Consider the following 72089-nt stretch of genomic DNA (forward strand, 5'->3'; position numbering starts at 1 on the left):
AAGGTCAGGGACTGCGCTTACAGGAGAGGCCGAACCTGAGTGGAAAACCATCAAAGGTGGCAGGTAAGGTTTTCTTCTCTTCACACTGGCTGTGAGTTCCATGAGGACAAAAAAGGGAATGGGCTGTTGTGTGGGTGTTCATTTTTTATAGCCATGCACTGGTCCTGTGGGTGGAAGTAGGCGGGGCTACTATCATACATATGCTGCCATGGAGGCACCAGTTAGCACAAGACTCCAAAATTCAGGTCAGGGTAGTTTATCTAGGGATTCTTTGCTAAGTTTAAGGACCAGATCTGTGACAATTTCAACTAACCCAATTCTCTGAAGACTCACTTGTTGTGAATGAACAATGGAGTTTTTTTTGCAATGTTCAGGATTATTTTTCCCCTATATGTTCCTGATCTTTGTGTGTGGTACACTGTATATGGAGGGCATAAGTCTCTTCTGCCTTATATATGCTCTCTTAAAGTGGTTATAAAGGCAAAAGGCTTTTTACCCTAATGCATTCTCCTCCAGCCCCCTTTATACTTACGGTACTATGCCTGAGCCCGATCTTGATACAGCAATGTACAGAAGAGCAGAAGCTCTGCCTGCTCTCTTCTCCTTTATTGGTTTAGGCACAGCAGTGTGAGCCATTGGCTCCTACTGCTGTCAATCACAGCCAGTGAGAGGGAAGCAGGGGCAGGGCCAAGTCCAGCTGCCTGTGTCAATAGACATAGACAGCAAGGTTCCGAAGTGAGCATGCATGAGTGCCTCCATGGCAATCGGCTTACTATGGAGGCACTCGGCGAGGGGAGGAGCCAGGGGGGACCGGAGGAGGATCAGGGCTGTTCTGTTCAAAATCATTTTGTAATAGTATGACATGTTTGTTATTTGAAAGCAAAATAATGTAATGTTTAGAATCACTTTCAAGACATACTTCGCCCTCATCTTTAGAATTACAAAAAAGGCACTTTTAGAAATGTTTGGCAATGACAATCTACAAAGATAATTGCAGGTTTTTTATTCTTTGCATAACTTTTATTTCTTTTCCATCTCATTCTTCTCACCTTGGCTTTTTTTTACTAAGTGCAGATAAATCCATCTCATGTTAAATGCTGGAACTATAACACTGGGTCTGCATTCTGGAACATGTGATAGGAACTTCTCAGGATGCATCTGTGGGGCCCTGGTTACATCACCAGTGACACATTCAACCAGGTAATGAGAAAACAGTAATTGTAAGTAAACGAAAAAAAAAGTTTTTTTTTTTTTACTAATGAATGTAAGATGATTTCATATTAACATACAGAGCTATATGCTGCCATCATTTTTACTGAAAGGGGGAAAGGTCCGCTTTAGGTTTTGAAAAGCTGAGCATGGATGATATCTGTATGTGGAGTTTATATCCTTTTTGCCTTCACTGCTTGGTTACTAGGTAGACCTTACTACAGTAAGGTGCTAGCGTAAGCACCAGGTCCCCCTGACGTGGTTAACAGCTGGCCCAGTCACCTGTTCTGTTTCCTCATAGCCTACCCACCCATTCAAGGGAATGAAGCCCCAAGGACAGCAAATGTTTGCAAACATATACATTAATAGTAGACCAGTAACGGCAAAGAGAGTTCAGGGCTGTTGACACACTGAAAATGTAAAAAAACATGTTCGATGCAGGTAACGTGATGCATTGGTTTTGCAGAAATGTCAGAGCAAATGTCACTTTCCCAATGCAGGATCCTCTTTAGATTGTGTGTTATGTTTAACAGAAGAGGGCTCATTATATTCAGTGTCCATGCAGTTGGCTGTGGTGAGAATATTGCATGGTACGTGTTAGCATCTTATATCCTTCTCAGACTACTCTCCCACCATTCATTCACACATATGCTGTCAGACATCGCATTGCTGTGCCGATCAAATGCGATGTCTGTGCAGTGAGAGTGTATGGCTGAACTCGCATTGGATTTGCGCAAAAATAATGCAGGAACCTTTTTTTTCCTCGCACTGGAATCGGATAGCATAGGTAATTCTGGGAATTTTTCTTAAAGGTTCACACCCTTTTTTAAGGTATACAACTTTCTGATTGTGTACAATATGTCGAGAGGCAAACAGAAGCACAGTTGTTTTATGGCTACAAACAATTTTTCTAATCAAGACATAGTTTGCACTATATGCAAGGTCAAGTTTGACACAGGCAAAGATAGTGTCTTCTGCTCTTTTTTCAGATCTCAGAACACCTTCCTATTCCATCTTCTAGCACTGTGTCTAGACCTCGTTATTGTAAACCCAAACATTCCACCAAGGTGTTTCCTTATCATCCTTGATTCCATTTTTTTTTCTATAGGAATAGAAAAACTCAGAGAAACAATTGCTTGCTCTCAATGGTTCCATAAGGGTCCTACTGGCTAGAAGTTGGAAGCAGTGCACGTTCTGTTTATCCTCGTTTTGCACTTATTGATTGTTTTACCAACATCTTGGAGTTATGAGCAATCTAAGCACTGTTGCTTCGTTCCTTCTGACTGGTCATCTGGTCCAAGTTCAGTCAGGCTATGCTACAGCTGTGAATAATGCCGCGTACACACGAGCGGACTTTATGGCAGACTTGGTCCGGTGGACCGGAGTCCGTCGGATAATTCGATCGTGTGTGGGCTCCAGCGGACTTTTTTTTCCAAAAGTTCGACGGACCTAGAAATGAAACATGTTTCAAATCTTTCCGACGGACTCGAGTCCGGTCGAAAAGTCCGCTCATCTGTATGCTAGTCCGACGGACAAAAACCAACGCTAGGGCTGCTATTGGCTACTGGCTATGAACTTCCTTGTTTTAGTCTGGTCGTACGTCATCACGTATGAATCCGTCGGACTTTGGTTGACCGTATGTAGGCAAGTCCGTTCATTCGGAAAGTCCGTCGGAAAGTCCGCCAGACCTAGTCCGTCAAAAAGTCCACCCGTGTGTACGTGGCATTACATCCATCAGGAGTCCATCCTGTTTTTGGCAGAGTTTCATGTTCCAGCGGTTTCCATTGTGCACAAAACTGTCAGGTAGATTTTCCTAGCAAACATCTGCACGTGGGGGAATAGTCTCTCACAATCCAGAGGTGGGCATGCATTAGGGAGCTAAGGAGTAAGCAAGGGGAGGGGAGATAGTTCCACTTTAAAGATGAAAAAAGACACAAAACACTTTATTTTATTCTTTGTTAGGTTGAACAGGTTACATTAGCTTAGATAATAAGCTAAAGCACTGAGGTGTTATGATATAGTACACATCGTTAATACTTTATTTTATGTACTGTGAGTGAAACAGGTTACTTTACATTTAGATAATCAGCTACAGCAGTGAGATGTTATGTTATGGATATATCATACATCCTTTTAACATTGATGCTTTATTTTTTATGTAGTGTTGGAAGAAATGGTTACAGCAGATTTAGTCATTCAATTAAAAAATAGTAGCTAGGTGCTTGGCTAAGAATGGAGAGTGAGCGAAACACTGGCTGTAGCTGTTCTCTGTAACTGCTGCCCTGCAGTGCCATACTAGGTTAACAGCTGTTGCAACAAGTGGAGGAGGCTGCTGATCAGGAAGAGTTTAAAAGACTGAGTCAAGCAGCATTGCACTGTAGGAACTGTAGTCTGGAACAGAGACTATGCTGTGGTGATCAAAAGCTTTTGAACTACATTCCTCTGAGAGGAAGAGGAGATTGCCACGAGGAGGGGAAGAGTTGCATTTTCCCAGGCTGTAGCAGACACAGTTTTTTCTTGCCGTGAGGGAGACCAGAGAGTGCATATTGCTTTCTATTGTGCACCATCACTGCTGCATATGAGTGGCTTGAGTGGGATCCTGAGTGCTGAGTTTGGGGGTGTCAACAGACTGAGTCACGTGGGTGAAGAGCAGATAATTATTGCTGTGTGACTGGATGGTGAGCTGCAAAATCACTGATCGGTGAGCTGCTGCTGTGAGGATTTACTCCTGGTAGAGACACTGTTCCCTTTAGGAACTGACCATACAGCCATCTGGTAGCCTTATTGCTGCCTGCAGGCTTGACTGGGACTTTTCTAATGTGCACCAACGGTACACCAGGGCCCCAACACTAGCTGAGGAGTTAGGACTAAAGACTACTCCTTTACATCTGCTACACAGAGACCTTTACCTACTGCTTATGTGCAGAAGTACTATAGTATAGTTATAATACTATTATTTACATTTCAGTTAAGGCTTATAAGCACTGTTTATTGTGCAGAACTCTACGTTGCCTTGGCATTGTGATTATACTGTCTTCTGTGTGCTCATTTATGGTCAAACCACCATTTATTCCAACCTGTACCAATACATTGAGTTAATTTACCACTAAACAGGCTTGTGTTTATTTCCTGATACAATTGAAATATGTGAACCACAGGAGCAAAAAATATAGTGTAACCTAATTAATTATTGTTTGCTGCAGTCAAAAATGCATTCCACCATTAGGTGGAGTGAAAAAACAAAAACAGAAAAGTGTCAACGGCGCTGACCCCTATGTTATATTAAATAAATTAAATAAAACCACTCCTATTTGTTACAGTGAATATATATGTGGGGTAGTGAAACCCTAAAAGGAAGCTTCCTGATGACGCAATCCTACTTGCGAACCGCGTATAGGCTGCTGGGAAAAATACTACGTCACTTCCTGACGGGCGAAAGCAAGGCTTGAGACACACGCCGCCATAGGAAACATAGAGCAATACTTTCACCCTTTTGAAACTGCTGGATAGGCTTGGTGCCGGAATACGGGCTCAGCCAAATGTGAGTTTTACAGTCTCTTTGTTTTTAACCTTTAAATAAACAGTGCAAACATACTGCGCAATGATTATGGTTTATTTTCTATGAGGATGACCATCCTTTGTACTACTGGGAAAAGCATAGGCAAAGACCCTGAGTGGAGTGGTTATCCTATTAATGAACCAAAGGCGTGTTGACACCTTTATCTGGTGAGTGGTCAATCCATATGGTGGTGGTGCTGTCACAATATTGGTGGATTTAGCTGCACGGAACCATGGATGAGGATAGAAGCATACAGAAGTAGTTTACCCACACTGGAGAGTTGCACTGGGAGTCATATTTTCCTACCCACTGGAGAGTTGCGCTGGGACTTTATATTTCTTTATTCACTAGTAACAAATAGCTGGGACATTTAATCCAGCAGAAACACTGGACTTTTATTTCATTATTTTATATTATTCATTATTGGATTTAAAACTATTAATATTGAAGGCGGGGTATTGTTTTGGTGTATCACTTAAAGATCAATGTTGATATATTTTGATGTGACACAGGCATTGGTTATATAGTGTGTAGTGGTATATTTTGTGCACACAATAATTAATTAAATAACACCACTCTTATTTGTGACAGTGAATATATATGTGGGGTAGTGAAACCCTAAAATATTAATATATTCACTGTCACAAATAAGAGTGGTGTTATTTAATTTATTTAATATAACATATAGGTTATCGCCATTGTCACTTTTCTGTTTTTATTTCCTGATACAATTCATAGCCAATTTAAAGGTAACTATACTCATGCTCTTATAAGTGCTTGCAGTAAGTTTCATTCAACTAGTTGTGTCAGAGGGGCTGAGGTTGTATCTTAAGTCAATTCGCAGAACAGAGAACCGAAATTACCAAGCGGCTCCAGTAGAGGTAGTGCTACAAAAGTATGATTTTTCAGCATGGATTCTATTTGTAATTTTGAAAATATTTCAGGTTCAGAACGTCATATCCTTTCACTTGAATTGTGGACCTTCAAAACGAGCTGCCAAGCATGACACCAATACGAATCAGTCTTCTATGTTAGAACAATAGGATTGTTCGGATGCTTTTAAAGAAAAAAAAAGTTTGTAAATTAACAATAGGCATATATTTATAAAACATCATAATTATACATTTTTTCCATTTTTAATTTGCATGTGTATCACTGAAACATCTCTTTTGATTTAGAGTTTTGACAGTAAATGAATAGATGTTTTGTGTGCTTTAGAACTGCTGGGTATACACCCATCTATCAGCACTAGAAATGAATGTTTGTATAAAGCGTAGTCTACATGGAAATCTGTCATAGTAATCAGAACATTACTGGGTCAAGTTGCCTTAACAGAGTCCCTTTGCTCGATTGGAACTTCAAAACATGTTTGTGCAAACATGCTTTTCTGCCATTACCACTAGTGACAGACTGCAACTTATGTCATTTTTCATTTTGCTCCTAGTTCATCTTTATATGCCAGTTCTGACAGCTTTCCTAGGTATATTTCAAATATTTGCAGTTAAAAAGGGTAACCAGGGGCGTGTCCGGATGCGAGCGGCGACGGACGTCTTGGTGAAGAGCTCCAGAGCCCTGCTTGCTAATCCACCGGCATCCATGTATTTACAGCCCTAAAAATTCCACAAAAACCCACCAGGCTAGTCATCGGGACTCCCTGCTGTATTATCCGGGGCTATTTTAGAGAAATCCGGCCTACAAGAGGCCTCCAGACTCCCGCGGCCGCCGCCATCTTGCCGACTCAGGGCCTCCCAGAGGGATCGCAATCCGGACGGATCCAGAGGTAAGGGGACCCTCATTCACACATACAGACTATCCCCCTGTGCATCGGGCACGGTCCGGTGGCTCTGCTGAGCTCCTGGGACGCTCGTGGCGGCCGCGGCCTGGTCCGACCTAGTGCGGCCTAGTGAGGCCTGTGGATCCCCGCTCTTTCCTGAGGCCGCATCCCCACCGAAGGTCATCGAGACCGGTCAGGCCCACAGCTATTTGCAGGCCCCCTTTCCTCACCTGCCTGGTCAAACCTCCTGGTCCCTGCCAGGGCCTGGGTCACTGCCAGAGACTGCCTGACTGACCCAAGGTATTGGATAGCTTGGTGTGCCCCACTGGCTGCTGCATTTGCCACACTGCTCAGGGCCTTCTGCACACTGGCACCCCTGATATACCATCCACCATACCTGGCCTCTGCCTGCCTGTTACTGTGAGGGGGGAGACTACAAGCGTTTGTTGACTGCCCTATGATACCCGGCTGGCCATCCTTTCACGGAGCACCAGGATCCACTTGCCCTAACAATCACCCCCCAACAAATACTATACAAGTCCACAGGGCTACTGATCAATGACCCCATCATGTTTATAAAAGACCTTTCAGGGGCGTGGTCTGGACATGGCCGTGTGAAGACATGCTTCTGAGCGGCTCCCGGTCCGTCCCAGCCTTTCCTGCCCTTAAACCAGCCATACCAGCATTTAATCAGCGGCATGTACTCTGCTGGAAGACGCAGAGGAAAGAGCAACCGACAACATAAAAGAACACCGCCAAAAACACAGCGGAACGGAGCCATCAGACAATATCTTTCGGACCCCAGTGACCCATCCCCCGCTCCAAAGATGGCGGCCGCCATGCAGACGAACGAGCATGTGAGTACCCCACAGCACTGCTCACTGACGCAGCCCATGGCCCCCGGTGCATCTGATAGAAACATTACTACACCTCTGCTACTCCGGACAACAGAGCTTATGAGTACCTCACAGCACTGCTCACTAACACCGTCCATGGCACCCTGTACATCAGATGGAGACATCTCTACCCCTCTGCTGCTCAGGGATGTCATCCAAGACACACAGGTCTCACATAATACACCCCTGACCCTGCACGCAGATGAGGAGCTGAGAGCACTGTTGAGAGCAATACCTACAAGAGCAGACTTTGAACCTCTAGCCAGCAGGCTGGAAGCCTCACACCGCAGAGACATAGCAGCAGTGCGCACCGACATCACAGCACTGTCAGATCGCATGGGTGCAGGAGAAGCCACAGTAACGGAACTTACACAGCGCCTAAAGCAAGTGGAAGATATCCAAGCAAATCAAACAAAATCACTATTGAACCAGCAACTTCACCTAGAAGAAATTGAAGATCGCAGCAGGAGGAACAACCTGCGTATAAGGGGCCTACCCGAAGCCACGGGTACAGAGGATCTCACAGCTACTGCTATAGCCATTTTCAGAGACATAGCAAGAACGGACTTTCCTGCGACGATGTCCTTTGACCGGATTCACAGGGCGCTGGGGCCGAAATCAACGGATCCGAACCGCCCAAGAGATGTGATCTGCAGAGTACACCAGTACACCCATAAAGAGATCATCTTGCGGAAAGCATGGGAGATGAGAGATGTGGAATTTGACGGTGCATCTATCTAGATCATGCCTGATCTTTCCAGAGCCACCCTGCAGCGCAGAGCGATGTTGAAGCCAGTGCTTGAGTTGGCCCAACGCGCGGGGGTCACGTATCGCTGGGGATACCCCATATCGGTGACATTCAAGAAGAGATCACAATTTTTCACCTTACGATCCTATGCGGAACTTCCTACACTGTTTGATTTTCTAGAAACCGATCCAGTAACGGTTCCAGACTGGCTTCAACTGATCCCAAGATTTGCTAACCGCCCAGGGGGTCCAAATCTGAGAAGGCCAGGCTCACCAAGACCACAACGCACTCAACGCAGATCAAGGATCACGTCTCCAGCAGAAGACAGAGAAACCTAGAGTCGTCTGCTGTGGTGACAATATGTATGTTGCCCCAGATGCTTTGACTTTTGCCTTTTTATCCACGTTTGTTTGGATTTCTTATTTTTCTTATTTTTCATATTTTACTGTTCACCACTTAAGGCCCCATTCTTAATGCTGTGTAGTCTGAACTCCCCTAACAACATACCAAAAGAACTGACTGTCCTCCCCTCAGAGTTGCAGATATGAGCCACCCCCCCCCCACTAATCTGGCTGCTTGGGACAGAATATGGTTACTGTTGTGACCGGGGAAGTTGGAGAAGGAGTCCTGGAATTGAGTCAGGTTAACGCTGCACCCCCTAATGGTAGTCCCTGGAATAAGGAACTTTCTAATGATGAAGGGGTTTTGATGGTGACTCTGCCTGTGCCATACGGACGACAGGAGTTAATTTCTCCCGACCCTGTCTCCACGCTACGCAATGGACAATCAGTATTGGGAATATTGTGTATCAACACGTCACTGCTCCCTGTGCCGGAAATGTTCTATCCTGGTTCCACACCAGTGTGTTTTCTCTCTTGGAACTATCTTGCACTAAGTTACGCACACTTTAAATATGTCTGTGTATTACCGCAGGGAACTTTTTCTCAGGAATTTGAAAACTTAGGGTTCACTGTGAGCCACGATTGCATAAATATATATAAGTGTGTCTGCGCTGAAAAATCCAGAAAGTGCTCCGTGCAAAAAAAAAAAAATCAAATAAATATATACTGAATACCAAATAATCAAGGCTAATTGATTCTTAGTGCTAAACACACATGACCCCCAAAAGTGCAATGTGCAAAAAATATGCCCAAAATCTGAGTGTCAAGATAAAAATGAAAAAATACAAAATATAAAAAATATATATATAACCATTTATAAAAAGTCCTTATAGTCCATAAAAAATAAAGTGCTCAAAAAAGTGTGTCCATAATCAGTGAAGTCCATCCATCCTGCTCATCTCATAAGTGTATCACCATAAAGCATGCCTTAGTGCTCTCCTGTGACCCCCAAAAGCGCATGCGCTCACCTTAATGTGTGTGACACAGTAATTAAACTCTGTCAATGCACGCTTTGGAGCCACTCCTGTGCTCAATGCGATCAGCTGTGTAGATCTCCAATGTTCCCCAACAACGTCATAATAATCATATGGAAAAGAAAGGAAACTCCATAGCGCAATATTGCAACATAAAAAGGATTTTTATTCAAAACAAAGCTCTCCCTTAATAGGGGTACTCACATGCTGCAGGTGCGTAAGTGCACCATCCTGTACAGGTATAACAAGCCGATTGTTGGTGTGTGGCGTGCGGTGCGGTGTATGCATCCAAAACCTCTCTCTCTCTGCTGACAACTCCGTCCTGGCCCCTCCCCTACGCGTGTTCGGCACAGGGATCACGTGCCTTCATCAGGGGGATTTGCATATCAGTATTGCGGGAGGGGGGTCAACTGGGGAGGGGGGAGAGGGAAAACAGAACATTTATGTTTTGAGTAAGAGGGGTTGGTATGGAGGGAGGAGGGAAACACTAATTAGATTGTTGTAAGAAGGGCCAGTTGGAATTTGCTCAGTTATATGGCAATAGCAATGAAGGATAAGATTGGGGGCAGACAATACAAGGGATGCAGATAGATAAGAAGTTACCAATAATAAGAATATGGTTGGTGTTTTACCTTATCTGTTCATTTAATAATGTTTGTGATGTTTACAATGCTTACATGTCTATCTTATATGTAAGGGTAGGGGAGAGGGTGGGCCGGGATTAGCTCCCCCGGTCGTAGTCTAACCTCATCCCCATTAGGCCGAAACACCTTCCCGGTGATAACTGGAGTGTGTTTCATTGCAAGGAATTGCACCTAGTTGCCTAACGACAACTAGTACGTGTAGGACGATCTTTTGGTTTGATCGTCCACCCCTTTTCATTGTTTTTGTTTTGTTTCTAGAGCTCTCTTTGCTCTTATTCTTTTTACCTTTTCCTTTTCCTCCCCCTACTCCTTCAAGTCTTCTATTCCCTATTTCATTACTAGCCCCCCCTCCCCCCCCCTTTTTTTTGTAAAGAAATTTCTTTTTTACTGGCGTGAGCACGATGGATCAAATTACTATCTATACCCTAAACACCAAAGGGCTGAATGTGCCGGAAAAGCGTTGCATGCTCCTGAATGATCTTAAAAGATCTAAAGCAGATGTGGCGTTTATCCAGGAGACTCACTTTAAGACGGGTGCACCGATGTGTTTGAAAAACCGATATTTCCCAACTACATACCACGCTACCAATCCCTCAGCCAAATCAAAGGGAGTGTCTATACTGATCTCGGGGAATGTGCCCTGGACCTGTAGAGACACCAGAATTGACACAGAGGGGAGATATGTGTTTCTCAAAGGACTGATTGGTGATGTACTGGTGACTCTAGCGACTGTATACGCCCCAAATGACAGACAGGATATTTTCATATCCAAAACATTGAACGAACTTCTACCTTTTGCAGAAGGACAACTAATACTAGGCGGCGATTTTAATGTTCCTCTGTGCCCATCGGTAGACACATCAAATGGAACGTCCTCTCTCTGGAGGGGTGTACACAAACGAATCACCAAGACACTACATGAGACCAGACTGATTGACGTATGGAGACTTTTACACGCCGGAGAGAGGGATTATACATTCTTCTCATCACCACACAAATCATATTCCCGCATCGATCTTTTTCTTTTGCCTCATAACCAACTGGAGGCAATAGACAAAGTTGACATAGGCACAATCACCTGGTCTGACCATGCTCCTATTACCCTGAAATATTCCCTCTCACGAACAGCGACGACAAAATCAAGATTTTGGCGACTAAACGAAAGTTTACTTCAGGACCCTACAGTGTTAGCTGATGTCACAAAAGAACTTAAATTTTATTTTCAGACGAATGATATTGACAATTGTGACCCTGGGATACTCTGGGAAGCCCATAAGTCTGTGATCAGAGGAATCCTGATCAAACATGGTGCACATATCAAAAGGGAACGGGAGAAACAGTTATTAATTTTATTACAGAAAACCCACGATTTAGAAAAAACACATAAACAAAACCCGACCACATCCATAGAAACAGAACTCCTTACATTACGCAGACAGACGGTAGATATATTACATTACCAAGCGAAAGCAGCTTTACAAGCGTGTAGAAAACTCACCTATGAATCGGGGAATAAATGTGGGAAAATTCTTGCAAGGGCAGTTAGACAACAGAGGTTACGCGCATATATACCACAAATCATATCCCCATCAGGGCAAAAAAGGGCGACACCCACGCAAATAGCAGATGAATTTAAAAATTTTTACTCCTCCTTATATAACCTTCCGAAGTCAGGAGTCACTGACACCGTAATAAGGGAATATCTTACTCTAGCTAATACCCCCAAACTATCAGCAGAAGATGCAGCTGCCCTAGAAGAACCCATCACAATGGTAGAACTACAAGGCGCAATTAAAAACATGAAACCAGGTAAAGCTCCGGGTCCGGACGGTTTGACTCTGCAGTACTACCAGACTCTGCTGCCGATTCTAGGCCCACGTATGTTGAAACTATTTAACAAGCTTACGGAAGGGGGCCACTTGCAGAGAGACACATTAAGCGCGCACATATCCCTTATACCTAAGGAAGGGAAAGATCCAGCGGCCTGTGGTAGCTACAGGCCCATATCTCTTCTAAATATAGATCTTAAACTCCTCACCAAAATCTTGGCAAATAGATTATACCAACATATGACTAACCTGATAGAAAAGACAATACAAGGGATGCAGATAGGGGTTGGGCTTTCTGGTGAGTGGGGGCACAAGAGGGGGCCTGCCAATCACGGATACACCAAACATCATTGTTCGTCAAGGATAATACACCTGTCAGACATAGCCCCATTGGACTATTTATATTGGACGATTTTGATTGCAATATATATGCCAATTTATTTATATTTTATTTAACATTTTTTATGTTTTATTTATTTTTCACTTTTTTCACTTTCATAACACATTTATCCATTCACTATTCACATCAGGAAGAACATTAAGCTCATTTGGGTCACTTATACACATTTTGTATGTATTACATATGATATTTGACACTACTTTTTATGACATTTTTTATGATATATATGTTTTGATATTTTTTACCATGCACGATTTTGCAACAATTCTTTACTTATGGTTGTGACCCACCCATTCACACCCTATGCTATCACGTATTGGTTTAATTTATATTATTTCAGTTAGTGTTTTCCTACACACGTTGCTGTGACTTTTTAGGGCACTCTGCACAATTACTGTTTCTAATATATATTGTTTTTTTTCTTTTTTCTATTACAAACAAAAAAATTTTTTTTGGGTCGCGCATCACATTTGGTGGTCTTTTATATTTGCGAACAGCGCCATTCCCGTTTAGAACATATGACTAACCTGATACACTTAGACCAGGTGGGTTTTGTCCCTACGCGTGAAGCTAGGGACAACACCACAAAAGTCCTTAATTTGATCCATAGAGCTAATGTATCTAAAGCGCCTTGTACCTTTCTCAGCACAGATGCTGAGAAAGCATTTGATCGGGTGAGCTGGGAATTTATGACAGCAGTCCTCAAGCATATCGGATTAGGTAACCACATGTTGCAATGGATCTCTAATGTTTACTCGTTACCTACGGCTAGGGTCAAGGCTAATGGAATCCTGTCTGCTCCTTTTAATATCTCTAATGGTACCAGACAAGGATGCCCGCTGTCACCCCTTCTTTTTGCCCTGGTACTCGAACCCTTTCTAAACACGATACGCAGGAACCCAGATATCTCTGGGATTTCCATAGGGCACAGACAATACAAGATTTCCGCATACGCGGATGATCTTCTATTTTCCTTAACCAATCCGATTATCTCCCTCCCAAATTTAATTAAAGAATTTCAGAGATACGGGAACATGTCCAACCTAAAGATTAATTTTGACAAATCAGCAGCAATGGGAATTAATATGCCGATGGAACAACTTTCCTCTCTGAAGTCCAAATTCAATTTCAAGTGGTCAGACAGTCACTTCAAGTACCTGGGCACTAACATACCCAGGGATCTGAAACGCACATTTGAACTGAACTTCCCTCCAATCCTGAGCACAGTTAAAGAGTTACTCGCAGAGTGGGGCAAAGGTCTTCACTCATGGTTTGGGAGATGCAATCTAATCAAGATGTGCATTCTCCCAAAATTTCTATACCTATTTCAAGCCTTACCTATAAGAATCCCCGGTAACTATTTTAAACAAATACATTCCCTATTTATAAAATTTGTGTGGTCACACTCTAAGCCTAGACTAAAAAGATGCTATTTGACTCTACCGAAACACTATGGAGGTCTCGCCCTCCCGGACGCAAAACACTATTATCAAGCTGTGCACCTAGGGAGGATCATTGACTGGAACAGACACGACAAAACCAAACTATGGATCCAAGTAGAGAACCATCAGGTTAATATACCCTTGAAGGGGGCTATCTGGTGCTACGATAAATTACCTAGGGACATGACTTCACACATGACCATTGGTGCCACGCTGTCAGTAGGGTTAAATATACTTAAAAACACTTCATTGACCTCCAAACAATCCCCCTTATTCCCTATTCTGGGGAATCCAGCGTTCGAACCAGGGCTAGACTATTCAAACTATGAGACACTCTGGGAGGCAGGTAAAGACTGTGCATCACATTATGTGGAAGACGACCACTGGACCTCAATTCAGTCTCTGACGAATGATAACGGGGGTTTTCAATTGTCATTTTGGAAAGCGATTCGGCTACACCATTTCCTTTACTCAATACCAGAACCGATGCGATATAAGCGCGATATGACGACGCTAGAATAATACTGTAGAAGGGAGGGCACTCTGCCTCAGGTGCTCTCCAAGACATACTCGCTACTCAACACACCGACTGAACAACCAGACTTGTTATTTTTACGAAAATGGGAACAGGATCTAAAATGTAATTTTACAGAAGCACAAACACAAAACATACTTCAACTTACACTGAAATCATCCATCTGTACAAAAATTCAGGAGACAAATTACAAAATTCTGACTAGATGGTATTACACACCTCAATTATTACACAAATTTTTCCCCGGCACTTCCGATAGATGCTGGAGGTGCGGTTCTGAGGAGGGGATGCTCCTACACATTTTTTGGACCTGTTCACTAGTACAGCAGTTTTGGGTAGCAGTAGAGACAATTGTTAAAAAATTCACGAATCACATAACGCAGAGAGATCCAGCCGTTTTTCTGTTACATGCCACCTCAGCCCCAATTAAATCATATAAAAAGTCAGTGGTCAGACATCTGCTCAATGCAGCGAAGTCCTGTATTCCAGCATTGTGGAAACAGAGTACACCCCCTACGGTGGGAATGTGGCTACGTAGAGTTGAAGAAATCAAAAAGATGGAAGACCTAATACTGACTGCCCAACACAAACAAGACAAACATTCAAGAAACTGGTTATCCTGGAACATATATATTTTCTCAGATGAAGGACAAACCTTACTAAATTCTTGAGAACCCCTTGACTAGGTAGCGGCTATGGGATAGAACCTTGGCCGGATCCATCGCGCTCGCGTCTATCTATAACCCTCCCCCTCCCTTTCTCACCCCTTCCACTCTGCCTTTACTTCTTATATATATATTTTTTTTCTTTTTTCTGTGCAATAAGTGGTCTATTATTTCAGTAACAGACAACTTTCCATTCACACCAACTATGATGGAATTATGTAAGAATAAGCAAATACTGGGAAGATGTCATTCCGGTTATATTGTAATACTGCATGGTGGTTGATATACCTATGGACTACAAAGACGGATTCACAAATCTAAAGAGGATAAATGATGTCATAGGCCAGTTTCCATGCAGATAGAATGGAACACTTTAATGGAAAGGATATATGATGACGGTATTTGTCAGAATGCTAATAGAAAGACCACGGATGTATTATATCGATTATGATACGCTTTTTCTTTTTTCTTATTTGTTTTTGTTTTCTCCTTTCCTTGTCAAAAATTCAATAAAAATTATATTTGGAAAAAAAAAAAAAGGGTAACCAGAGGCAAAACTTTTTTTTCATTTTGTATAGAGTAAAGAAGGGTTATAACCCTTGTTAGTTTTTTTTTTTTTTGCTCTCTGTATCCCATTGAGGAGATTTCCCTTCACTTCCTGTCCCATAAAAGTGAGGGAGAATCCTTCCAAAGTGGAATCCTTCCCAGGGAGTCACCAGAACTAATGTTCCAATTGGAAGATTTCCCCTCTATAAGTGTTCTGGGGTAAACTCAACATTCGGGATTTTCTTCTTTACTTTCGATGATAATGGTAAACAGGACAAATAGAGAGGGTGAATCTCCCTAATCGGGTACAGACAGCAATAAAAACTGACAGGTGTTCTAATCCCTCTCCACTCTATCCAAAACTTAAAAAAAAAAAAAAAAAAGTTTTGCCTTTAGTTACACTTTTAGTTTAACATAGAAATGCACAACACACAAATGTAGTTCAAAAAACAAAAACAAAATGTTAATATAACCAACCATATTACCTTTTGCCAGACTCCAAAAGCTCAAAGCCTTCATTAATACGGTTAAAAGGTAGTGTATGGCTTACTAATCCATCCAAATTAAATTTATTTGCCAAATAGTCAGACACCAATTTGGGAACACATTCTTTACTTTTCCAACCTGAAAACCAGACCAGAATAATGTAAAAATACAGAATCAGGTATACATGTATACATATAAATACTATCTCATAATACAGTTAACAGTTTTTTCAAGGGAAAGTTTTTTTTTTTTTCTACTTGTACCCACAGATAAGCCTACATAAGTGAGTACACCCCTCACATTTTTGTAAATATTTTATTATATCTTTTTGTGTGACAACACTGAAGAAATGACACCTTGCTACAATGTAAAGTAGTGAGTGTACAGCTTGTATAACAGTGTAAACTTGCTGTTACCTCAAAATAACTCAACACACAGCCATTAATGTCTAAACTGCTGGCAACAAAAGTGAGTACACCCCTAAGTGAAAATTTCCAAATTGGACCCAATGAGCCATTTTCCCTTCCCGGTGTCATGTGACTCGTTAGTGTTACAAGGTCTCAGGTGTGAATGGGGAGCAGGTGTGTTAAATTTGGTGTCATCACTCTCATTCTCTCATACTGGTCACTGGAAGCTCAACATGGCACCTAATGGCAAAGAACTCTAATCTCTGAGGATCTGAAAAAAAGAAAAGAATTGTTGCTCTACATAAAGATGGCCTAGGCTATAAGAAGATTGCCAAGACCCTGAAACTGAGCTGCAGCATGGTGGTCAAGACCATACAGCGGTTTAACGGGACAGGTTACACTCTGAACAGGCCTCGCCATGGTCGACCAAAGAAGTTAAGTGCACATGCTCATTGTCATATCCAGAGGTTGTCTTTGGGAAATAGACATATGAGTGCTTCCAGCATTGCTGCAGAGGTTGAAGGGGTGGGGGGGTCAGTCTGTCAGTGCTCACACCATACGCCGCACACTGCATCAAATTGGTCTACATGGCTGTCATCCCAGAAGGAAGCCTCTTCTAAAGATGATCACAAGAAAGCCTGCAAAGAGTTTACTGAAGGCAAGCAGACTAAGGACATGGATTACTGGAACCATGTCCTGTGGTCTGATGAGACCAAGATAAATTTATTTGGTTCAGATGGTGTCAAGCGTGTGTGGCACCACCGGGTGAGGAGTACAAGGACAAGTGTGTCTTGCCTACAGTCAAGAATGGTGGTGGGAGTGTCATGGTCTGGGGCTGCATGAGTGCTGCCGACAATGGGGAGCTACAGTTCATTGAGGGAACCATGAATGCCAACATGTACTGTGACATACTGAAGCAGAGCATGATCTCCTCCCTTCGGAGACTGGGCCGCAGGGCAGTATTCCAATATGATAACGACCCCAAACACACCTCCAAGATGACCACTGCCTTGCTAAAGAAGCTGAGGGTAAAGATGATGGACTGGCCAAGAATGTCTCCAGACCTAAACCCTATTGAGCATCTGTGAGGCATCCTCAAATGGTGGAGGAGCGCAAGGTCTCTAACATCCACCAGCTCTGTCGTCACGGAGGAGTGGAAGAGAACTCCAGTGACAACCTGTGAAGCTCTGGTGAACTCCATGCCCAAGAGGGTTAAGGCAGTGCTGCAAAATAACGGTGGTCACACAAAATATTGACACTTTGGTCCCAATTTGGACATTTTCACTTAGGGGTGTACTCACTTTTGTTGGCAGCCGTTTAGACATTAATGGCTGTGTGTTGAGTTATTTTGTTGTCACATGAAAAGATATAATAAAATATTTACAAAAATGTGAGGGGGTGTACTCACTTTTGTGAGATACTGTACATAGGTACAGTGAATATCTCCTAAACTTGCCCTGTTTAGGAAATATTCACACTGCATGCAGCCAGTGATGTCACTAGTGCATGTGCTTCTGAGGGGACAGCATGCTCGTTCTGTCCGTTCAGAGCTCTGTGCCCTGGCCGTGACATCATCGTGGCCCAGCCAGTCAGTTGGCCGGAGCACCCAGAAGGAAGACCAGGTGAAGATGGAAGCCCTGTCAGCGGTGACAGCGCTCCGTTGGAGGGCTTCATTCTAAGGTAAGCATTTCATAATGTGCGGTGGTTTACCGCCACTTTAAACCTTGTTTAGCTAGCTTTTGAAAAGAGTAAAAGTAGCCTCAACAGTCTTCCAATATCCTAGTATTAGTAAGGCAAGGTTCCCCCTCCTGGTTGTACTTATTATGGTTAGCAAAGTACACCTCATACAAATAAAAACTTTTTGGCCAACATTTTAATCATGACATGTAAAAAGATTTTTTAAATAAGGGCAAATATAGTTAAATATGTTAAACTAAAAAACAAAAATGTGTTTTATTGCTGCTTACCAATTTTTGATGCTGGTTGTATTAGCTTTTTTTTCGATTTATTTTCACCTAGTGATCCATCCAGTAAGAGCTTGTTCACACAGGCAGCCAGGGGATGGCAGAAATAGCTGGTCGAGCCACGGTTTTACCCACCCTCATCCACCTCCCTTAAGTTGCAATGGAGTATAAATGGGGTTGGACACATATCATGGATGTGGAAAAATTGTTGCTACATGTCACTTTCCACAGCAATATTTAACTGAATGGGGCCGTGTCACAGTCGCTCAGCAACCAGATGTAATGCATACAGTTGCTGCATGGTGGTGCAGGCTTTTTAGGGATAACACAGATGGTGAGAGATGACAAATCACCTCCAATCTGCCTTTAAAGCATCACAGAAGACTTTTTAGGGATGGGGGGGGGGGGGTGTGTCAAGGGCTGCAAATGTAAACAAGCCATCCTAAGCATGGTTATTTTTAATTTCCTTTAATTGACCAAGCTATCCATCAAAAGTAGCAGTCAATGGTTGAGACAAACTATTAAGCATTGACAGGGATACTTACAAAGGTCATCATTTGTTCATATATGTAAAACCTTTATCCCAAAAAGAAGAAACTGTTTCTGTAGCTGCTTAAAATGTGTTAGCTTTAATTTGTTAGTCAAATCCATCTAAATCAGCTACTGCTTCTTACGCTTTCACACATGCGGACTGTTTGTCCGTATTTCATCCATCCGTTGACGGATGAAAAAAAGGACATAAATGCATCGCTATGGGAAAATGGATGTAAATGGGTGATCAGTTTACATCCACATCTGTCAACATCTGTTTTTTTTAAATGGATCAAAGCTCTATTTTTCTTCTGGTAAAAAAACGTATTGGACGAAAAACAAATGTATTCAGACAAACGGTCCATTTTTCATCTGTTTTTGCATTAGTAGTGGATGTAAAAAAAAAAAAACTGATGAGAAACGGATGAGCAGTTGATGAAAAACAGATGAATACTTCATTCGTTTTGACGTGTCTGAACTGATGAAATGAACGGATGTGTGAAAGGGGTCTAAAATGACCCTCTCCTCAGATTGACAACGCTGCTGTTCGATGGTTTCTTTGTTGCTTCTCCATCCACAATAGAGCCACCCTAAGACAGAAGATGTGTTACTGATTGGATCACAGATGAATATAATGGGGAAAAAAGCCTAAAATATTAAACTATGCAGCCACCACATTAAGGGATTGGGAAGCAGCAATATATTACACTTTTGTTTTTGGGTTTTAATACCACTTTAAGGGTGATAAGGGGATTTTGCATGTGTAATGACTTGATCAGCTAATACTGCACCTTATGGAACTATGTTGAGTAACTTATGTGTGTTGTATTTGGATGTAAATGACAGTATGAGGCAGGCAAATTAAAATTTATGTCATTCAACCATAAACAGGAAATTAGGAATTTAATGACAAGCCCAGAAGATTAAAAAATACAAGCTTTGGAGATATATCTGGTTTCCACATGAGGTATGAAGAACATTGTGCAGAAGTGGCCTGGGTTGGGGGCCCTAAAAGGTTGCTTTCTTCTTTAATATACTAGGCTGGCCTCTGGTAGACCAAAGTTGGACTGGCCTCTAGGGGCTCATCTGTGAAACAATTTCCCCTTTTCAGACTACAAATTTTAGATGCAGGCCCTGTTTGCAATACCAGGCGCTGATTGGCATTGACTAACTTGTACCTGCTCTGTCTGTGATTATAAAGTTTTGTGAGAGGTCTTCCAACACAGAATATATTTCCAGAATTCTGCATTAGGCCATGTGACTGCTTAAATCTACAAATCTCTATGATCAAGTAGAAGAGAACAGAGGGCTAGTCTATCCAGATCTGTGGCTTCTATTATATGCAGGGCCTACTCAAAAACAGGTCTAAAAGGGTCTGTGGCTGTTGGCCTGCTATGATAGAGAGATATATACATATCAGACCTCTAAGAATAAGAATCCATCTATATCCGAACGTTGGATATATTTTTCTATTCTCTGAGAAAATGAAAGAAGAAATCTTGATGGTCACTATGAGAAAGCTTTAACGATTTGTGAATAACTTTTTCCTCTTCCTTAATAAACAGGAGGCATTTGTGGCCAGCTGTAATTCTGTTCACCTAAGAATACACTGCACACCAAAACAAACACTGTATTTTTTTCTGTGTACTTTGCTTTGATACCTCCAAAAATACAGCCTTTCCATGTACGTCCTGTAAAGAGTAGATAGGGATCAAACGTAATGTGGGCATTTGCAGGGGCACCTCCTATAATTACACTGGTCCCATATCCTAGCTGTGTACACTCCAGGGCAGATTTCTGCATCAAACAAAAAAAAATAAAAAAACACAAAAGGATAATTACATTTATTCAGAGCTTCACTAACTGCATGCTTAGATGTATTTCACAAAATGTGTATATATATATATATATATATATATATATATATATATATATATATATATATATACACACACACACACACACACACACACACACACATACATACATACATACACACACACACACACTATAACAGAAAGCTTAATAAATACAAGAATAGAAAATAAGAAGTCCAAATAAAGCAGAAGCAAATAACAGAAATAAAAGTAATGCAGGGAGGACCTGCCATGGTAGTCTATGGGGAAGGTGAAAAATGTATCAGTGGAACAGCATGAAAGATATTAGATGCTGCAAGAAATACTCCTAGAAATACTCATAATGCTCCTTTCTATTGATTACAAAGGCCGAGAGCACTGCAGTGAAGTAAACCTGTCCAGACAGAAATATATGGTTGTTTCTAAGTCACTGCCCCAAAGAAAGCACACAGATCATAAAGTTCAGTGAAGTCATACTTGTTTGGGCTTAAGCTGGCCCATACACATAGATTGTTTTATTCAACCTGTGGGCTGAACGAAAAAATAAATCTCACCAATTCTTCCATCATCCTCAGGAACCATTAGAAATGTGTACAGTGTGTAGGCAGCATGAGCATCTCAAAGTATTGAAGCAACGGAGTCAGTGTGACAGCCAAGCAACATGCATTTTCAGAAGTACAGCTCAGTAATGTCACCCGCCATGTTTTTTTTATGACAGGTTTCCTTTACTGGGGGTAACTAAAGTGGCAGGGCTCCAGAGTTAGTAAGATATATAAAATGAACACTTTGGGTTCATGATATATTGCCTAGATGTCTGCTTATAAGTGCTTATGATAGATTTAACTCTTTAAAAGAAAGGATAGGATTATTTCTGTTACACATTAACTGTAATAATAATAATTAACAGTAAACTAGCTTGTAGTTTATCTTTAGCAATCTTCAATATCTCCTGTGTCCATCTCAGATAGTATTTAGACAAGGAAATTGCAGAAAGCATTATGATCAGTAATCTCCCCTTTATTAACGGAAAAGCTCAAATAAAAAAAACTGGTGGAATGACCAGACAACTTCAGACATTAAAGATCAAATGATATGTGCATTACAGAACAATAATAACAGTGCTCCAAACAAAATCCCAGTACAAAGTGATAAAAATGCTTATATTAAGCAAGTCCACAGTGAAAGAAGTTGATAATGAAGTTCACTGATATCCAATATTGTGACTGTGTGAGGGTGCTCCAAACAATGATAAGGTGACTTGAAACATGTGCTCCCCCCGTGTGTGATTGTGCTCACCTCAGGGTGTGTGACCGCTCAACTAAGTAGACATGTGCACAGCCATTTTCGTTTTTGTTTCATTCGTTTATTTTTTTTTTCGTTTTTCAGGTCATTCGTTATGATCGCAATTCGTAAATTCGTACATTCGTAAATTCATACATTCCCTCATTCATACATTTGTGAATTCGTACATTCGTAAATTCATATATATTCGTAAATTCGTACATTTGTAAATTAGTAAATTCGGAAATTTGTAAATTTGAAATTTGAAAATCCTAAAACCCGAAAATTCAAAAATCTGAAATAGTAACTAACTATTAAATTATAGGTATTGTAATTTCCTAAATACAAATTTATCCGAAGTTACGAATTATCCGAAATAACAAATGCTGCATCTAAACAAATGGAACGGAACAAATTAATAATAAAAAGTTTTTATTATTATTATTGTTATTTATTATTATTAATTCATTACGTTCCATTTGTTTGGATACGGCATTCGTTATTGGTAACTTCGGATAAATTTGTATGTGTTAGGTTCACTGACAGCCAAATTTAAAAGGAAATTACAATACCTATAATTTAATAGTTACTAGTAATAGTTACGTTATTATTAAATAATTATTATTTTAGATTTCTGAATTTCCGAATTTACAAATTTACGAATTCACTAATTTACTAAAGTACGAATGTACGAATTTACGAATGTACATTCATAGATTACGAATGTACGAATTTACGAATGTACATTCATAAATTACGAATGTACGAATTTACGAATGGATGAATTTACTAATTTTTCAAATTTATGAATATTCGGAAAAATTCGTTAAACGGGTTTTCGTTCATTCGGATATTTCCGAATTAACGAATTTGTCGAAATTCGTTAAAAAACGAATTCGGAACTAAATGAATTGCACATGCCTACAACTAAGTTGGGTCTGGAAAAGCAGCTGAACCACCTCTGGCCTCTATATGGTCTCTGTGGAATCCCCAGTTAAATCCCCAGGAAAACATCATTGGATTTACCTGGGGATTCCACAGAGACCATTACACATAGAGCCCAGAGGTGGTTCAGCTGTTTTTCCAGACCAAACTTAGTTGAGCGTTCACACACCCTGAGGTGAGCACAATCACACACAGGGGGGGCACGTGTTTCAAGTCACCTTATCATTGTTTGGAGCACCCTCACACAGTCACAATATTGGATATCAGTGAACTTCATTATCAACTTCTTTCACTGTGGACTTGCTTAATATAAGCATTTTTATCACTTTGTACTGGGATTTTGTTTGGAGCACTGTTATTATTGTTCTGTGATGCACATATCATTTGATGTTGTATATCTATGTCTATAAATCAATTATTTATTTTACATATAGCTCTTTATATTCAATTTATAGCAATTATGGTATGGTAATATTGAGGATTTAATCACATAGCGCTGTATCTATATATTTAAATTTAGCACTAATTACGGGAGTGTGATCAATGCCAGCTGCTGTATATATTGTTTTTTCATATAGTTTACCACAACAAATGTGGTTGGTTGCGTTTATGGTTTGGATATATCTCTGGTAGCTCGCAAGACACTTTGTTTATATTACTTCAGACATTAAAGTTTTCTTACTGAATAACTAATCAAGCAGAACAATGGCAACCTTTAAACTGACATACCATAGTATCTGTACTGCCAATGCATTCAAAGGAATAATGCACTCCATGTTCTGTCATTTCCATGATCACCTCCTGGATTGGCTTGCTAAAATCATTGGGATTGATGCAGTCAGTGGCTCCAAACAGCTTTGCCTTTTCAAACTTGCTGCTGTTTATATCTATAGCAATAATTCTTGATGCTGCAGAAACTTTACATCCAATAATGGTGGACAGCCCAATGGCACCCAATCCAAATACAGCACAAGTAGTACCAGGCTCCACCTGTACAAATACAAAGCACCGTTAAATGATTGTAACATTAAACTTAGATATTATTAGCTAAATTCTATCACTGGGGCTCATCATACAAATTACATTTGCAAAAAATTAAACCAGGTTGTCATTCACTTGTAATCATCATTCAGTGAAGGAGTTAAAACATATCCAAACCCAAAAACAAAAATGACACATTTCAGGTCATCAGTCCTCATTTAAGGTAGCTGCATTAGTTTTCTTTTATAATGTTTTTAGTTTCACTTGGTAATCCTGCAAATCACACACCTTCTTACCCAGGGTGACTTATGCTTACTCAATCTTTGAATCCATGAAGAAAACCACATTTTCTACTAAACTACCCTCCTGATTTGAACTTCTAAAGCCGGGTACACACAAGCAGAATGTCCGACAGAAAAAGTACGACGGAAGCTTTTCATCGTCTATTCCGATCGTGTGTGCCTCATCAGACTTTTTTTTTTTTAAATTCTGACAGACCTAGAAATGGAACATGTTCTAAATATTTCCGACGGAACCAATTCCTATCGGGAAAACCGCTCGTCTGTATGCTGTTCCGACGGAACAAAAACGACACATGCTCTGAAGCAAGTACGAGACAGAAGCTATTGGCTCCTGGCTTTTGAACTTCCTTTTTCTAGTCCCGTCGTACGTGTTGTACGTCACCGCATTCTGGACGGTCGGACTTTGGTTTGACCGTGTGTATGCAAGACAGCTTGAATGGAATTCCGTCCGAGAAACCTTCAGAGTTAATTCCGATGGCAAAACTGGTCGTGTGTACGCGGCATAACCCTTTCTCCACTCCTCACATCCATTACATAGGGAGGGGTTCTTTTGTACTTGGCAGAAGATAGCTGGAAGAACTTTCTAATATTATTTGAGATACTGTATAAGTTCAGTGCACATGAAGGTATGGGACATTGGAACGCTGACAAAATAAACAGGTATTGTTTGTACTTACGAAAAGTGCGCTTAGTTGAAAAAAAAATGCATTTACTGTGTCTAAAAACTGGTAATCCACATAATATTAAATTTGTGTTTTTAGGTTTAGATATACTTTAACAGAAGAACACAGAGCAAAAGCAGCAAAGTATTTTATTGTGTTGCATCCACTGGGGTCAGACACATGGGGAGGTTATGATGGTCTTCATATATAGAAACTGCCGGTCTAAGCAGGCTCTCAGAACTCTCACCTTAATAATAGTAAATTCGGGCATCACTGAATATCTTTGCTTGATGTTATGCGTTGTAGCGTGCTGATGTAGTGATGGCCGAATTAAGGAAAGGAGTTGGTGTTGGAAAGGAGTTGGCGTTGGAGCAGTTGCTGCAGACAGGAAGGAGGTGTGCTACCGTTTAAGAACCCAGGCAACATCCTTGAGACGGTACTCCATGTGGGAGAGGTTCCAGCCTGGGTGGGAAAACCCCCTTTTCCCACAGGCAATTGCTAGACATAGAAGGTAATTCGGCCATCACTACATCAGCACGCTACAACGCATAACATCAAGCAAAGATATTCATTGATGCCCGAATTTACTATTATTAAGGTGAGAGTTCTGAGAGTCATGTGTCTGACCCCAGTGGATGCAACACAATATTTATGAACTTTATTACCTTTATTTTTCCTACAGTTATTTATTCACTTGGACCTTTTAGGTGTGATTCACGTTGTTATATACACTTATGCACAAGTATTTATTTATGGAAGTTTTTATGTGATAGATTTGATGCGCGGAATCTTTTATATTTTATTTCACGTTTCTAGAGTGTAATGTGTACACTTTTTGATTTTGCTGCAGTCTACTTTTGATATCATCACAGTTAGTTCACCCTTATTAATTATCTTTAGCATTGTCACTAATACTATTTTTATTATTTAATATTGTTTGTGATTGTCACCACACTCCTTACATCTCACAGTAGCGCGAAGGACACTAACATATATAAAAGTATTTTATTGCTCACAGAAATTTTCCAATATACTGGAAAATCTCTACAGTTATTTCAAGTCTATTCCCACCATTGAAGAGGGAACAATTCTTTCATTGTCATGTTAAAGTGAGATTAAAATGTCCTTGTCTCCAATATAAAAATGTAAATAAAGTCTTTATCTGAAAAGAGTGCGAATACCTTTCTGTTTTTTGGGTTGGTAAATACTGCTTCATTGATAAGGAGAGACCAACACTACCAGGAGTGCCGATCTCATGTGTTGCCCACTGTGCTCAATGCTTTATCCTGCCAAACTTCATGTTCATGTGTCCAAAGTCACATGTTAGGGTTAAGGGCTAAGGTTAGGGTTAAATGTTAAGAACATACTTTAAGGAAGCCTAACACAGTTGTTTTAGGTAAAGGAACATCCAGTCCACATAGAAAGGCTAAAGGCCTGTCATCGCTACCCCTGAAAGCCAGGGGTATTAAACTCAGAGGTTAAGGGAGGCTAACCAGACAACTAAGCTCACTAAGCAAGGTAAACCAAAAAAATTATGGTATAGTACAACTTAAAAGCCCTGAGGGGGTGAGGAGTCTCCTGAAACTATTAGATAACTCAAGGGTTTGATTCCACATAGTCAATGTGAATAAGGGAAGAGGGTGCCAGAAGACACCACCACAAGGATAGGCAGAAAGTATGTTCAGATCTTAGCCCCAAACCCACGGGATGTACATCGAACTGGGGGAGAAAAATACTTATCAAAAGAATACTCATATTAGAGGACCAACAGATGGAATAACATTTGAAATTTTAAATTCAGTATATATATATATATATATATATATATATATATATATATATATATATATATATATATATATATATATATATATATATATATATATACACACACATATACACACACCAACTCATAAAAATCCTACAGCGGTTGTTAGGTGTACAGGATCTGGTGGAGTTGGGTGTGTGGGCTGCTCCCAAACAATCTCGTTGATCTCTTTGGTACGGTCCCTCCCTATACCTAGAATTCTATTAGTGACTTATGTTGTAGCTTACTATTTAAAGGCCAGATGTCTGGCAGACAAGTTAGCTTTTGAAGAATAACATTAAGTGTCTTCCAGGTCTTCCCACTGAAAATCATGGTTCTGGTGTATCCAGGAATTTAAGTTTTTGTTATGTTCAAGTCTGCAATGACTACACAGCTATTGTGAGTATAATTGCATTATTTTTTATCAATGAATGGTAGGTATGGTAATGCACAAGGCTGCTACACCCTTCTTGTTTAATATTTCGAGCAGGGGTCCCCAACCACTGGGCTGTGGCCTCTCTGCAGCTGGGCCACAGATGAGGCAGGCAACATGAGAGAGCTGGTGGGCAGCATGGAAGAGCCGACAAACTGCATGAGAGAGCAGGTGAATGGGCAGCATGAGAGAGCCAGCCGACGGGTAGACGAGAGAGAGCAGAGAGATGATATCCTATTTCACCACCCACACTGCATCACTGCTGTTCTGCCCTCACTGTGCAGCTGTGGGCAGCAGAAAGATTACATCATCTTTCACTGCCCGCCCACCCTCTGGGACCCAGTCAATGCACATGTGCTGCATCTGGTGGCAGGTGACGTGGCAAGTGACAAACCGCATCTGGTGGCAGGTGATGTAGCATGTGACAATCTGCATCTGGGTGGCAGGCTGCGTGGCAAGTGACTAGTTGCATCTGGTGGCAGATGATGGTGGTGAGTGACACGCTGCATCTGGGTGGCAGGTGATGGTGGCGAGTTACAAGCTGGCGACGGTGGCAAGTGACACACTGCATCTGGTGGCAGGCGACATGGCAAGTAACAAGCTGCATCTGGTGGCAAGTGACGTGACAAGTTAAAAGCTGCATCTGGTGGCAAGTAACAATCTGCATCTGGTGGCAGGTGACATGGCAAGTGATAAGCTGCATCTGGTGGCAAGTGACAAGCTGCATCTGGCAGGTGACGTGACAAGTGACCAGCTGCATTCGAAGGCAAGTGATATGGCAAGTGACAAGCTGCATATGGTGGCAGATGACGTGGCAAGTGACACACTCAGGGCTTCCACTGATTCTGCATTATGGTGAGTTGAACAATTTCATTTTATATTACAATGTAATAATAGAAATCATCCTGACACCATATCAACCACGGCTCTGTTATGATTGAAGCGACACCAGCCATTGCCCCGACAAATTGCGAAAACCTGCATTGCGGAGTTATCAAGTTCTTCAGTTAGTTCGTTTTACCTCATATTAATAGTGCTGATGTCGTATTTCTTCTCTTCATTCTATAATAGAACTTATGTCAAAAGTACATATATGCATTGCATTCCTTTAAGCACATTCCTCCCTTAATAACATTATGCCTTTTGATGCCACTATTCAACAACAAATATAACATGGTATAGGCTGTTCCATGACAAAGAAGAGAGGTAAAGCATCACAAGAGATTCATATATTTACTTTTTTTCTGCAATGGGGTTGCAGATTCACTTTGCACTACAAGTGCACTTGGAAGTGCAGTCGCTGTAGATCTGAGAGAAATATCTGAAATGAGGGGAAGCGCTGCTGATTTTATCATCCAATCATGTAGAAGCAAAAATGCTGTTTTTTATTTTCCTCGCATGTCCCCCTCAGTTCTACAGGGACTGCACTTTCAAGTGCACAGTGGATTTGCCGTTAGTAAATAACCCCCAATGATTTACTAACACATGTGTATGGCGTTGATTTACTAAAGGCAGATAGACTGTGCACTTTGCAAGTGCAGTTGTACTCATTTTTCCTAGAGCTTAATGAATGTGGGGAAGCGTCACTTTGTAAAGAATACCCAATCAGGTACTTCTACTTACACAGTAGAACCTATTTAAAAGGTAGATACAAAATGCAGAAATTATTAACAATGTTATGAAAGTTAAAGACATGAACTGCTTAACTTGGCAGTGTTGACAGCAGCTCCATATCCAGTGGGAAAACCACATCCAAAAAGACAAGCCTTTTCCATTGGAGTTTTGTCATCAATTTTTGCAACGGCATCAACAGGCACTACAGTGTATTCAGAAAAAGTGCTTGTCCACAAAAAATGATACACAACTTTCCCTTTGCATGAAAACCTGGTTGTCTTGTCGGGCATTACATTCTGAGATTCGTTGATGCTGAATTGGAATGACAGAAGAAGGAAGAATAATAAAGCAAATACATTTAAACACTGAAAAAAAAAATTACAGTTACATATTAATCATCAAGTCGTTTTACTACACTGAGCAAAATTGTAAACGCAACACTTTTGTGTTTGCCCCTATTTATCATGAGCTGAACTCAAAGATCTACGACTTTTTCTATGTACACAAAAGGCCTATTTCTCTCAAATATTGTTCACAAATCTGTCTAAATCTGTGTTAAGCAAGCCATACATGGTCGAATTTTGAACAAATTTTCTTTTCAAAATCAGAAAGTTTTTTTTTTTTTGTGATCCGATGATGCCACTATTAATTTTCGAAATTCGGCCGACCAAGCCTTCAATTTCACCTCATGTTGCTACAGAAAAGAATTTTCGTGGCTGGGAATCTTCTTTTCTCTCCGTAAATTTTCTTTTCTTATTACATTTCTCGCACGATTCTCCCATCATTGATTAGAAAATCTTTAGTTTTTCTAAAAATTTCCAACATGTCCGATTCCTCAAATTTGAGTGCCGCACGAAAATTGGCCGTTGTTGCAGCCCACTAATGGTGCAAAATTCGTACGAAAATTCTTAGATACAATTTTCGAAAGAAAATTCTTTCGAAATTCGAACCATGTATGGCCGGCATTAGTGAGCACTTCTCCTTTGCTGAGATAATCCATCCACCTCACAGGTGTGGCATATCAAGATGCTGATTAGACAGCATGATTATTACACAGGTGTGCCTTAGGCTGGCCACAATAAAAGGCCACTCTTAGGCCCCTTTCACAATGGGTCGCTTTGCAGGCGCTACAGCACTAAAAATAACCCAATATTTGTTGCGCAATCATTGTTTATATACGTGTGCATACACTAGGTGCGCGTTTGTGTTTGTATGTGTGTGCACTGGGCTACATGGGTGTTTTTTTAATTCTTTTATGCTATTTTTCAGACTTTTTTTCACTTAACCTTATTTCTGTCACAAAGAGGCTAACAAGTCCCCTGGGCAGGTGACATTGGGCAGGTGACAACTATTTTTTTATTGAGACATTAGGGGTCTATTATTTCCCTAATGTCTCCCCTGCCCTCTGCTTTAGCATAGACTGTGCTTGATCAGCTATACACCCAGCTTTGCAGCTGGAATTTGACAATTTTAAGGCTGGAAGTCTATAGCAGCAGTCCCCAACCTTTTTGACGCCAGGGACTGCTTTTGCTGTAGCCAATTCTTCCAGGGACCGGGGGGGGGAGGGGTTCACGGAGTCTCGCAACCCTCCTGCACTGCACTGTAAAGGGGCAGTGTGATATAAAGAGGACTGCCCTGTAATGATTACAGTGTCCCTTTACAGTGCAGTCCCCTTTATATCACAGTGGCCTTGCAATCATGGGCCCCCCATCACAGTGCCCTTTGCAGTTATTGCTCCCCCATCACGGTCCTCCTTGCAATTTTGGCCCCTCATCACGGTCCTCCTTGCAATCTTGGCCCCTCATCACAGTCCTCCCTGCAGTCATGGCCTCCCCATCACGTTCCTCCCTGCAGTCATGGCCCCCCATCACAGTCCTCCCTGCAGTCATGGCCCCCATCACAGTCCTCCCTGCAGTCATGGCCCCCATCACAGTCCTCCCTGCAGTCATGGCCCCCCATCACAGTCCTCCCTGCAGTCATTGCCCCCCATCACAGTCCTCCCTGCAGTCATTGCCCCCCATCACAGTCCTCCCTGCAGTCATGGCCCCCCATCACAGTCCTCCCTGCAATCATGGCCTCCCCATCACAGTCCTCTCTGCAATCATGGCCTCCCCATCACAGTCCTCTCTGCAGTCATGGTCTCCCCATCACAGTCCTCCCTGCAGTCATGGCCCCCATCACAGTCCTCCCCTATTTCCTTTTTAAAAGCACAGTGCCCCTTCCAATCTCTGCCTCCTGTGCAGTGTCCTACCTTGGGAGTCTGCAGCCTGTGTCTATTCTTCCAGGTCTCTGTCAATGTCATCCTATTAGCAAGGCAGGGGGTGGAAGCAGCTGCAGATCAGGACAGAGAGCAGAGGGATATTCACACTGCATGTAGCCAGTGACATCATCTGTGTATGCGCTCTATAGGTCCGCGGGAGGGAGGTTGGCACGACCACTCATGTAGCTGGAGGCCACGAACCCGGAAGGAAGACCAGGTGAAAATGGAAGCCCTGTCAGTGCGATGATTACAGTATCCCTTTATAGTGCAGTCCCCTTTAGATCACAGTGGCCTTGCAATCATGGGCCCCCCATCACAGTGCCCCTTGCAGTTATTGCTCCCCCATCACAGTCCTCCTTGCAATTTTGGCCCCTCATCACGGTCCTCCTTGCAATCTTGGCCCCTCATCACAGTCCTCCCTGCAGTCATGGCCCCCATCACAGTCCTCCCTGCAGTCATGGCCTCCCCATCACAGTCCTCCCTGCAGTCATGGCCCCCCATCACGTTCCTCCCTGCAGTCATGGCCCCCCATCACAGTCCTCCCTGCAGTCATGGCCCCCATCACAGTCCTCCCCTATTTCCTTTTTAAAAGCACAGTGCCCCTTCCAATCTCTGCCTCCTGTGCAGTGTCCTACCTTGGGAGTCTGCAGCCTGTGTCTATTCTTCCAGGTCTCTGTCAATGTCATCCTATTAGCAAGGCAGGGGGTGGAAGCAGCTGCAGATCAGGACAGAGAGCAGAGGGATATTCACACTGCATGTAGCCAGTGACATCATCTGTGTATGCGCTCTATAGGTCCGCGGGAGGGAGGTTGGCACGACCACTCATGTAGCTGGAGGCCACGAACCCGGAAGGAAGATCAGGTGAAAATGGAAGCCCTGTCAGTGCGATGATTACAGTATCCCTTTATAGTGCAGTCCCCTTTAGATCACAGTGGCCTTGCAATCATGGGCCCCCCATCACAGTGCCCCTTGCAGTTATTGCTCCCCCATCACAGTCCTCCTTGCAATTTTGGCCCCTCATCACGGTCCTCCTTGCAATCTTGGCCCCTCATCACAGTCCTCCCTGCAGTCATGGCCCCCATCACAGTCCTCCCTGCAGTCATGGCCTCCCCATCACAGTCCTCCCTGCAGTCATGGCCCCCCATCACGTTCCTCCCTGCAGTCATGGCCCCCCATCACGGTCCTCCCTGCAGTCATGGCCCCCCATCACGGTTCTCCCTGCAGTCATGGCCCCCCATCACGGTCCTCCCTGCAGTCATGGCCCCCCATCACAGTCCTCCCTGCAGTCATGGCCCCCCATCACAGTCCTCCCTGCAGTCATGGTCCCCCATCACGGTCCTCCCTGCAGTCATGGCCCCCCATCACAGTCCTCCCTGCAGTCATGGCCCCCATCACGTTCCTCCCTGCAGTCATGGCCCCCCATCACAGTCCTCCCTGCAGTCATGGCCCCCAGTCCTCCATGCAGTCATGGCCCCCATCACAGTCCTCCCTGCAGTCATGGCCCCCATCACAGTCCTCCCTGCAGTCATGGCCCCATCACAGTCCTCCTTGCAGTCATGGCCCCCATCACAGTCCTCCCTGCAGTCATGGCTCCCCATCACAGTCCTCCCTGCAGTCATTGCCCCCATCACAGTCCTCCCTGCAGTCAAAGCCCCCCATCACAGTCCTCCCTGAAGTCATGGCCTCCCCATCACAGTCCTCCCTGCAGTCATGGCCCCCCATCACAGTCCTCCCCCCTTTCCTTTTTAAAAGCACAGTGCCCCTTCCAATCTCTGCCTCCTGTGTAGTGTCCTACCTTGGGAGCCTGCAGCCTGTGTCTATTCTTCCAGGTCTCTGTCAAAGTCCTCCTATTAGCAAGGCAGAGGGTGGGAGGAGCTGCAGATCAGGACAGAGAGCAGAGAGATATTCACACTGCAAGTAGCCAGTGACGTCATCGGTGAATGTGCTCTATAGGTCCCCCACACTGCCGTAAACAAGGGCTCCCACGAGCATGCACAGGAGGGAGGTTGGCACGACCACTCATGTAGCTGAAGGCCACAAACCCGGAAGGAAGACCAGGTGAAAATGGAAGCCCTGTCAGTGCGATGCATACTAGCACATCATGTCATTGTCTTGCAGGGGCTTTTTTTTGAGCTGCGGTTTACTACCGTTTTAAGTGATCACATAATCTCTGTTCTCAACTGTATAAGGAGCTTAGAAAGCTGGGGGTGGAGAGACAGCAGGACACTGATCTTCACAGTGAATGGTTGTGCAGGGGGACATGTCAGCTCAAGTCTGATCTTTGGAGGACAGGCAGACTGTTCTCCCAACACAGCCAGAATAGTGACCACACTGAGATGGATGTGCTCTCATTCCTACCATGGTCAGTTTGAATCAGCAAGCACACAGTACAAGAGGCACATATTGGGGATATGAAATGTTAGGGTAACATATGAATTTAAGATGTTTGAGGAGCCAATTTATCAATCCACTATGTAAAATGTAGGAATTTGCTTCTGAAAAGTACCAGTAAGTTCTATTTTTCTGTAAATCCCCTTTACTTTTTTTCTTGGTGGTGGGCACACCATCTACAACACAGTCAAGGACCAAAAAAAAAAAAAAATCGAGGAAATTTTATGCCTCGATCCCGTCCACCATGTCATGCACACTGTTGGCACAAATTGCAAACTATATATACAAATTTTTTATTTATTTATTTATTTATATTATGTCATAGTAGTGTGAGAATTTTTCCTGGATCACTGTTCTTAGGGAGTGGATATGCACAAGTCATGGATATGACTGGTGGAGGCGTGAAGCTTCCATAAATAAGGTTGCTTTTTTGCCTATACTGCACTGGGGGTATATCATGCAAACAGTTTAGATCCAAAGTTTTTCTTTATTCACCTTTTAATAATAAATACATATTACTAATTATGCTTATGAAAAAATGACTGACTGTTATTAGAACTTGTTTCAGTAGAGTAACAGAACAAGAAAAAGCAAAACGTACTGTGTTTTGAGGCAGCAGTTGGTGTGTGGATTTAAACAAGAACAGCATTGACCACACTGAGGAATACACAATGGAATCACTTTATCTCCTAAAGAAAAAACACACATATGCGTTTAATAACAATGAGTCTTGTTTTTTTTTAATTTATTATTTTCTTGTTTGGTTCAACAGAAGCCCTTGTCTGGGTCATCCCAGCTATAAGTTTATTGTTTGCTGATCAGACTTCAACCATACTTAGGTGTTTATTAATGATGGGCTTGGACGTGTTTGGGTCGTAGTCGCCAGGAAGCCGCCACTGCACACCGCCAATCTTAGGCAACGTGTGCAAGTGCAGCTGCGGGCCAGGAAATGCCTCACTCCCTATGATTGGTGGTGTGCAGTGACGGCTTCCTGGCGGATACGATACAAATATGCCCAAGCCCATCCTCAGGTGTTTATTTTAGCCCATATAGAGAACCCTGTTTGCTATGCCAGCTAATAGCAATAATACTCCTTAGGCCACATGCACACTGGTCATTTAGCCTGTGTACAGCCATTCCTGGTGTTTTAGTGCCCCAGGAGGCACAGGTGCAGTGCCCAGCCCTACTGCCTGTCCATGGCAGGCTGAAAGCTGCTGTGGCTGAACGCCATACTTTCATTCCAGACATTCGTCCCTTAACAGATAGGGACATAAATGTGAGTACAGCACCCAGCCCCGTCCAGCTGCAGCAGCTTTCAGCCTGCAATAGACTTTGAGTGGCTACAGGCAGTGGGGCTGGGCACTGCACCTGTGCCTCCTGGGTGCACTAAAATGCCGGGATTGGTCACACACAGGCTAAAACTCCTAGTATGCATTAGGCCCCATTAGTAACTTTACAAGTCTACATGGCACTGACAAACAATGCAATGGGCATTACACCCCAAGGGCAGAGAAAGAAAGAATAGAAAATGACTGCTCTAGCTGTAATAACATGTTTTCCATCTTCACTAGGATTACATTACACTAGTATCCTGCATTTAGTTTATTTAAACAAAGGAGAAATTGTATGGGAAGTATATACAAACTTTATGTGTCGCGAATCAAGTTTTCCTGCAGCTTTTGGCACTCTCTCGGCTGAGACTGTGCAACGTAAATTCCGGAGTCTTTCCCAGGTTCTGCATACAGCCTCATGTAGAACTAGATAGATATATGCCGGTGCTATCGTAAAAACAAGTATAGTGTAAGGCCTCATGCTCACGAGGCAGATGCGCTTCCACGGTGTCCGCCTCGGTCCGCCGGCTCAGCGGGAGTTCTCTCCGTTGATCTCCGCTGAGCCGGCGGATGACAGGTCCCTCTCTGCTCACTGAGTGGGGAGGGGCTTGTCGAGTGCCACTGGTTTCTATGAAGAGATCGGACAAAAACGGACAGAAATGTCCTTCAAATCTAGGTTCACACCTATGCGGTTGATGCGGTTTTCAGGCGCATTTGCGGTGCGTCTTTTTTTTTAAACCTGTGTCTTTTGGTGCATTTTTGCAGGCAGTTTTCATGCGTTGTGTCCTTTTTTTTCTGTTTAAACACACTGTATATAGCTGGTTGCTAAGTTGCTGCGTCCTTAACTGATGAGTCATCAGCTATCAGTGGGGTTCCCCGCTAACAGCTAAATGCAAAAAAAAAAAATGCCGTGGGGTCCACCCCCCCAATTCATACCAGGCCCTTTGGGTCTGGTATGGATTTGGAGGGGAACCCCAAGCCAAAATTTTTAAAAAAAATGGTGTGGCCCCCCCAAATTCATGCCAGACCCTTATGAGACCAGATGAGAGAGTGCCCCCCCCTCCCAAACCATACCAGGCCCCATGCCCTTAACATAGGGGGGTACTTTGGGGTGGGGGGGTTCTCTGCCCCCCCCCCAAGCACAGGGCTTCTTCCCTATGGTTGTGGGGGTCTGTACCAGTCGGTGACGTCACAAGGGGCTGGGGACACCAAGCAATAAGCAGATTTAACAGGCAGGGGGTGATCAAAAAGAGACGTGTCAGACATAGCCGGGTCAGGAACAAGGCTAATAGACATGGATTATAATCAGGAACACAGGAACCAAAGCTGAAGACAATCCAGCATTGAAGTCAGGCAGACTCTCTGTTTAAATAGATGCTGTCAGTGGGGAAGCCCGCTGACAGCTGATGATTCATCAGTTGTTAAGGAGGCGGCAGCCGGCTTCCCAGCTTGCTGCTTAACAGCCAGCTATTCTTCACATAGAATTTGAATTGGTCAATCATTTTTTTACAGATTCAAATTCCGATCGTTCAGAAAATTTGGAATTCATTTCAAAATTAAGAAATTAAATTTAACTAAAACAAAATACATTTTTCCATTCTGCATATGTCTAATTAGGGCAGGAGAGGTGCCGTTTGAGCAGATAATGAAGCGACAAAATGCTTGTAATCTGCCAAAAAGAAGCTCATGTACTTTTTTGAGCGACAGGTTTTGCTTCAGGTGGCAGAATGCTCATATGTGAAAAGGGGTCATTGAAATTAATGGGATTTAGCTTATTGGGCGTTCTTGAGAGATTTTCAAGCTTAAAATTGCTCAGGTGTAATCAGAGCATAATGTGGTTCACTCCATCTGAAATTTATTTGTATTGTGAGGAATGAGAGAGCCCTTAAAAAAGGGCCTTAACAACATACACCTGTAAGGTATGAAACATTCAGTACATATCAGCCAGCTGAAAGGGAGGGGACTTTAACATGGCACAGATCCACAACAGCAGAGTTCAGGTATGAGCAATAGCTTGTATCTGATGAAAACATGTTGTTACAAAACTCTTTGATATGTGCCATATCTCTGTTACAAAAGAGATACATGTTGCAAAAGAGAATTTTGTTAGCACCTAATCACTTACAAACCAGCATGGCTAGGTTATCCAGTAGCAACAATACAATAAAAACTTAAAGTGTTTGTTACCCCATTTCATATTCCAGTTATATTCCTGCTGTACCATGTACTTGTATGAAAAAGTCTCCTGTTCTCTTTGTATGAAATCTCTAGTGTTCCTGCAAGTCCCTCTACTTTCCTAAAAAAAACTGATACAACTTGCAGGAATCTAGCACTTCTCCTCTATGTCACAATCCAGTCAGCGCCCAGCTCTCCTGCACCCTCCAGTGCATACAGACCAATCAGCACTCAGCTCTCCTGTGCATATAGACCAGTCAGCATTTAGCTCTCCTGCACCCTCCTGCACATACAGACCAGTCAGCGTTTAGCTCTCCTGTGCATACAGACCAGTCAGTGCTGCGCTGTCCTGTGCATACAGACCAGTCAGTGCTCAACTCTTCTGTGCCCTCCTGTGCATACAGACCAGTCAGTATTTAGCTCTCCTGCGCCCTCCTGTGCATACAGACTAGTCAGTGCTCCGCTCTCCTGTGCATACAGACCAGTCAGTGCTCAGCTCTCCTGCGCATACAGACCAGTCAGCATTCAGCTCACCTGCACCCTCCTGTGCATACAGACCAGTCAGTGCTCCGCTCTCCTGTGCTCTCCAGTGCATACAGACCAGTCAGTGCTCAGCTCTCCTGTGCATACAGACCAGTCAGTGCTCAGCTCTCCTGTGCATACAGACCAGTCAGTGCTCAGCTCTCCTGCGCTCTCCAGTGCATACAGACCAGTCAGTGCTCAGCTCTCCTGTGCATACAGATCAGTCAGTGCTCAGCTCTCCTGTGCATACAGACCAGTCAGTGCTCAGCTCTCCTGTGCATACAGACCAGTCAGTGCTCAGCTCTCCTGTGCATACAGACCAGTCAGTGCTCAGCTCTCCTGTGCTCTCCAGTGCATACAGACCAGTCAGTGCTCAGCTCTCCTGTGCATACAGACCAGTCAGTGCTCAGCTCTCCTGTGCATACAGACCAGTCAGTGCTCCACTCTCCAGTGCATACAGACCAGTCAGTGCTCAGCTCTCCTGTGCTCTCCAGTGCATACAGACCAGTCAGTGCTCAGCTCTCCTGTGCATACAGACCAGTCAGTGCTCAGCTCTCCTGTGCATACAGACCAGTCAGTGCTCAGTTCTCCTGTGCATACAGACCAGTCAGTGCTCAGCTCTCCTGTGCATACAGACCAGTCAGTGCTCCCTTCTGCCCTCTCGCACCTTTCACCTCACTTTGCCTCCTGACAGCTGGTAATAGTGTCCTGGTACGCAGCATGATGAGGTCACAGAGAACACCGCATTACAAGTCCTGGAAATGACCTCCTCAGAAAAGTTCCATGTACTGTAAGTGTTTTTAATCCTTTCATTTTAAAGAGCACTATGTTGTTTTGATGTTTCTTTGAGGAAATAATGTAACTGGAGTGAAGCTGAGTGTGAAAACCTAGGAGAAAGGATTACCTCACCAAAACCCACGATACTACCTGAGTTTGAGCTATTTATGCCCTAATAAAAGGTCTAATGAAAAGGATGAGAGTATTGTCACACCATTTTGTAACAACATGTTTCCATAAGATACAAGCTATTGCTCATATCTGGCATGCATCTACTGTACTGTTGTGAATCTGTGACATGTCAGAGGAGCGTCCCCTCCAGCTGGCTGATATGTTCTCAATGTTTCATTACTGACAGATGTAGGTTGTTAAGCTCTGGTTAAAGGGCTTTCTTACTCCATGATCCTCATTGTATGAATAAGCTCCAGATGGAGCAGGACCAGGTGGAACTGTTTGTGCATTGGACATGTGAATAAGCAGGTATGTGACTTTTAATGGAGAGCAGCTTCTGTCTTTTCTTTTTTGTTTAACAGTGGAACCTACAGAGTGGCCAATGACCGCTGGGAGCCTGCACCCAGAGCCAGAGGAGTGATGGTGGTGTGTGCCTGGAGCAGGACTAAATATTTTTCAATAAATATAAAATGCATGTTAATCATTGCCTGTGAGAAAGAAGCCTAAGACTTTTATAAGTGGACATGACAAACACTTTAGAAAAAAATACAACACGCCAGGGTTTACGACAAAATATTTTTAAGGCTCATTCCAGTCAGGCTCAGCAATTAAAAAATATCTCTCTATGCTTTCCTGCTCTGCCCTTTGTCTCCTGTCCCCACCAAGGCTCAACAGCCTCTTAGGTGTTACCAAAACTTGATTCTTTACCTTAATACTTACTTTGCTTTATGTATATGTTGAGTGTATACCTTTTGTGTCACCCGTAGCTGTTCTACACTTGTTATCAGGCCCATCTGGGACTGACCCAACCAGGACAGGGGCTTTTGAAGAGGACTGCAAGGCGACCTTTTGTCTACTGACCATGGGCCTTGGCTTTTAAGGGAAGACTACTTTTTGGGAGGTTTGTGCCTGGGGGACCCTTGGAGGGGTCTTGTTTAGGATTCAAGTTCATATCTCCCCAAAACACACACACTCTGGGAATGGGAGGACCCAGATACATATTTGGGGCACTATGCCCAATTCAGCAATGACTTCTTTAGACTGTGAGCAGATGTTAATATAATAACCTCAAAGCAACCTGATTCTGGGTTCTCCTGATATAATCTGTTTAAAGTGTGTTGTGTTAAGTGTCTTTGTCCCATTGTGTGCCTCCTAGGTGAACATCTCTATTGTTAATTGAGTCACCTATTGTTTCTGTCTGTCTGATCATCTCTTGGAGATGTGATTAATATTGTGACCACTGTACCTTGCTATCGAACTATTGTGGGATGTTATATGTTTATATTGATTAGCTTACTTAGATTATGTTTATGTTGGCTGTAATTTAGCTATGGTAATTATATTCTTGTTTATAGTTTGTATTGTTAAGGTAATGTGATCAGGCCCTACCTGGTTCTGTATGCTATATAAATTATGTGTGAGTTTTCAATAAAGAGTGTTCCAGTTTGCATCTAAGCTATTGTTGGCTAGTCTTGGGCTCTCAGCTAGACATGTGCAGTATGAAAAAATTTGTTTAGTTTAGTTTAGTTTCAATTTGTTATTTAACTAAATTAGTTTACTTAAATTCGTTGCATTCATTACTTTCGTTTTTGGGATTCATTTAGTTTCGTATTCAAATTTGAAAAATTCGCCCGTATTCGAAAAAATTTGACCGCATTCAAAAAAAACTATCAAGATTCGAAAAAATTCTACCGCATTCGAAAAAAAACTATCAAATTCAAAAAAATTCTACTGCTTTCGAAAAAATTTGACCGAATTTGAAAAGGTAAAACTATATATAAACATTTTGTGAAATTCGAAATTCGTATAGAATGAAAGTGAATTTGAATAGAATAGAAAATAATAGAAAAGAATAGCATAGAAAAACAATAGAACAGAATAGAAAAAAATTATAATATATTCTATTCTAATCTTTTCTATTCTAATTCATTCTGTGCCAAATTCCAATTTCGGAAGAAGGTTTTATATATATATATGTAGAAAGAAATATAGAATAGATATATATATATATATATATATATATATATATATATATATATATAGAATAGAAAATAATAGAAAAACAATGGAACAGAATAGAAAAATTATAATATATACACACATCGGAGTCCATCTCCCCATCACTGAGGAGCTTACACTGGCTAACGATAAAGAATCGGATCACATTCAAGACCTCTGCCTCACCCACAAGTGCATACAAGGAAACGCCCCTCAATACCTTCGAGAGAGAATAAAACACTACACACCCAATCGCAATCTGCGATCATCCAACAAAAACCTCCTCCTCGTTCCCAAATACCGCTACAAAGCAAGGGGAGAACGCAGATTCGCAGTCCAGGGACCTCGGCTATGGAATACTCTTCCGACTCACATCTGCATGGAAGAAAACCATCTGGCCTTTAGGAAAAAACTAAAAACCTTCCTCTTCTAACAAGCTGCTCAGACACCTTGAGGCGATTCAGTTCGCATTTGCAGCGCTTTACAAATCATTCATTCATTCACATGATTTATTTATATATATATATATATATATATATATATATATATATATATATATATATATATATATATATATATATATATATATATATATAAACATGTAGACTGAAATCAAATTTGAATAGTAAAGATTGGAATATAATAGAAAATAATAGGACAGAATAGCATAGAAAAACAATAGAACAGAATAGAATAAAATATAATATATATATTATATTTTAGTCTATTCTGTTCTATTGTTTTTCTCGTCTATTCTTTTCTATTATTTTCTATTCTAATCTTTTCTATTCAAATTCAAATTCAATATATACGAAATTCGAATTTCAGAAGCCATCTTCCGAAATTCGAATTTCACATAGAATGAATTCAAATTCATATAGAAAAGTTTAGAATAGAATAGAAAAGAATAGCATAGAAAAAAATGATATATATCTATATATAGATATATAGATATATATATCTATATATCTATATATCTATATATAATCTATATCTATATATATCTATAGATCTCTATCTAGATATAGATATCTATATCTATATAGATATATAGAAACGATGAGTCAGGATTGCTGCACAGGAAATTTATTTCCATAAAAAAAATCACAAAGATTACAAAGACACCGAGCTGATACCAGATGCAGCTGGCTGCGACGTTTCGGGCTTTCACAGATAACGCCTTTTCTCACAATCGTATGTCTGCAACTGGTCACATACATCACATGTTTAAATATACACATAACTTCGTTAATTACATTTAATTAAGCTGGAATTCATTAACCCACATTTGGTAACAGATTTTTTAACTAGTCATCTCTCCTCTTTCTACGTGGTTGGAACAATCAATTGTCAACAGGTGCTATCATTCTTTTGCCAAAACAAAGACCAAAAAAAGGAAAAAGAAAAAAGAGAAAAAAGAAAAAACGAACAATAAGAAAATAAAATTAGATCAAAGACCCAACAAAACCAATAAACATTATATATCACAAAAAAAATTATATATCACGAAAAAACTATTTTATATCACAAAGAATCTTTTTCTTATAGAGAAGATATTCCTCTCAGGAAGGATTCTCCCTATAACCTCTTTAAACAGATGGAGATTCAACTATGAAATTGGGATATTATCCCTTAACGATAACATCTAAACAAACAAATACAGATCAAAATCGGTATTTAACCCTTTAGGCTGTATCGTATTTAAACGGTTAATCCAATAAACTTCACATTTTTTCAAAGTAAGTTCTCTATCACCCCCTCGTCTATTCATGGATACACCATCAATGACCATGTATCTTAACTGAGATACTGTATGTTTCTGTTCTGTAAAATGTCTAGATAATGGGAGGAATATCTTCTCTATAAGAAAAAAATTCTTTTGATATAAAATAGTTTTTTTGTGATATATAATGTTTATTGGTTTTGTTGGGTCTTTGATCTAATTTTTTTTCTTATTGTTCGTTTTTTCTTTTTCCTTTTTTTGGTCTTTGTTTTGGCAAAAGAATGATAGCACCTGTTGACAATTGATTGTTCCAACCACGTAGAAAGAGGAGAGATGACTAGTTAAGAAATCTGTTAGCAAATGTGGGTTAATGAATTCCAGCTTAATTAAATGTAATTAACGAAGTTATGTGTATATATAAACATGTGATGTATGTGACCAGTTGCAGACATACGATTGTGAGAAAGGACGTTATCTGTGAAAGCCCGAAACGTCGCAGCCAGCTGCATCTGGTATCAGCTCGATGTCTTTGTAATCTTTGTGATTTTTTATGGAAATAAATTTCCTGTGCAGCAATCCTGACTCATCGTTTCTATATATCGGTCCTTGGGAGGGACCAGATTTCTAGCACGGCCAAGATCGTCAGTGCGCCTCACCCTGCATATGGTGATATCAATTTCCCTGTGAGGCAGCACCGATCCAGACTGGATTTTGAGGAACAATGGCAACAGGTGGTTCATTTGCCTAATCAGATGAAGATGTAACACGAATATACACAGCTACCACGGGATCACGGAATTTTCTAGTGGACAGTTCGTCCGTACAGCTAACAAGAAAACTGGAAAAGATTTCACAAAAATCTATATCATTGGAATTACATGAAGTGACTCTGACAGAGTATTACAGATCACAATTGGTTCCCCCGGGGTCTGAGGGTTCGTATAACGCCTACCCTATTTTCTCAAGATGAAGAGTATAAAAAGCGATTCACACAAATAATCAACAAGTGTTCTTTTGATCTCATTACCTTAACAGTTGAATTCTTACAAAAAGAACGAATTTCTGTGACAAAAGAAATCACACAACTGAAACAGCAATTATCAGACATGGTGGGATAAATGGACTTTCAAAAAACAAAATCAGAATTGGAAGAAAAATTAACTAACCATCGGAAATCCATAGAAGTGCGGAAACGTACAAAGATGGATCGGGATCGGGAGGACTATGCAAATAACCGAGTCTACAATTGGACTGATACTAATCGTTTTTGTGGAAGATCTAGGAATGGTAAACGCCAACAACAACTGTCCACATCCAGTTCCTCAATGGCATCCACAGGTTCCTCCACAAATACAACTGGGTCTTTTTTAAATTGGGGACCCCCAAGTACAAGAGCAAGTGGAGAGGAGGCAAGAAACGCCGACGGAGTGACAACAAGATCTGCTGACAAGATACGAAACAGACAGAGGACTTGAATGTGGTACATAACATTTCTTCTTTTCCTCTTAGTGAAATAGAAATGAAGGTTCTAAATAAGGGACTTAATTTTTGCCCAAAAGAAAGGATGGATGTATTTAGACTGAAACAAGATCTGTATAGGTTTTATAGGAACATACGTTTAAAGGCTTTCTATTTGTCTAAACCGTCAATGCACAGTTCAAACCCGGTGAAAATGTCTATCTCTAATATGGGGTTAAAAAATAAAAGCACATTCGTGCCCCCAACTAATAGTCCGGCAGCAGAACTGTTCATTGACAAAGTTGAGACGGATATTAGACAATTTTTAGAAGATCGGTCTAGAATTGACCATAGACAAAACAATCTGAGCCGAGAGGAACAAAATGCTTTGTCTTTATTATCAAACAGAAAATAAATCACAATAAAGCCAGCAGACCAGGGTGGCTCTATACTGGTTATGGACACTATTAAGTATGAAGGGGAGATAAAAAGACAATTGGCTGATTACAATGTTTATACACCTTTGGATAGTAATCCTACCACGCGGGTTTTAACTAAAATAAAAAAAGTTGTAAAGAAGGCCCTACAGATAGGAATAATAGACGCTAGTACAGAAACCTATCTAATACCAGAACATCCCATTACACCCATCTTTTATGTGCTGCCTAAGGTGCACAAAGACCCAAATAACCCTCCGGGTCATCCAATTGTTTCTAGTATTAATTCAGCCACTATGTCTATTGCTAAATATTTAGACAAACATCTTACCCCTCTGATAGAGAACACCAAATCCTATATTCAGGACACTCAAGATTTTTTGTCCAAATACAGGATTTAACCCTTCCATTAGGTGCTAGATTGGTAACATGGGATGTAGCCAATTTATTCACTGCCATTCCACACACCCTGGGATTGGAAGCTTGCAATTGATTATTATATTCATCTAAAATATATGATGACAGACAAATCACATTCTTCTTGGAGTTGCTTACCATAGTGCTGGAAGATAATTACTTCCTCTTTAAGGATGTATATTACTTACAAAGTACAGGCACTGCGATGGGCTCGAATGTCGCCCCCCCCCCCCCATATGCCAATGCGTTTATGAACATGCTAGAAGAAGCATTTATTTATCACTGTAATTTATACACAGATAACTGTATCACATGGTTTAGATTTATAGATGACGTGATTGGCATATGGGTGGGCGACCAAGAGTCGTTGTATCTTTTTGATTTTTATTTAAACAACTTGATTTCTGGTTTAAAATTCAATATGTTTTCCTCAGATACAATGGTTCCCTTTTTAGATACTCTGTTGAGTATACAGGACAATCATATAATAGTTGACCTATATAGAAAGCCCACAGACCGAAATCAGTTATTACATTACTCCAGCTTTCACCCCCCAGGGGTATTCAAATCTATACCAAGAAGCCAATTGAAACGTATATCTAGGATTGTAAATCAGAAATATATAAGAGAGTGGAGATTGAGTGAGATGGAAGACAGATTACACCAAAGAGGATATCCAGGTGATATAGTTTGGCAGGAACGTACTAATTTAGATCAAAACAAAGAAAAAAATGTAACCTATAGACTGCCCTTCATCTCACAATTTCACCCATTCTCCAATAAAATCAATAATATAATTAGAAAGCATTGGTCAATATTGAATAAAAATTACCCGACCATCCCTGAATTTTACCACCCCCCTTTACCATCATATCGGAGAGTTAGAACACTGCGCGATAGATTGGTCAGATCAGACCAATATAGCACACCCATTCCTCGCATTACATTTTTAGGTCCCCCAAATCATGGGTCTTATCCTTGTCTATCACGTACCCAATGTACCAGTATAATAAAAGGGAAAAGTTTCTGCCATCCACATAGAGGTTATAACATTAAAGATCATTACACATGTCAGTCTTCTTATGTTATATACATCATTAAATGCCCATGCGGTTTACTTTATGTAGGAGAAACAACCCAGAAGGTAAAAGAATCGCAAGACACAAGTACTCGATTCGTGACAAACTGGATAAACTCCCATTATCTAGACATTTTACAGAACAGAAACATACAGTATCTCAGTTAAGATATATGGTCATTGATGGTGTATCCATGAATAGACGAGGGGGTGATAGAGAACTTACTTTGAAAAAACGTTAAGTTTATTGGATTAACCGTTTAAATACGATACAGCCTAAAGGGTTAAATGCAGATTTTGATCTGTATTTGTTTGTTTAGATGTTATCGTTAAGGGATAATATCCCAATTTCATCGTTGCATCTCCATCTGTTTAAAGAGGTTATAGGAAGAATCCTTCCTGGGAGGAATATCTTCTCTATAAAAAGATTCTTTGTGATATAAAATAGTTTTTTAGTGATATATAATTTTTTTTTGTAATATATATTGTTTATTGGTTTTGTTGGGTCTTTGATCTAATTTTATTTTCTTATTGTTCGCTTTTTCTTTTTTCTTTTTTCTTTTTCCTTTTTTTTTGTCTTTGTTTTGGCAAAAGAATGATAGCACCTGATGACAATTGATTGTTCCAACCACGTAGAAAGAGGAGAGATGACTAGTTAAAAAATCTGTTACCAAATGTGGGTTAATGAATTCCAGCTTAATTAAATGTAATTAACGAAGTTATGTGTATATATAAACATGTGATGTATGTGACCAGTTGCAGACATACGATTGTGAGAAAGGACGTTATCTGTGAAAGCCCAAAACGTCGCAGCCAGCTGCATCTGGTATTAGCTCGATGTCTTTGTAATCTTTGTGATTTTTTAATGGAAATAAATTTCCTGTGCAGCAATCCTGACTCATCGTTTCTACATATCGGACCTTGGGAGGGACCAGATTGCTAGCACGGCCAAGATCGTCAGTGCGCCTCACCCTGCATATGGTGATATATATAACATCTTCCGAAATTCGAATTTCATATAGACTGAAATCAAATTCGAATAGAAAAGATGAGAATAGAATTCTTAGAATATTATATATATATTATATATATATTATTTATATATTATATATATTCTATTGTTTTATTATTTTATATTCTATACTATTGTATTTTTTAGAAAATCGCTTTCTATTTTTTTCTAATTCGATTCGAATTTGTTTTCAAATCGAATTGGTTTTCGAATTCGATCGTTTTTTTTTCCGATTCGTTTAAATTCGTTACTTTTGTAATTCGGAAATTCGGATGCATCCGAATTTCCGAATAATGAAAAATTCATCCGAATTTCGATTCGGAACGAAACTATATGCACATGTCTACTCAGCTATAATATCTGGTTCCTGGGTCCAGACTGAAGGAAGCTTTATATCATAGCAGAAGCACCCAAGCTGGGTGCTGGATGGTTCAGTCACACCATCCTGAAGCAATTGCCAGTAATTCCATCTGTACCCATGTGTCCTGCAGTTATTTGTCAATAGTTCTGCTATATTTTTTTACTTTTCCATACCTGGATTTAGGTCAGTCACTCCTTCTCCAACACTTTCAACTATTCCAGCTCCTTCATGGCCGAGAATAACTGGATAATCAATATTTTTCATGTCACCGTGCAGAGCATGATCATCTGTCCGACATATTCCTGTAGCCACCATCTGAATATGGGAAAACAATCAGACATTTGAGTCAGTGCGTAAACGTTAATTTTTTTAATACTTAAATACACTTCTAAAGTGGAACTAAACTCTCTCAATCAACATTAACTACTTTTAATTCTTATGCTGCTAGCATTAGTAAATAGATAGGAAGGTAAATCATATTTACTTAAACTTTTTTTCGCATTTCTTCACTTGCTTCCCAGTCTCTGGTCTAGGCCAAAATGATGTCATACAACCCAGAAGTCTTCATGGACACTTGATTTTATTTCATCTGGAAGGGGAGGACAAGATTTCTCAGCTAAGCACAACCTCCTGCTTGCATGACGGAGCTAAAGACAGATGGATTCCAGGAAGTAAATGCTACATGAATCATCTGCCCTTACTCAAGAAATGCAAGGGGTGAGTTTTTCAAAGTGATTTCTTAACAAAATAAAGACTTGAGACATGGATGGATAGGGGAGTTTGCTTAGAATATTAAAATTGAATGAAATCTCATTTTCAGTTTGTGGTGCTCAGATACCATTTAGTTCAACTGTTAGCAAGCAACTGTACTCATCAGGTGTTAAAAAAAATTGCTCTGACATATTGCTGCATGCAAACAATTCTGTTGTATAATGATGGATTTCTGGCGCTTGTCGTCAGTAGCAGACAGATTGCTTTCTCGTCAGCAGCACTGTTCGGTCCAGGGCAGGAGCACATTTTCAGAGGTGTTAGCTGTCCAGGAGGCTCTGGAATGTTGCAGGACTGAAGGCTGGGGAAAGTATTTGCTGGCATTGGATCAGGCAAAGGTTTTTGATGGTGTCAATCATGAGTACCTCTGGCTTCTCCTTGACAAGTATGGCCTGGATGGTGGGTTTATTGGATGGCTTAAGACTTTATACAGAGAGTAGGGATGAGCTGAACACCCCCCGGTTCGGTTCGCATCCAGAACATGCGAACAGGCAAAAAATTTGTTTGAACACGCGAACACCGTTAAAGTCTATGGGACACGAACATGAATAATCAAAAGTGCTCATTTTAAAGACTTATATGCAAGTTATTGTCAGAAAAAGTGTTTGGGGACCTGGGTCCTGCCCCAGGGGACATGTATCAATGCAAAAAGAAGTTTTAAAAACTGAAGTTTTTTCAGGAGCAGTGATTTTAATAATGCTTAAAGTGAAACAATAAAAGTGTAATATTCCTTTAAATTTTGTACCTGGGGGGTGTCTATAGTATGCCTGTAAAGGGGTGCATGTCTCCCGTGTTTACAACAGTCTGACAGCAAAATGACATTTCTAAAGGAAAAAAAGTCATGTAAAAAAACTACTATCGCTAGCGTCGGCTATAATGAATTGTCGGTCCGGCAATACACATAAAAGTTCATTGATAAAAATGGCATGGAATTTCCCCACAGGGGAACCCCGAACCAAAATTAAAAAAAAAAAAATGCATGGGGGTCCCCCTAAATTCCATAACAGACCCTTCAGGTCTGGTATGGATATTAAGGGGAATCCCGCGTCAAAATAAAAAAAATGGCGTGGGGGTCCCCCTCATAATCCATACCAGACCCTTCAGGTCTGGTATGGATTTTAAGGGGAACCCCGCTACAAATTTTTTTTAAAAATGGCGTGGGGTCCCCCCAAAAATCCATACCAGACCCTTATCTGAGCACGCAACCTGGAAGGCCGCAGGAAAAGAGGGGGGGACGAGAGAGAGCGCCCCCCCTCCTGAACCGTACCAAGCCACATGGCCTCAACATTGGGAGGGTGCTTTGGGGTAGCCCCCCAAAGCACCTTGTCCCCATGTTGATGGGGAGAACGGCCTCATCCCCACAACCCTTGCCCGGTGGTTGTGGGGGTCTGCAGGCAGGGGGTTTATCGGAATCTGGAAGCCCCCTTTAACAAGGGGACCCCCAGATCCCGGCCCTCCCTGTTTGAATTGGTAATGGGGTACAAATATACCCCTACCATTTCACAAAAAAAGTGTCAAAAAGGTTAAAAAACACAAGAGACGGTTTTTGACAAGTCTTTTATTAATTTCTTCTTCTTCCATCTTCTTTCCTCTGGTCTTCCTTCGGTGTTGTTCTTCTTCTTCTCCATCTTCTTCTTCCTCCGCTCTTCTCCTCTCGCATCTTCTTCTGGCTTCTTCTCCGCTCCGTCCGTGCGATCCGCCTCAGTGGGAGTCTTCCGCCGTGTGACGCTTCGTTTCTTCTGACACTTCTTATATAATGGAGGGCGGGGCCACCCGGCGACCCCGCCCTCCTCTGACGCACGGGGACTTCCCTGTGGCTTTCCCCGTGTTGTAAGAGGGGGCGGGGTAACCCGTTTAGGTAACCGCCCCACTCTGACAACACGGGGAAAGCCACAGGGAAGTCCCCGTGCGTCAGAGGAGGGCGGGGTCACCGGGTGAAACGAAGCATCACATGGCAGAAGACTCCCACTGAGGCGGTTTGTGCGGACAGAGCAGAGAAGACTCCCACTGAGGCGGTTTGTGTGGACAGAGCGGAGAAGAACCTGGAGGAAGAACAGAAGAAAGAAGATGGAAGAAGAAGAAATTAATAAGGACTTGTCAAAAACCATCTCTTGTGTTTAACCTTTGTGACACTTTTTTTATGAAATGGTAGGGGTACATTTGTAGCCCATTACCAATTCACATGGGGGGGAGAGAGATCTGGGGGTCCCCTTGTTAAAGGGGGCTTCCAGATTCCGATAAGCCCCCTGCCCGCAGACCCCCACAACCACTGGGCAAGGGTTGTGGGGATGAGGCCGTTCTCCCCATCAACATGGGGACAAGGTGCTTTGGAGGGCTACCCCAAAGCACCCTCCCAATGTTGAGGCCATGTGGCCTGGTACGGTTCAGGAGGAGGGGCGCTCTCTCGTCCCCCCCTCTTTTCCTGCGGCCTTCCAGGTTGCGTGCTCAGATAAGGGTCTGGTATGGATTTTTGGGGGGACCCCACGCCATTTTTTTAAAATTTTGTAGCGGGGTTCCCCTTAAAATCCATACCAGACCTGAAGGGTCTGGTATGGATTATGAGGGGGACCCCCACGCCATTTTTTTTTTATTTTGACGTGGGATTCCCCTTAATATCCATACCAGATCTGAAGGGCCTGGTATGGAATTTAGGGGGACCCCCATGCATTTTTTTTTTAAATTTTGGTTCGGGGTTCCCCTGTGGGGAAATTCCATGCCATTTTTATCAATGAACTTTTATGTGTATTACCGTACCAACAATTCATTATAGCCGGCGCTAGTGATAGTAGTTTTACGTGACTTTTTTTCCTTTAAAAATGTCATTTTGCTGTCAGACTGTTCTAAACATGGGAAACATGCGCCCCTTTACAGGCATACTGTAGAAACCCCCCAGGTATGAAATTTAAAGGAATATTACACTTTTATTGTTTCACTTTAAGCATTATTAAAATCACTGCTCCCGAAAAAATGACTGTTTTTAAAACTTTTTTTGCATTGATACATGTTCCCTGGGGCAGGACCCAGGTCCCCAAACACTTTTTTATGACAATACCATGCAAATAAGCCTTTAAAATTAACACTTTTGATTTCTCCCATAGACTTTTAAAGGGTGTTCCGCGGCAAATTCGAAAGCCGCGGAACACCCTTTAAAAGTCTATGGGAGAAATCAAAAGTGCTAATTTTAAAGGCTTATTTTCATGGTATTGTCATAAAAAGTGTTTGGGAACCTGGGTCCTGCCCCAGGGGACATGTATCAATGCAAAAAAAAGTTTTAAAAACAGTCAACACCCCAAATTGTTCGCTGTTCGGTGAACAGCCAATGTTCGAGTCGAACTCATGTTCGACCCGAACATAAAGCCCATCCCTAACAGAGAGGCAGAGAGCTTCATGCTTGTTAACAGTTGGGTTGGACGGCCCCTCAGGGTTGGATCGGGGGTGCGCCAGGGGTGTCCGCTGAGCCCTTTGCTATACGTGTTCGCAATCGACCCCTTTGTCAGAAGGCTAGAGAGCGGACCGTTGTGCGGGGTGCCGGTGGGCATTACTGGTGAGCCGCTCTTGAGGGTTGTAGCCTATACTGATGACGTTTCTGTCTTTATCTCTGGGACAGAGGAGGCGCAGGAGGTGGTCTCAGTGATAGAGCAGTATTCGGAAGCATCAGGCTCCATGGTCAACCATAATAAAGGTGACGTTTTTTGGATGAGCAAGGGAGGTGAGAGCTTTGCACTTCCGGACACCTTCCCGAGGCCTCAGCAGAAAGTCAAAGTATTAGGCATCAAGTTTGGCCCTGATGATTACAGTAAATCAAATTGGGAAGCCAGGCTGAATGATGCTGATGTCAAGGTGAAATGCTGGAAGGGGTGGCGGCTTTCCTTGAGGGAAAGGGTGGACTTGAGTAAGACCTACCTGATTCCTACCTTTCTGTATGTCAGCTTTATTTGCATCTTGCCAGAGTCCTGCGATACCAGGATTTATAGTTGTTTCTTCCAATTATTATGGGGGAACAGGCTGAATCTTGTGAAGCAGAATGTGACTTATCTATCTAGGCGGAAGGGTGGCCTAGAGATGGTCAACCCGGTTGTGTTCTTCTTTCTGATGTTTTTGAAACATAATTTTGGTAACATGCAGGTAGAGAGACCGTCTGGATGTGTAGGTATTTTCCAGATCTGGTTTAGACCTTTTCTGGGCTGTTGGGAGAGTGGCGGGCCAGTGAAAAGCCTAAGGGTCAAGCATGGTAAGCTCACGGCTTATGTTGCCTCAGGCCTGAAAATTCTTAGACGGTGGCAAGTGACAGCGTAGGATATCAGGGCCCTCCCTAGGAGACTCCTGGGTGAGAAGATCGTGGGCACTTTCATGCGCCACTGGCCTAAAGGGATTGCCCAGGTCATATTATGAGGGAGGGTTTACATTTGATAAATTCTGAGCGGTTTACCTTGAAATTTAGGGACCAGGCCTGGTTCGCTTTCCACGGTAGGCTCTATGTGAGGGGGAACGTGAAGTGCCGTTCTTTGGACAATCGTGTTTGTCCAAGAGCGGAGTGTCAGGATGAAGTGGAAACCATGGACCACTTCTTTTTTTTTTTTTTTTTTTAAAGATATGTTTATTACAGTTTTTTTTTAACTTACAAACATACAAAGACAAAACAAAAAGGACCTAATAAGGACCAGCATAAAGAACCAAGATACAGAATGCTCTTGTGTCAGGCGAGAATGATAATTGGTTAATTCATCCATTAGGTATTATACTAGAAAGCAAGTTAGATCATTCACAGTGTCAAACTCCATAAACAGGCATGTTTATACCATGAGTCAGAGGTATGTTTAAGCGTCACAGTTTTAAACAAGGATAGGGAGGTACGTAAGATAGTCATTCCAGGTTCTGGTGGTGTACATCCTCGATAAACGATGTTATGTAGTGTTTCAAATGAGGAAACCATGGCTCCTTCAGTGGTGGTACATGCATTATTTGAGTCGTCATGAATCATGATCAGTCATGAATATTGACCAATTGAGATGCCTGATAGTAAAGATAAAAGTCAGGGAAAGCTAACCCGCCAGCTGGGACGGGAGACGAAGCATCTCCAATGCCACCCTAGAGGGTCTACTGTTCCAGAGGAACGCGATACATATAGAGTCAATGCTCTTTAAAATCGTTTTGGGGATTTTACAGGGGGAGTTAGCCAGGACATACAACAACTTAGGCAAATATATCATTTTGAGGATGTTGCCCCGTCTCATCAAGTCTAAAGGCAAGTCCCTCCATTGTTTGGTTTGGGTCTGTAATTGAAGCAGTAGTGGGCCTAGGTTATTAGTTATATAGAGGGACAGTGGCATTTGTACCACAACTCCTAGGTACCTAAAGGAGGTAGTTATTTGTAGTCTAGAATCCGAGTGAATCTGTAAAGCAGGGGCTTGGTCTAGGGGAAAAATAATGGACTTGTCCCAATTCACTCTGAATCCGGAAAAGTCTCCAAAAGTGGTTACAGTAGTTAACAGATTGGTGAGTGAGTCGTGTGAGTCTGCTAGGTAAACTAGCGTATCATCCGCATAGAGTGAAATTTGTTCCTCTATGTCATTGATGGGTAGACCGTGGATTATTGAGGAGTTAAGGATCTGGACAGCCAGGGGCTCCATAGCCAACGCGAATAGGAGGGGCGATAAAGGGCAGCCTTGTCTGGTACCCCTGGTGATCCGAAAGGTCTCAATAATCTGTGAATTAATATGAATGCGGGTAAGTGGCATAGCATAGAGGAGCCGTATCCAGGCTATCAGCCTAGGGTCAAGACCATACAGATGTAACACCCGAAACAGATACGTCCATTCCACACTGTCAAAGGCCTTACAGGTGTCTAGGGATACAACAACTCGGGTGGGTGGACAGTCATGCGAATACGTCAGGTTGTGGAACAGTCTAGGGATGTCCATCCTGGTCGATCGGCCTGGTATAAAGCCGCCTTGGTAGCTCCCTACCAACTCAGCAATCTCCTTATTGTTAGCCAGGACTTTAGCCAAAATTTTTACATCTACATTAATAAGAGATATCGGTCGATAGGAGTCACATTTTAGTGGATCCTTTCGAGGTTTAAGTATTAAAACAATGAGTGCTTCCCTCATTGAGGGGGAAAGCACCCCTTCCTTTAGGGCCTCATTGTATGTTTTAAGTAAAATAGGACTAAGGAGGTGTTGAAATTTTTTATACCATTCAACTGGAAAACCGTCTAAATCCGGCGTCTTATGAGCTTCTGTGAAATCGCCAGTGAAAGTTCTTCCACAGAAAGTGGCTCATCTAATTCTTCTCGAACCTGATCTGTCAAACGGGGGAGTGTAATTTGGCTTAAATAGTCTTCAAGTTGTGTCTCAGAGTAATCAGCTCTAGAAGTGTAAAGATCCCAATTAAAGGAGAGAAAGGCTTCTGCTATATCCTGAGGGACATCGCTAATTGTATTCCCCGAGACCAATATTCTGGGGATAGAGACAGGGGGACAATCAGATCTGGTAAGATATGCGAGCAGGCGACCGGCCTTATTACCATGTTCGAATATCTTCTGGGTGACATAGAGGATATGTTTTTTGGCAAGATCTAACAGGCGGAGTTCATATTCCTTGCGGCAGTGAAGCCAACAGGACAGTGCATTGGGGTTTTGGGAGTATTCCGCCTCTGCCTGCATTAGGGCACCTTCTAACTCCTCAGTACATTGCTGGGCATTTTTGTGTATGATACCGGTAATGGACATAAAGGTACCTCTCAACACAGCCTTGGAAGCATCCCAGGCTGTGGTGAGTCCAGTGGTACCCTGGTTCATACTCCAGTAGTCGGTCACGCCTCTTTGACATTCGGCCTGCACAATTTCATCCTCAAGCCAGTGGGGGTTCAATCTCCAGACCCCAAGGCCTGATCTTGGCAGGAGGAGGAGACCAACCAACAAAGGGGCATGATCCGAGATCCCTCTTGGTAAGTAGGAAACTGAATGGACCAATGGAAGTAAATCCCCTGGGGCGAACGGCAGGTCTATACGAGACATAGTATGGAAGGAGTCAGAGTGGCAAGAGAACTGGCGGTCTCCTGGGTGTTTCCAGCGCCACACACACAAATTGCGTCTTCTAGTTGGCCCCCCTACTTTTGTCCCTGTCTCCCCATGTGCCCCCCCTAAATATGAAAGCTGGAGACGCCACTGATCAGAACAAACACTCTTCAAAGTGGCTTGACATTGGTAACATGAAACAAGTTTCAACGGCGTTTACCAGTTTATGACAAAACATGAGGATCAAGTTTTTTGCGATAGATAGTAATAAACGTGAAAACTCTACCTTAATGCGCACCTCACGAAACCCTGGAGGTTGTACCTCCACTTCTTCAATAGAAAGTGGCTGATTTTTGCCCCATGCGACAGCTGCTCTGCATTTTATCACCTTAGGAAAAATTACACATACGAAATGACACATAAATTATGCTTTAACATCATTTCATCAAGTGGTGGGTGGAGGCACACAAGAGCTACATCAAGCACAGGATGCCTCTAGGAAAGTGTGGTCTATCGCTAATCTTTGAGACAATTAGCACAGTACAAGGATGCCATGGAGTCCTAGTCTCATTACCCGAAGACCCTGTAGGCCTCTTTAAAGATGCACCCTGTGCATCCTCAAAGGTACTTATGTTTTTTCTGTTTCTATCAGGAAAAGAGCTAGTCTCTAAAGCCATTCTGTTTATATTTTATGTAGATACAGCTTGCCAGTTCAATTAATGAACTTGAAATATCGACATGGTTCAATACGTGGAATTAGTAAAAATCCTGGTTTTGTTAGGTTTACTCAATTTGCATAGCCTGTGGTGAATTTTTACAATGCAATACCGTCATGACTAGGGTTGGGTTCGGGGGTGTTTGAAATCCCACATGCCAGATCCCGCTAGGAAGCCGATACAGCACACAACTAATCACAGGCAGTGAGACACTTCCTGATCTGTGCAGCTGAAGACCGGGAAATGTCTCACTGCCTGTGATTAGCCATGAGCAGTGTTGGCTTTCGGGCAAGTGGGATTTTGAACACGCCCGAGCCCATTCCTAGTCATGACCTTTACAAATGGCTAGAACATTTGACGGGCCAACGGTATTTTGACAGTTTAAGACCCGATTCACACCTATACTTTTTATCATACTTTTTGAAATCAATGAACAATTAAATCAGTGGCCTCCAAACTGTGGCCTTTTGCTCACCTTTGTCTGACTTGTGGAGTCTTATTCCTCCAACTGATATTAGCCACTATTCCTCGCCTTGCTACATTTTACCATTCCTTTGACTGGCACCAACTGTGGGGTCTAGATTGTAAGCTCTAACGAGCAGGGCCCTCTGATCCCTCCTGTATTGATTTGTATTGTAAGTGTACTGTCTGCCCTCATGTTGTAAAGCGCTGCGCAAACTGTTGGCGCCATATAAATCCTGTATAATAATAATAATAATACTATTCCTTCCACTGACACCAACGACAGTGCATTAGGCGCTATTCTAGGGGGCATAAAACAACTTGGGGGCATAATTCCTATCATGGATATAAAAGATTGTGCATTATTCCTCCCAGTGAGAATGATCCTCCTGTTTGGCCCCCTCCCCAAAGTCTAAAGAACAGTAAACTGGACCTTTGAAAAGTTTGGAGACCCCTGAGTTAAATCAATGAAAAACATGAAAAGGTATGTTTCTTTGCAAGCCAATGCTTGCAACTATACGTCAACAATGCGTGAACATGCATTTCAGTCAACATATACCGTCAGGTCCATAAATATTGGGACACTGACACAATTCTAATCTTTTTGGCTCTGTACACCACCACAATGGATTTGAAACGAAACAAACAAGATGTGCTTTAACTGCAGACTTTCAGCTTTAATTTAAGGGTATTTATATCCAAATCAGGTGAACGATGTAGGAATTACAACAGTTTGTATATGTACCTCCCACTTTTTAAAGGGACAAAAAGTAATGGGACAGATTAACAATCATCCATCAAACTTTCACTTTTTAATACTTGATTGCAATTCCTTTGCAGTCAATTACAGCCTGGAGTCTGGAACGCATATAGACATCACCAGACGCTGGGTTTCATCCCTGGTGATGCTCTGCCAGGCCTCTACTGCAACGGTCTTCAGTTCCTGCTTGTTCTTGGGGCATTTTCCCTTCAGTTTTGTCTTCAGCAAGTGAAATGCATGCTCAATCGGATTCAGGTCAGGTGATTGACTTGGCCATTGCATAACATTCCACTTCTTTCCCTTAAAAAACTCTTTGGTTGCTTTCGCAGTATGCTTCGGGTCATTGTCCATCTGCACTGTGAAGCGCCGTCCAATGAGTTCTGAAGCATTTTGCTGAAGAATATGAGCAGATAATATTGCCCAAAACACTTTAGAATTCATCCTGCTGCTTTTGTCAGCAGTCACATCATCAATACAAGAGAACCAGTTCCATTGGCAGCTATACATGCCCACGCCATGACACTACCACCACCATGCTTCACTGATGAGGTAGTATGCTTTGGATCATGAGCAGTGCCTTTCCTTCTCCATACTCTTCTCTTCCCATCACTCTGGTACAAGGCTTGTGAAGCCTGTGAAGGCTTTTTTAGATGTTGTTTGGCAAACTCTAATCTGGCCATCCTGTTTTTGAGGCTCACCAATGGTTTACATCTTGTGGTGAACCCTCTTTATTCACTCTGGTGAAGTCTTCTCTTGATTGTTGACTTTGACACACATACACCTACCTCCTGGAGAGTGTTCTTGATCTGGCCAACTGTTGTGAAGGGTGTTTTCTTCACCAGGGAAAGAATTCTTCGGTCATCCACCACAGTTTTCTGTGGTCTTCCGGGTCTTTTGGTGTTGCTGAGCTCACCGGTGCGTTCTTTCTTTTTAAGGATGTTCCAAACAGTTGATTTGGCCACACCTAATGTTTTAGCTATCTCTCAGATGGTTTTGTTTTGTTTTTTTTCAGCCTAATGATGGCTTGCTTCACTGATAGGGACAGCTCTCAAATGCAAATAGCACACTTGAAATGAACTCTGAACCTTTTATCTGCTCCTTGTACATGGGATAATGAGGGAATAACACACACCTGGCCATGGAACAGCTGAGCAGCCAATTGTCCCATTACTTTTGGTCCCTTAAAAAGTGGGAGGCACATATACAAACTGTTGTAATTCCTACACCGTTCACCTGATTTTGATGTAAATACCCTCAAATTAAAGCTGAAAGTCTGCAGTTAAAGCACATCTTGTTTGTTTCATTTCAAATCCATTGTGGTGGTGTATAGAGCCAAAAAAGATTAGATTGTGTCGATGTCCCAATATTTATGGACCTGACTGTATATGCCAGACTGTATAAGTGTGAATCTGGCCTAAGGGCAAGTTCACATCAGCGTGTGGTGTGGGAAACCCATGTTCCCTGCACATTTCCCACTCCATGTTCAAAAGGCACTGCATTTGCAATCTGCAGCGGGTATCAGTGTAATGCTTAAAGTGATTGTAAAGTCAGAAGGTTTTTTATCTTAATGCATTCTATGCATTAAGATAAAAAGCCTTCTATGTGTAGCAGCCACCCTCAGCCTCCCCTAGATGTCCCTCTAGCTCCAGCAATGTTGTAGGAATGTCTCGGCTGTCCAGGACTCCCCTCCTCATTGGCTGAGACAGCAGCACAGCGCCATTGGCTTCCGCTGCTTTCAAAGTCAGTCAGCCAATGGGAATAGAAAGGGGGCAGGACCGAGCCACAGCTCCATGTCTGAATGGATATATGGAGCTGTAACTCTTCTTGGGTGCCCCCATAGCAAGCTGCTTGCTGTGGGGGCACCCAATAGGAGGGAAGGGCCAAGAGAGCCAAAGAGGGACCCAAGAAGAGGAGAATCCAGGCTGCTCTGTGCAAATCTACTGCACAGAGCAGGTAAGTATGACATGTTTGTTATTTTTATAGAAAAAAAAAATGACTCTTTAAAATCACTTTAAGATGTGCTATGCACAGGTTGCAAATGCAGTGCAATTGTCTGCACTGGATTGCATGGTACAGAAGTAGCATGTGATCAGATTGCTCTGCGTTTCGTAAAGTAGCGCATGCACTACTTTTGATGTGGTTCACCACGATTTCAGCCCATTCAAATGAATGGGCTGAAATTGCATTGCACCCATATCACACAGCATGTTCCTGTATGAGGAAATGTGTGAACCTGCCGTAAACAAAGTCAATGCATGGAGGAATACCTTTGCAGTCCTAAAAATTCTAGTAGCCTGGTAATTATGCTGATCCTCTAATTTAGATATTTTCTGACGATGATCTGGGATAAGTATGTAGCCAGTAAAGTTTGATTCTTGGAACTGAAGGAGTGTCCTGGATTAGTGACTCAAAGTACTAAAGCCATTAATTGTGTATGACAGCCAGGCACCTAGCATTTTTCAGAGCGAGGTCAGCAGTGGCAGAGATATGCCTTAGGGCTCATTCAGATTTGTGCATTTTGGGAAAATTTATACACCAAAGCATGATGACCCCCCCCCGAACCCCAGGGTTTTCACAATACAACTCAACATACCTAGGCAGGTGTCACCCCTGTGCATTATGGTGAATTGCATTGTATAAAATGCTGCACACCCTTAAGCCCTGGTTCACATGTGTGCGATTTGACATGCAATTTGACATGTCAAATCGTTGGCAATGGCACCGCCCTAATCAGTGCGATGTTGCATTTGCAGCTCCGCACCAATTTCAAAGAGTTTCTGTACTACTTTTTGCGATTTCGGGATGTGATTTCCATTGACACAGATGTCTGTGAAATTGCGGCCGAAATTGGGTCTGACATGTGGGAGTGAAATCAGCTGAACTCGCACGGCTTCATTCCCGCAGCTCAGTGTGAACCTGGGCTTAAAAATGAATTATTTTGCACTGAGGCATCAAAATGTGTGCAAAATATTCAATGTTAACATGTGTGCGGCAATGCACTGCATCACATTGTGGCAGTATGAATGGGCTGATCTGCGTTCTCTGCAAACTACTACTCAAAAATCACCACTGCCTGATCAAATGGTATTACTATCTCATAATTAAACTGTGCAGTCATTATTGGACAGCTATCACCTTCAGCCCATATCTGATTCACAATGCGGTAATTGAAAACTCTTACTTTTCCTGTATGATCCATTGTTACAGCAAAGCTTCGCTATCAGCAGCAGCACACCTAGTAAGCCTATTCTGTACACAGTTCCTCTTCCGAATGAAACACGTGATCACAGTCACATGATCAAAAAGCCAGCAGCTGCTGTGAATGCATTCTGCTGCCCTTAGTACTTTCTCTGTCACATTACAGACCAAAACTTTGCAGCTCAATTAACACATTTGGTGATCCATCCAAATACACTTCTTAAAACTAAAGGAACACTTTGAAAACACATCAGATTTCAATGGGGAAATATATCATGCTGGATATCTATACTGATATGGACTGGGTAATGTGTTAGGAACAAAAGAATGCCACATTGTTTAATGGAAATGAAAATTTTCAACCTACAGAGGGTTAAATTCAAAGCCCCCCCCGAAAATTAAAGTGAAAAAATGATGCAGCAGGCTAGTTCACTTTGCGGAAATTTCATTGCAGCAGCTCAAAATAGGGTTACCATCTCATCCCTTTAAACCATACATATGAATTACACAGGTTCTGAGGCTAATTTAATGCAGATAAGGCATAAAGTGAGATTAATTAACACTTAATCAGCCACAGAACTTGTGTAATTAATATGTGTTCGGTTTTAAAGGGATAAGGTGGCAACTCTAGCTCAAAATGGTACTCAGTAGTTTGTTTAGCCAACACTGCACCAACGTATGGTCTGACAATGGGTCCGAGGATTTCATGTCAGGTAAGTAGGTCAGTGCGTGTCAGGTAGGTAGGTTAGTGCGTGCATTTTAGGTAGGTAGGTCAGTGTGTGCATGTCAGGTAGGTCATTGTATGTGTCAGGTAGGTAGGTCAGTGTGTGTATGTCAGGTAGGGCTGGCAGCAAGTGAGCTTACCCCCACCACACAATCCCACCGCCCAGCCAAAAAACCTGCGCCACTAATGCCCCCCCCATGCCGGCCTTGGACTTCGGGCTGAAGCCCCTGGTCTTTTTGCCACCTAGCAACGCCCCGTGGCTTTTGAAATTTACAAATGCAGCAATTTAGAACTTGGATGAAATGTTTAGCACTGCAAAACACTTTTTTAACCACTTCCTTCCCAGGGTATGTACTGGTACGTCCTTGGGTTTCAGTGGTTATACCCGGAACCGTTGTGTTCAGCCGGAAATTCTCTATAAAGCAGAAGTGATCTACGTGGCTAAATAGCCACTCGATCACTTCTGGGGGTGGCGAAATGGGGGGCTGCCCTGTATGGAGAGAGAGGAACTGACGTTGTTCTCCTCTCTCTGTATCCCTGGAAACCAGGAACAACGAGCAGCTCATCACTTCTGGTTCCGCCAGTTTCCCTGGCCACCAGTGGCCAGGGAAGCAAACGATCAGACACATATTGGTCTGATCGGTTGCATGGGGGACCAGAGGAGAGATTTGGGGTCTAATAGACCCCAAATCTGACTTTTTTTAATGTACTGATACATCCTTGGGTTTCAGTGGTTATACCCGGTACCATTGGGTACAGCCGGCAATTCTCTGTAAAGCAGAAGTGATCTTAGTAGCTAATTAGCCACTAGATTACTTCTGCGGGTGGCAGAAGGGGGTCCCTCCCAGCTCCTGCCGCCGCCTCTTCCGAGCTCTCCGGTCCCGTCGCGAAGGCTGGGAGCGATGCGGCCAGCGGCGCTGGACGCCCTGTTCGGAGAGAGAGAAACTAACGTCATTCCCCTCTCTCTGTAACCCTGGAAACCGGGAACTACGAGCAGTTTGTCACTTCCGTTTCCTCCACTTTGTTTCCCTGGCCACCAGCAGCCAGGGAAGCAAATGATCAGACTGATCGGGTACATGGGGGACCAGTGGAGAGATTTGGGGTCTAATAGACCCCAGATCTCTCCATAAAAGAGTATCTGTCACAGCCCATGCTATCACAAGGGATGTTTATCCCTTGTGATAGCAATACAGCTAGTACAAAAAAAATTAGTGTAAAATAAATAAAAATAAATAAAAAATTTAAAGCTCCCACGTCCCACGTGCTTATGCGCAAATGCGAACGCATACGTTACTCCTACGCGCATATGTAAACGGTGATCGCAAAAAACGTGTGAGGTATTGTTGCGAACGTCAGAGCAAGAGCAATAATTCTAATACCAGACTGCCTGTGCAACTCTAATCTGGTAACCTGTAAAGGCTTTTATAGCGTTGGCTAAGGAGATTTTTAAGTAGCATAGTTTGCCGCCATTCCACGGGCAGACGTAATTTTAAAGCGTGACATGTTAGGTATCTATTTACTTGGCATAACATCATCTTTCACATTATATAAAAATATTAGGCTAACTTTACTGTTTTTTTTTTTTTCATTCATGAAAGTGTTTTTTTCCACAAAACAAAAAGCGTTTGAAAAACCAATGCACAAATATCGTGTGGCATAAAAAAATTGCAACACCCACCATTTTATTCTATAGGGTCTCTGCTAAGAAAAAATATATAAGGTTTGGGGGTTCTAAAAAATTTTCTAGCAAAAAAAAAGTAGATTTTTACATGTAGGAGCGAACTGTCAGAATAGGCCTGGGAAGGCGGTTTTTAAAGGTAAAACGTGAATTTTATATACAATTATATAGATTAGGCAAAAATGAGGGACAAATGAGGACTAAAGAATGACAGAGGGACTTTGTTCCAAATCAGGGACAGTCCCTCGAAATCAGGGACAGTTGGGAACTATGTTTACCGTTATCATTGAGAGTGAAAGTAAAAGAAAATACTACATTTTGGCTTGTCCCCAGAACAGTAATAGAAGGGAAATATTCCAATGGGGACAATAGGTTCTGGTGACCTGGGGGTCCTAAGAGAATCCCTTAATTGACAGGCATTTCCTCTCACTTCCTGGTTTGGCTATGGGACAGGAAGTGAAGGAAAATCTCCCCAATGAGAGAAAGAGGGCAAAAATAAACCTGACTGGGGTTATAACCTTCCCTTACTCTATCCAAAAAAAAATAAAAAATTGTCTATACTTTAACATAACATGCTGGCAACAAACGGCTTCAGAAGGAGATCAACATTGCAACCCCATATTTCTCTTAGGCAAAGTTACTTTAAAATCGGTGTGAAGACACTTTTGATAACTCTTTTTCCATTTTTATTACATAGGCCTATGCAAATGGAATCCTACTTAGCAGAGTGTAGTGTTATATTACTGTATTAATTTAACAATTATTTTACTGTATGAGCTTGAAACATAACCCAGGCCAACACACATTTTGAAGCCTCGAATGTTTAACCTGTTCCTGGGTATATCTGACCCGCTAAATCCAAAAATGGCACCAATTTTCCCCTACGTCAGCCCAATGTTTTAAGCATAAATTCCATATGCCACTCTTCACTCTGGTCACCCGTCAAAAATCAGAATAAATATAGCAAAATACGGCAGAATGATTCAGGCAGCACTGTTGTGAAGTAGCCATAACCTGTAAGGTGCTCGATCTGTAAAAATGAAACGATTGAGTAGCAATATATACACCTTCTATATGATCATAATTGTAATACAATTAATAACATACACTTTAGAATCCAATGTTTCCAATGGTAATGTGAAACTAAAGTTTTTTTTTTTTAAATAATAAACATGTTATAATTACCTGCTCTTTGTAATGGTTTTGCACAGAACATCCTAGATCCTTCTCTTCTCGGGTCCCTCTTCAGTGCTCCTGGCCCCTCCCTCCTGTCGAGTGCCCCCACAGCAAGCAGCTTGCTATGGGGGCACCCGAGCTGAGTTGCAGCTTCGTGTGTCCATTCAGACACTCAGACACAGAGCCGTGGTTCAGACCCACCCCCTCTCTCTCCTAATTGGCTAACTGACTTTGACAGCAGTGGGAGCCAATGGTGCCGCTGCTGTGTCTCAGCCAATCAGGAAGGAGAGTCCCGGACATGGCATGTTGCTGGATAGAGATGGGGCTCCGGTAAGTATTAGGGGGGCTGAGGGCGGCTGCTGCACACAGAAGGTTTAAAGAATGCATTAAGATAAAAAAAAAACTTCTACCTTTACACCCCCTTTAAATTACAATTGGAAATATGTAGACACTCTCACCATATCTGCTAACTTGTGTGCAAAAACACAAACTAGGTAACAAAAGAACAAGTTGATCATCAAGATCTTTTCAAAAACTGACTAGAAAATTATATACATTTGACCATATCTAAGAAACTATAGCTGATGCAGTCTAGCCAATACAATTTTCGGAATCAGCACCCCAAATTACCCTTCAAAAACAGGTCTAAAAAGCAAGGCATTTAGCAAGGCAAATTACATTTTCTGGGGGCGTTCTGTACATCCGTGTACAGGCTGCTGTATAGCATTAAATATTACACAAGGTTACAACAGTTACAGAGTAAAAAGAAAAGGTAATTTTTAATAACATTACATTACAATATGGCTTGTGTGGCAGTTGTAAATGCTATATTTTGTATTTATTATATATTTTTTTTCCATGAAGGTGGAGTTATCCTTTAAGTTGCAGAGTGAAATGGGTCTATAGGAAGAGCTCATGTAGATTGTGCTGTGAACAATAAAAGTTAGTTACGGGATCACTTCTTGGTGTGAAGCTATTATTGTATTATTTAGACAGACCCTGTCTAATTTAGTAAGGCACAAAGGTTTTTATTATGACTGTAAAACAATGCCTTTGAGCTGACTATAAGATTTAACTTTGGTAAAAGGACACGCTTATAAATGGATAGGTTTGGATGTGTTAGGAAGAGAACAGATCTTCAGTTTCTTGTTTCCTAATGTCTGGCCATAAAGTGTACATGACCAATTTAATCCTCCGCATACAAAGCACATTTTGCAAATGCACATCAAGTGGAGATGAAGCTCATCTTACTATGTCCACTTTCCCCACGTATATGCAATGCCAGTTTTGTATTACATATATGGGCAAGGATAAGAAAAATGTCAATGAAGCAACATAATATAGCAAGGAAACTTAAATTCCCAGGGGATGAGTTCAGCAATGGCAGCCTCTGCATTTTCACAGTACAGCTTTCCATTTATATTTACGTCTCATTCTCAAAAATTAATGATAAAGCAGCACCACCTTCTGGTAAAGAAAAAAAACGACATCAAATGTGCAGTATACAGTACTAGGAGATGCAAAGTGGCTGCATTTCTAAAAGCGCCTTAATCCCAAACATATACAAGATGTAATAAAGAACCTGATTTACTAAAGTGTGAAGGAAATGCGACAGTGTTCATGTCAAATTTCAAAAATGTTCAAATGTCTAAAGTGCACACAGAACACTTCAATTCATACCAGGTTCTCTTTCTCGCAACTTAGTAAATAGTGTCACACTTAGGCAAATAGAAGCATAAATATAAATGTACTGTGGTATTTGTGAAGTGGATAAAAATTTCATTTTTCCTATCTGGAAAATAGAAATGGTTTAGTGTTTATTGCATACAAATCTGTAATACACTAAAAAATTAAACGTGTAATCCTTTTTGAATTTTAGTTTAGTTTAGATTAAAACTGATTTTGGAACTGCTCAAAAAACAAAACAAAGCTATTTCTGCTAATGAATATCACATGTAGAGCTCTGCCATGTACCATTTTCTCACAGCACAAGTTAAGCATAAGTCAAGCGGACATAAATCTGAATAAATTTAAGGATAAATTGAACGGGACTTTAAAGGTGCCAATTGATTAAACAACTTGTATAAAAATATACATTTTATTTAATATCACTCTCTTTAAATGACAAAGAATAGTCAAATACATAGATTTCATACAACATTGCAGCCACTTATGCCCAACATGTTTCATCCAAAGAAGCTTCCTCTGTAAACCTAAAAGTGCTGCATAAAGTTGATACTAAGAGAGAAACAAATAAATGTAAATATTGACAAATATTAACATTCAATTATATTACAGCAATAGCATTACAGTAAATGCACCTTTGAATTTCAATATTGGATATCATTATATATCAAGCTGAGAGAGGGCCTAACGGATGCTTTTAAAATCAAATCTTGAATCAGTTTAGTATGATAATTCCTCTAGAACGTGGGTCAGAAGGGCACGTTGCAAACCTAGGGAGAGGGAAAGTTTCTAAGGTAATAGAACAAAAAATATTTTGAATACATTTGAATTTGTTAATATCTCTACCTAGTAATGGATGATTCAGGTTGACCATGGGTAAAAAAGATTTCTCCTAAATAATAGACTCCTAAAGAAAAGGGAGAGAAGAGGAGAGAGAGTGTATATGTATGGTAAATATGAGATGTCTCAAAAGAGGAATGTCACTAAGAGGGACAGGGCAAGAAAACAGTCCAGCCAAAGTGGGAAGCAGAACAAGTAGTCATCCCTCCTGTAATGGAGCGACCATTAACTTGTCCAGTGTTGGTAAATACTCCATCTCCAACAAGGGAGAATGGAGCAATCCCACATCGAATCCCAGAAATCAGATGTCAAAAAGAGGATCAAAAAGATCTACTTAGAATGTGTACTTACAGATGATGGAATCACTGCAGAGGAGTTTCCGTGCAATAACGAGGGAGAGGAGAGGTGCAAACCCTGTCTCTCACAGTTCCTTTGTCAGAAATGGTGACTGAACGCCGCAATTTAATCTTTTCCCCATCCCGGCGGCGCCTGACCTCTCCAGCGGGGAGCAGACGTATTGAAAGCACTGATGCGCATGCATGAATTCAGAACAGCTGATGTGACATCACACGCACGTGTGCGGAGATGCACATCGCCATATTGGAAAGGACTAAGGGGAGCAATACAGAAAGCAGAAAAGTATGCAAACCAATCAACAGATGTCATTAAGAACCCCCCCCAGCAATCGCAGGCAGCGCTAAAAGGGCTCAAGCGCTTAACAAGGGCGATTGGTCTAACACCCTGTGGTGTCCGTATAGTTGCGGACTTTATAGTTCAGGACTTTACATTCTTGACTTTAAAACAGAGATCCTGTTCAAAAGAAAGAAGAAGAAAAGAGCACAAACATTATTTGTATTTTGATTAGGTAGGAGTTCAACACATTCATTTTGCCATGCCAACCAATTAAGTGAGAAGACGTACATCGAGGGCCACTTACATCTAGAAAGGTGCCCACAGTAAGTGAAGTGCCAAGTGTCATAGGAGAGCATTCCAAAAGCTAGTATCTTCAGACAATAGGTATATAAATATATATAATAGGAGCGATGAGATGACCATATGGTTTTATTCTGTAAAAAATATCCCAATAGACAAAGGGTTGGTAGGTTGTATGGAGGGATGAGGTAAATGCAGAGTGAGGTATTTGCTGCGATAGTGTGGTACATACTGGGGATAAAATCCCAGAAGAAAAAAGGGGAGAAAAGAGGAATTCCCCTCAGCCACAAATAGAGACCTGCAAGCCATAAAGTTAATTTGCCAGCATTGCCCCTATATAATCCATACAAAATACATAGTCAGTGTTCTAAGTGCTGAATCCAGGTTATTAACATGCTCGCAAAGAAACAGATACAGGAGTATACCTCAATAGTATCAAAGATATTACTCAATGGTGCTGTTCAAACTAGAGTCCTTTAACCTCCCTTGAGGATATTATTAGAGATCTGCAAACAGTCCAAGATAGTACGGTAAGAACCACTGGTGCCATTTGCATGCATACTTACCGTCTATCTTGTAAAAAGCATCTCTATACCCGGTTGATATCACTATACAACAAGCATCTCTCCTCTTATCCTATTCATTACATTCAGCCGAGCTTTTCGCTGTAACAACAGCCTATCATTATCTCCTCCTCTTTCATTGGTTGGTAGATATTCTAACGTAAAAAGATGTGTCCATCACGTAGAGTAATTTGTTCGGCTCCATAAATGCATCTACAAAAATTACATTTATTACAGGGAAAAGTTCCTCTGAGTCTATTTTTATTTGTTATTTTAGATTGTCTCAGGATGTAGATTTTCCTCAAGTACTGACTATAGGGAATGCTATTCACTAAGGGAGTAGGATGAGAACTATCCGTATGCAGGATAGAGTTTCCTGCAGAGGAATTGCGGAATAATGTGGAGCCGAGACTGCCATCAGGATTAACAAAGATTTTGACATCCAGAACATTCAGGGTTTGTTGGTGACAATCTAAGGTGAATTTCAGATTGAAATTATTGTATTTCAAGGTTTCAAAAAAGATGAGCAAATCATCTTGTGTCCCCATCCAGACTAGGAAAATTACATTGATAAAACAACGCCAGACTAGCACCTTGCTGAAGAATTGCTGCATATCTTCCCTGTAAAAAAGGTTGCGTCCCACCCCCCCAGGTAGGATAGGGCACACTTGGTCCCCATTGCCACCCCCTGCACCTGGAGGTGGTGGGAGTGTCCAAAAGAAAGATGTTTGTCAGTATAAAACAAAGCAGGTCAAGAATAAACTTATTGTAGGGTCCAGTTGTACAATCCCGTTTAGAGATGAAGCGCTCCACAACCCCAACCCCCAGCTCGTGGGGAATGGAGTTGTAGAGGGCCTCCACGTCAAACGCCTCCAACCATGCCCGATCAGGGATATGCATCCCATCTAGGGTTCTCAGGAGATCCATAGTTTCCTGTATATAAGAAGCCAGTGCCCCCACATGGGGGCGAAGATAATCATCTACCATATGGCTGGCTGCCTCAGTAAGGCACCCATTTCCCGAGACTATTTTCTTCGCCCTGGGGGATGGTTTAGATTTTTATGAACTTTGGGGAACCGATAAAGCGTGGGTGTTTTTGGGGATTGAGTGTTTAGAAATTCCCATTTTGTTTATTTATCAGGTTATTGTGATATACAGAACCAGTTTTCTAAAGCATGTATCAATATTCTTCACAAAACCCTTGGATACTTTTTTGTACCAATCACGATTATTGAGGAGGTCCATGACCATGGTTTAATATTGAACATGGACCATTACCACTAGATCGCCTCCTTTATCTGAGGGCTTGATAATTAACTTGGGATTGTCTTGCAAAGAGGGAACTGCTACCTGTTGGCCAGGTTTTAGATTGGAATTGGAAATTCTCTTCCATTTGGTTTGTTGAATTTCATTCGTGACCTGTTGTGTAAAGGCCCAAATATTGGGGTTGGCTTGGAGGTCCGGAAATACCCGGGATTTGGGTTTATATTTGGCAAAAAAATAAATAAATGGAACATCCACGGGAGGAGCGTCAACCGGCTGAGACCAAGAATACCCTGGGTTTGGGGGCTCAATCTCGTCAGTGTGACCCTCCTCCCATAGTTCCATCAGATCATCAGGAGCCTTCATATCGTTGATTGTAAATTCATCTAACAAGGTATTGTCTAAGGGTTGTGGTGGAGCTTGCGTTTGTTTTTTATCACAGAAAACTTTAAACATTAATTTACGTGAGAATAGGTTTAAATCCTTGATGAGTTCACATTGGTCTATTTTTGGGTGGGACAGAAAGTTAGACCCAGACCCAGCACCTGAATTTGTTCAACAGATAAAGGATAGGACGATAAATTGATTACTTCAAATTTGTTTTGGACATGGGTGTCTTGTGAGTAATTTGTTCCCCATTGAATACTTTCTTTGGGTCTAGTCCTGTTGAGAAAAAATTGGTGCCGGACGTATATCTGCCTGGTGAGAATTCCCTTTTGGGTGGCTTACCTGATTCGGTGCCGGTGATGGGGTTCCTCCTGATTGCTACGAGGAACCCATAATCTGTGAAGTAAAGGATTTACCCTGTGCTAGTCGCCGACCCCTAGTGGGAATGCGCTTTGGTGCAAAAAATTGTGCATTTTCAATATCCTGCTTGCGTTTATGCTAGCCCTGTGTCTTACCTGTGTGCATGCATTCACGAGCCTGCAAAAAAGACATAGATGAGAATGATGAAGTATCAGCGTTATTAGGATCATTTGGTGATTCATTTTATCTAGAGACTTTATTGTTACATCTCTTATTTCTGCCATGTGTCCAGTTATAGGCTGTGTTGTTGTCATACCAAAAATATATAATATTGCCTGCGCCACCTTGTTATTATAAAATTAAATACTCCAATCAAAAAACACAATATAAGTGATGCAAACAACAAAAAAAATATATAAATATATATTGCCGTCTGCACCGCCTTACTATTTTAAATTGAATACACCACTAATTCAAATTTACTTATATGTGCCCAAAATTTCTATACTTCAATGCTATATCAAATCTACAATCTATAAGTACAACGTGCCAAACACCAAAGTTATCATAAAACCTTGTACAAATTTCAATCTTTATCTTCTGTTTCTCCTTGTGACATTTCCACCAATAAAAGTGACAATTCCACCACCATCTGTATTAACCACTCACCAGATGCTGCTAAGTATGCGCCTTTGGTTCATTAGAAGGGATAACCACTCCACTTTGACCGTTCTCCTTGCTGGCCCCAATTACCATAGGCACACCATATCCATCCTCATAAGAAATAAACAGCGATCATTGGGCAATATGTAATGGATGTTTTTATCTAATATTAAGGTTATAAGAGATATAAAAGACAAAGGGAGTCTGTGCACTCACATTTTTGGGGTGCCCGTAAGCCGGCACCAAGCTTTTCCAGCGGTTGTTTTATGGGTATTGGAATCTCATGTGTTTTCCCGGCCGGAGTGCGGTGCAAGCCTCGTTTCCACCCAGTGGGCGTTCCACGCCTCGTTCTCCCCCAGCTGGAAATAGTGTAACGACGTATTAGATTTCCCAGCAGCCTCTACGCGTTTCGCAACGTCAGTTGCGCCATCAGGAAGCTGTGTTGTTGTCATAGGCTAATTTGTCATGTATAAATTTATTTTCTTTAGTTTTCACAATTTCAGCAACAAACATCTCTAGATTACTTTTTAAAGTTATTTCTCAAGAATTGAAAAGGGGATCAGATACTAGATTTTCATTGGCCTGATAAAGTTTTTCTATTTCCCTATCCAGTAAATCCAGTTCCAGGGAGTATTTCTGGCAGAGCAGGTCCATCATTTTGATGGAACAAGCCTGCAGGTTATCTTCCCAGCTGGATCTGAAATCGGGTTCTAATTTGTTAATTTTGGGGAATATTTGTATTCTGAAACCCCAAGGGGAAACCTTTTCCTCAATGTATTACAATCAACGATATGAAGGCTCTTGATGATTTGATGGAACTAAGGGAGGAGGGTGACACTGACGAGATTGAGCCCCCAAACCCGGTGGATTCTCGGTCTCAGTCGGTTGACGCTGCTCCCATGGATGTTTCATTTATTTCTTGTTTTGCCAAAGAATATTAACCCAAATCCCGGGCATTTCCGGCCCTCCAAGCCAACTCAAATATTTGGGCCTTTACACAACAGGTAACGAATTAAATTCAACAAACCAAATAGAAGGGCATTTCCCATTCCAATCTAACACCTGGCCAACAGGAAGCAGTCCGCTCGTTGCAAGACAATCCCGAGTTAATTATCAAGTCCTCAGATAAAGGAGATAATCTAGTGGTAATGGACCGTGTTCAATATGAAACCATGGTCATGGACCTCCTCAATAATCGTGATTGGTACAAAAAAGTATCCGAGGGTTTTGTCAAGAATATTGATACACAGCACAAGCGTTTTCCCCGCACCAGGTTGTATCCAAACCAGGTATAAACTGAATGTTGCTCTCCAGAATTGAAAAGCCCCAGGTGCTGGCTAATGCTAATCCATGTTGTGAGGGAAGAAAAAAGTCCAGACAGCCGCACACCAGGAGAATATAATCCAACGAAATTTCTTTATTGTAAAATCAGGAACAAATCATGTACAAAGCACCATGGATAGAATGTACAGATAATCAGCTAACGCGTTTCACGCTCTGCGGAGCGCTTACTCGTAGCTCCGCAGAGCGTGAAACGCATTAGCTGATTATCTGTACATTCTATCCATGGTGCTTTGTACATGATTTGTTCCTGATTTTACAATAAAGAAATTTCGTTGGATTATATTCTCCTGGTGTGCGGCTGTCCGGACTTTTTTCTTACCTCACAATATTGATACACACTTTAGAAAACTGATGCAGAAAGGTTTTTCATATCACAATAACCTGATAAATAGAATAAAAAATTGGGAATTTCTAAACACTCTATCCCCAAAAACACCCACACATTGCCCAAAATTCATAAGGATCGAACCCACCCCCCCAGGGCAACCAATAGTCTCGGGAAATGGAGCCTTACTGAGGCAGCCAGCCAAATGGTAGATAATTATCTT

The 72089-nt window shown here is 41.8% G+C and overlaps 1 protein-coding gene across 4 annotated transcripts; it reads right to left on the reverse strand.

Moving 5' to 3' along the window:
• Positions 1-3134: 3134 nt before the first annotated feature.
• On the reverse strand, positions 3135-60006 carry LOC141110180 (alcohol dehydrogenase 1-like). Of its 4 annotated transcripts, XR_012236258.1 has the most exons (10): positions 59908-60006; positions 55075-55176; positions 47176-47317; positions 34144-34231; positions 28984-29203; positions 23822-24082; positions 20672-20807; positions 16108-16246; positions 9556-9971; positions 3135-5824 (listed from the first exon to the last, which is right to left on the reverse strand). XR_012236258.1 is itself a non-coding variant. In XM_073601395.1 (9 exons), the coding sequence occupies exons 1-9, from the start codon at positions 59923-59925 to the stop codon at positions 5800-5802; spliced, it is 1131 nt and encodes a 376-aa protein (XP_073457496.1). In that variant the 5' UTR covers positions 59926-60006; the 3' UTR covers positions 3135-5799. The 4 variants fall into 4 exon arrangements, 3 of the variants coding, with proteins under 3 accessions (XP_073457496.1, XP_073457510.1, XP_073457492.1); XM_073601395.1 differs by lacking the exon at positions 9556-9971; XM_073601409.1 differs by lacking the exons at positions 3135-5824; positions 9556-9971; positions 16108-16246 and adding exons at positions 19061-19600; positions 47487-47591 and having other exon boundaries at positions 59908-59929.
• Between the last annotated feature and the right edge of the window lie 12083 nt (positions 60007-72089).

This window comes from Aquarana catesbeiana, linkage group LG01, assembly GCF_042186555.1.
Source record: "Aquarana catesbeiana isolate 2022-GZ linkage group LG01, ASM4218655v1, whole genome shotgun sequence".
Lineage (NCBI taxonomy): Eukaryota > Metazoa > Chordata > Amphibia > Anura > Ranidae > Aquarana > Aquarana catesbeiana.

Coding starts and splice junctions, on each gene's coding strand:
- LOC141110180 (XM_073601391.1), bottom strand. Junction 34,232..47,175: donor AGTGACTGACCTAAATCCAG/GTATGGAAAAGT, acceptor TTTTTTCTTTAG/GAGATAAAGTGATTCCATTG. Junction 19,601..20,671: donor GAAAGGCTGTATTTTTGGAG/GTATCAAAGCAA, acceptor CTTCTGTCTTAG/GGTGGCTCTATTGTGGATGG.